The sequence below is a fragment of the Lepeophtheirus salmonis genome, chromosome 10 (assembly GCF_016086655.4).
Source record: "Lepeophtheirus salmonis chromosome 10, UVic_Lsal_1.4, whole genome shotgun sequence".
NCBI lineage: Eukaryota > Metazoa > Arthropoda > Copepoda > Siphonostomatoida > Caligidae > Lepeophtheirus > Lepeophtheirus salmonis.
This window is the reverse complement of record NC_052140.2, coordinates 10,321,190-10,393,278: the sequence shown is the minus strand read 5'-3', so window position 1 is coordinate 10,393,278 and position 72,089 is coordinate 10,321,190. Positions and strand designations below refer to the sequence as shown.

General features: G+C 32.1%; 4 protein-coding genes, 2 long non-coding RNA genes and 1 pseudogene across 8 annotated transcripts in view; 3 read left to right on the top strand and 4 right to left on the bottom strand.

Moving 5' to 3' along the window:
- The window catches only part of PolA1 (DNA polymerase alpha catalytic subunit), a 4,914-nt gene extending 465 nt beyond the window's left edge, over positions 1-4,449 (top strand). Inside the window, exons 1-3 of the mRNA XM_040720228.2 lie at positions 1-1,942; positions 2,010-2,348; positions 2,417-4,449. The exon at positions 1-1,942 is cut by the window's left edge and continues 465 nt beyond it. Coding sequence (XP_040576162.1) covers positions 1-1,942; positions 2,010-2,348; positions 2,417-4,222 — 4,087 coding nt within the window. The 3' untranslated portion in view covers positions 4,223-4,449. The remainder of the gene's footprint in view (positions 1,943-2,009; positions 2,349-2,416) is intronic.
- Positions 4,450-4,608: 159 nt separating this feature from the next.
- Positions 4,609-7,174, top strand: LOC121125376 (hexosaminidase D-like). Its single transcript, XM_040720577.2, has one exon. It carries the CDS (start codon positions 4,808-4,810, stop codon positions 6,554-6,556), a length of 1,749 nt encoding a protein of 582 aa, XP_040576511.1. The 5' UTR covers positions 4,609-4,807; the 3' UTR covers positions 6,557-7,174.
- Positions 7,175-10,161: 2,987 nt separating this feature from the next.
- LOC121125615 (zinc metalloproteinase nas-6) lies at positions 10,162-21,621 on the bottom strand. The gene is made up of 8 exons (XM_040720800.2): positions 21,467-21,621; positions 20,497-20,828; positions 17,597-17,859; positions 17,270-17,535; positions 16,021-16,203; positions 10,668-10,730; positions 10,512-10,610; positions 10,162-10,454 (listed from the first exon to the last, which is right to left on the bottom strand). Exons 1-8 carry the CDS (start codon positions 21,522-21,524, stop codon positions 10,333-10,335), a joined length of 1,386 nt encoding a protein of 461 aa, XP_040576734.1. The 5' UTR covers positions 21,525-21,621; the 3' UTR covers positions 10,162-10,332.
- A 5,706-nt stretch (positions 21,622-27,327) lies between these two features.
- Positions 27,328-28,746, bottom strand: LOC139906463 (piggyBac transposable element-derived protein 3-like; annotated as a pseudogene).
- Positions 28,747-32,447: 3,701 nt separating this feature from the next.
- On the top strand, positions 32,448-34,183 carry LOC139906503 (uncharacterized). The gene is made up of 2 exons (XR_011782063.1): positions 32,448-33,108; positions 33,161-34,183. It is a non-coding gene; the product is annotated as an uncharacterized lncRNA (long non-coding RNA).
- An 8,940-nt stretch (positions 34,184-43,123) lies between these two features.
- LOC121125687 (C-type mannose receptor 2) lies at positions 43,124-51,741 on the bottom strand. Of its 3 annotated transcripts, XM_040720885.1 has the most exons (10): positions 51,634-51,741; positions 51,420-51,566; positions 51,137-51,331; positions 50,868-51,065; positions 50,572-50,799; positions 50,259-50,521; positions 50,054-50,071; positions 49,839-49,954; positions 49,276-49,755; positions 43,124-43,482 (listed from the first exon to the last, which is right to left on the bottom strand). In XM_040720885.1, the coding sequence occupies exons 1-10, from the start codon at positions 51,668-51,670 to the stop codon at positions 43,161-43,163; spliced, it is 2,004 nt and encodes a 667-aa protein (XP_040576819.1). In that variant the 5' UTR covers positions 51,671-51,741; the 3' UTR covers positions 43,124-43,160. The 3 variants fall into 3 exon arrangements, with proteins under 3 accessions (XP_040576819.1, XP_040576820.1, XP_040576821.1); XM_040720886.1 differs by lacking the exon at positions 50,054-50,071; XM_040720887.2 differs by lacking the exons at positions 51,420-51,566; positions 51,634-51,741 and having other exon boundaries at positions 50,868-51,089; positions 51,137-51,266.
- Positions 51,742-52,280: 539 nt separating this feature from the next.
- On the bottom strand, positions 52,281-53,060 carry LOC121125619 (uncharacterized). Its single transcript, XR_011782056.1, has 4 exons — positions 52,848-53,060; positions 52,694-52,789; positions 52,472-52,630; positions 52,281-52,420 (listed from the first exon to the last, which is right to left on the bottom strand). It is a non-coding gene; the product is annotated as an uncharacterized lncRNA (long non-coding RNA).
- Between the last annotated feature and the right edge of the window lie 19,029 nt (positions 53,061-72,089).

Sequence of the window (72,089 nt, the reverse complement as noted above, 5' to 3'; positions counted from 1 at the left end):
AGAGGAAGAATCTGCGGGGAAAATGTCCAAAACTCATTCCTCCAAAAAGAAGAAGGTCTTCCATAAATCCTCCAACAAATCCATCAAAAATATGTTTTTATCAATGCCTCAAGCCAAGGAAAAATCCGTTGCGAATTTCGGTAATTTAGATGAGGACGAGATCCTTGGAGAGTTACTGAATGAGGTGAAGAAAACTCCTGGATCCACGCCGGAAGTCTCCCTATTGCCAGCTCCTAAGCGCTTCAAATCTTCAGAAAATAGCACTCCCACGTCCTCACCACAGTCTCTCAATCCCTTTAGACGGAAAGGGACAGGAATTAAACGACCCAAGTCGTCTGTCACTACGCCCAAAACAAACGCTAAATTAGATTTATTAGAATCGGAGGAAACCATTGAAAGCCCCTCTCAAAAAGTTGAAGAATTTGATGAAGAAGTCCCCATGGACTTTACTCCTTTTGATGATGATATTGTCGATGATAATCACATTGAAGAAGTAAAATCCCAGGAGATTAAGATCAAAGAAGAAGTAGAAGAAGAGGAAAAGGATAATAGAGGTTTTCTATCTGAAATGAGTAACAAAGAAAATATAAATGCTCCATCCTTTGGAAACTGGGGTAATAAATCAGAGGAGGATTCTACTTTCTCAGCCTCGGTCGTCATAGAAAACAGTCAATTACCTTTTGAAACTCTACCCAGTGGCGAAAAAGTGCTCAAAATATATTGGCTAGATGCTTACGAAGATATCTATAAACATCCCGGAACTGTATGGCTTTTTGGAAAAGTATATATAAAATCCTTGAACACATTTGCATCATGCTGTATTACTGTAAAGAATATCCCGCGTAGAGTATTCTTACTAAAACGGGATTTATTTAAAGACTCCATGGATAGCGTGCCAACAACGGGTGACGTCTACAAAGAGTTCGAAGCCAGAGTGGCGAGTCGATTTAAGATATCAGAATACAAGTCTAAGCCGGTATCCAAGTTGTATGCTTTTGAGATACCTGGCGTACCACATGAAGGTGAATACCTGGAAGTGGTGTACTCAGCCAAGTACTCTGCAGTTACTCCGGATCTAATTGGTAATTCATTTTCCAGAGTATTTGGAAGTAACCAAGGGTTTCTTGAACACTTTTTAATTTCCAGAAAGATTAAAGGTCCTTGTTGGTTAGAAATAAAAAAATTCAACTCCAGTGGGCCTCCAATCTCTTGGTGCAAATTTGAGGCTTTTGTAGAAAGTCCATCATTTATATCAGTGATTAGTTCTAATGGACAACAAATCCCTGCGGTCACCGTGATGTCTCTTAATATGAAAACAGTTATCAATCCAAAAAGTCTTCAAAATGAAATCGTGTCTCTTAGTGCTGTTGTTCAACAGGATTTTGCTTTGGAAAAATCTATGAAGGCAATGCCATCAAGTCATTTCGTTGCATTAACTCGACCTGTCGATGTCGTCTGGCCTTTTGACATTCAAAAAAAATTAAATGCGTCTTTTAAATCATCTGTGACTAAAATGGATTCCGAGAGAGCCCTACTAGCTTTTATTCTTGCTAAGATTGTCAAAATTGATCCAGATTTTATCATAGGATATGATATGGCTGGATTTGATTTAGATGTTCTTTTCCATCGTACTATCAAAAATAAAATCCCTCATTGGTCTAGATTGGGTCGATTAAGACGTAGTGCGACCATTAATTTCAATGCCTTTAAAAAGACCGAAGCTTATGCCGGAAGGATAATTGCGGATCTTAAAATTTCTGCTAAAGAGCTCATTCGCTGTAAGTCGTATGAAATTGCATCATTATTTGAAAAAATACTGGGGCACTCCATCTCAGGAAGGACTGAATACGATAGTATTGAAGTTCATAAGTCATATGAAGATTCAGAAGGAATCGTTAAATTTGTTGTATCGTCATTGAATGATGCATCTTATGTGCTACAGGTATGTAGTCATTAATTTTGATTTTCTCTAATTTTATTTTAATTGCGTCATTTTTTCTTGATTTTAGTGTATATGCGAACTTAATGTAGTGCCTTTAGCGATGCAGATCACTCAGATTGCTGGAAATGTACTCTCGAGAACATTATTGGGAGGTAGAGCTGAAAGAAATGAATTTTTATTATTGCATGCATTTTCCGAGAAGAACTACATCGTTCCAGACAAGAGTTTTTCCAATAAAAAAAATCGTGGGAATCATGATTTGGGAGATGAATCCTCAATCCCCGTTAAAGCAGGACGTAAGAAGCCTTCATATGCAGGTGGTCTTGTTCTTGAACCAAAGAGAGGTTTCTATGATAAGTACATACTGCTTATGGACTTTAATTCCTTGTATCCATCGATTATTCAGGTTTAAAAAAATAATCTAAGAAAATTCGTTACATGTATTTAACTTATTCCTCTATTTCTTTCTTATAGGAATACAATATTTGTTTTACGACTGTAGAGCGTAAGAAAGTGGTTAATGAGGAGTATATTCCTGAGTTGCCTAGAGATGACGCAGCCGTAGGTATTTTGCCAACGGAAATTCGGAAATTAGTTGAATCCCGCAGAGCTGTAAAAACATTGCTTAAAGATCCCAATTCCACACCAGAGCAAAAAAGTCAATATGATATTCGTCAAAAGGCTCTGAAATTGACGGCTAATTCAATGTACGGTTGTTTGGGGTTTAGCCACTCTCGTTTTCACGCTAAACCCCTAGCAGCTTTAATTACATCAAGGGGTAGAGAAATTTTACTTCAAACACGGGATTTAGTAGAAAAGAACTTAAATCTTGAAGTTATTTATGGTGATACTGATTCAATAATGATAAATTCTAATTCCAAAGACTTTGATGAAGTATTTCGTCTTGGTGCTAAGATCAAAAGCGAAGTAAATAGACTCTATAAATTGTTAGAATTGGATGTTGATGGTGTTTTTCGGTACATGCTTCTTCTTAAGAAAAAAAAATACGCTGCCATTACCGTAGAAAAGAAAAACGGAGAGTATATTTACACTACAGAGCTCAAGGGTTTGGATATTGTGAGGAGAGATTGGTGTCAATTGTCATCAGATACTGGGAAATATATTCTTGAAAATATCATGAAAGATATCAGTGAAGACGAAAGAATCGCACTCATTCATAGAAAACTAGAATTGATAACGGAAGATCTTCAAAATGGTCGAGTAACATTGGCTCAACTCGCTATAACAAAGCAGTTGACTAAGGATCCTACGGACTATGCTGATACTAAAGCCCTTCCTCATGTACAAGTGGCACTTCGAATGAACTCCGTTGTTGGAGGCAAGCGTCTCAAATCTGGGGATACAGTACCGTATGTGATATGTCTGGACGGTACTGATCGACCTGCTACTCAAAGAGGTTTTCATATTGATGAAGTCGCCAATGAAAATTCCAATCTAAAAGTGGATACAAAATATTATCTATCTCAGCAGTTACATCCAGTTCTTTCAAGAATCTGCGATCCATTGGATGGAACCGACTCATCTCGGATAGCTCAATGTCTTGGATTAGATCCTGATCAGTTTAAAAAAATAATCCGTTCTACTGAATCTAACGAAGAGCGGGAACTTATTTCTGAAGTGGATAAGTTTAGACCTTGTAATAAATTGAAGATTAAATGTGTATGCGGCGAAATCATCACGTTAGAATCCATTGTAACGGGGTCTCCTTCCTCAAGAGACTTTCATCTCTCACTTACCCAATGCCCCAAACCTGATTGTGGACACATTCCTCTTAGTCAGGTAAATGTTATTAAGAATAAATTGGTCCAAGAAATTCGGCGTCACATCAAGGAATATTACTCTGGTTGGATAATATGTGAGGATCCTGCCTGCTCTGGACGAACACGTCAATTGCCTATTCGATTTCAACAATCCTTCCCAGTCTGTTCGACTTGTGAAAAAGCAACCATGTATAGGGAATATTCCGACGTATCCCTGTACACACAACTATTGTATTATTCGAAACTTTTTGACTTGAAATCAGCCAGAGAAACGTTCAATAGTAGAAGGCCTGATATTCAGCTTGATTTGAGCCGAGTCCGTGGAGGTGAGGAGAAATATCAAGTCCTCTTCGACACAGTAAAAAAGATTTTAAATCTGAATAATTATTCCATTGTATCGCTAAGTAAAGTTTTTGATGGACTCCTACCATTCACAGCAGAAAAATTAAGGAATCGCCGAGGCAATACTTCTTCGATGTACAGTAGTCAATCCTTTTAGTTAATTGATGTTTTTTTTTTAATGATTGACATAAGGATCAGTATATTTATATTATTTTCACCAAAATTATTCCTTCAACTCTGTTTTAAATATTTTGCTATGTTATCTTCATTCATTAATTCCTGAAATAGATATTTTGTCATAGGTCTTTCTGTTAAATTGATGATTAAATCATTATTATTTTGATAATGGCTCCCTGATTTTAAAATAAATAAGTAATAACTAAATCATATTTTCTCCTGCATTTACTTATTGATCTCCAAGTTTAAAAGGGAAGGACCACATAGTGAGGTTTGTCGGAACGATAAAACAAAATATATTAAGAAAGTTCTAACTTATGTTCTAACAGCAACAACGCTACTTTATCTTAGAAAGTAAATGCTTTCTACGTTTGTTCTCTCAAACTAAAAGATAGCCGAATTGTTGGTAGTCGCCAAATTATAGAAAAGGAAATGTGCTCAATCCCATTACGCTTAAACAAGTATATATATTTGCATTGACACTTTTCCCTATGTTAATATAATCTATAAAATGTTGCAATGGATTATTAAGGGATTCAGCCTTCAAGAGGATTAAGATACCAAAATGGTGAGTGTATATTGCCTTGGGAGACGAAAAGTATTAATTTTGCTCATGCTCTTCGCCCTTTGCCTTCTTGTGCCAACGACCATGAACTTGTTTAATAAAGCAAATGACGAAGAAGTTACCATTGAGGAAATTGAGAGTGAAAATAATGATGAAGATAAAAAGGTTATGTTCCCAGCAGAGGAGCCCAAGCGTTTGGAAATTCAGAAGCTCAATAGTTTGAATGATCGATTTATCCCTCCTCAAAGAGTTGTTCATTTTGATTTTAAAGGGTCTCCTCCAAAAGTATCTTACTTAAAATACGTTTTTCCATTAATCAAAGAGGCTGGTGCCACAGCCGTTCTTTTGGAGTATGAAGATATGTTTCCTTATTGGGGTCCTCTCAAAAACATTTCCTCTTTTTTGTCATACAGCATAGAGGACATAAAGGAAATTCTTTCAGTTGCAAAGGAAAACGAATTAGAGGTCATACCTCTAATACAAACCTTTGGTCATATGGAACATGTTTTGAAGCTAGATGAATTTAGGAAGCTTCGAGAAGTTCCAATTTATCCTCAATCCATTTGTCCAAGTCAAGAAAAGAGTTTTGAACTTATAACTATAATGATTGATCAACTTTTGAGTCTTCATTCAAGTTCTAAATGGTTGCATATTGGACTTGATGAAGTATATCAATTAGGTCAGTGTTCCTTATGTTCAGATAGGATAAATAAAGCTAATGCAAATCCTGATTTTACGAGTTATCAAGATGGACGAACCTTATTTTTACAACATGCACATCGAGTGGCCTCTTATGTAAGAAATAAAAAGAAGAAGATCCCCATCATGTGGGACGATATGTTGAGAAGTTTTCCTGCTCATTCATTGATTGACTCAAACATTGGGGATTTAGTAGAACCTATGGTTTGGGTTTATATTGAGGATATTGATCGCTTTGTAGATTCTGCAACATGGACTAATTATGCGGAGGTATTCAAATATGTATGGACAGCGAGTGCATTTAAAGGGGCTTTTGGAGAACGAATGTTCATGGTGAATATTCAAAGACACGTTGGTAACCACTTATCTTGGTTGGAAGTAATGTGGAGGGAGTCTTCTAATCCGAGGAGGGAAATTGTTGAAGGGCAAAAAGATACGCCCATTCAATTTAGGGGTATTGCTCTATCAGGGTGGTCAAGATACGACCATTTTGCAGTATTATGCGAATTATTACCTCCTGCCATTCCGTCTCTCATTTTAAATTTAAACATACTTTCTCGAGGAGCTCATGATGAAGAAGCTATTCGTAAAACGAGTTCCTTACTTGAATGTCCTGTTCTCAAGACGAGCCTAACTTCTGAAAGTTTATTGAGAGATCCTTTCCAAGCAGAGTTATCTCGTTGCCGATTCCTTGGATCAAATCTCTTTGCATTGATGAGTTCCTATAACTCAAACAAAAAAGAAGTTGAATCCATTTTTGATCGAGTGAATAATCATGAAGGTTGGATGACTCCTTACAATGTTAAATATCGATATTCTTCGCCTTATAGAGTTCATGAAACTATGAAATCTGTGTCATTTTTTCCAGGAATTCTATTGAGCCTGGAGCATCAAATAAGTAAAACACTAGCTCAATACTATCACGAGACCGTTGTAGAGGAATGGATCGAACAGCACATACTACCATTACAGGAAAAAATTCAAGACTTAGAAGAAAGGGCAAAAATACTAACTTCTCCCACTGCTTGGCCAAGACGTCCTATAGGATAAGTTTGAGAAAACAATTCCACCAGATTAAGGTGTACCATGCCTAATTTGATGATCTCTGTGCATAAACTTCCAAGCAGCGTTTTGGTTCCATCAAGGCAATATTAAGAAACAAGGAATTATAGGTATACATTGTTATGGCTCCTGAAGCAGCATAAAAACTACATTATTTGACTTAATCTTTGATTTCTATGAAATTTGATATTTAAACCTTAATTATAAACCTTATTTCTAATTATTCCTATTCCCACCACACAAACAAACTATTATATTACAAATCTGTGATACAAGCATCTATCCATTTGTTTTTTATTCCAATTAACTTGTTAAAATAGATATGATATTGCATTGTTGATTTGAAGGCCCATTTAGCATTTATTTGTGTAATTATATAGGTGTATTTATATGTTGTCTAAAATTTGGGATTTTACTTTAATTAATCAAATAGGCCTAATTACAATTTGTATATTATATATCTTTACATCTAATGAAATTCAATTACATTCAATGAAAGCAACGTCAACTATATTATAGCATCCTAGATTGTCATTATCAATTCATTATAGTACACGTATGATCGATCCGTGAAACATTGAATTTTCTAATGAGCCTTGAGAAAAATCACAAATAATTTTATCACCATTAACGGTCAGACTACGTTAAATGTGGATAATACTTAATTACATATACTGGTCATTTAAAATCAAAATATTTTTCAACTAATTTAACCCTTTTTTGATTTGTCCAATCTTTTTTTTTTACCATTTAATGTTCCTAAGGACCGATTAGTCGTTGAATAGCATCACTCTTTTTAGTTTTTTCACTACTAGCTAGGATTGAAGAATATAAAAAACGAAGAAAATAATTAATGATAGCTAAAACGTACAAATAACAATAAGTTATTGCCACACTTCCTCCTACTTCAAACTTAAGGATATATCTCGTCTCTTTGCAAGAAGTTAAGATAAAACTTCAATAATTGAAATGACTTTGTCTGTAACTACGTCATTTCTGATATTGTAGTGACCATAAAAGACCAACAATGACCACTCCTAGGACTGATATATTTTATGAGGACTGGATGGATAAGATTGCAGTACTTTTAACTTTTTCAGACCGATCCAACACCAGTTACGTCATTATTAAATAAATATTTTTATTAAATTACATATGTCACTATCCACCTCTATGGGTAATTAAACATCATTTTAAAGAAGAATTGAACAACCTATAGTCCTAATTTTTTAAATATAAATAGCTAATTGTCATTCAATCAAATTCCTAAAATTTCAATTAGGTATCATTTCTAACTAAAAAAATACAGTCAAAAAGCTTGTTTTTATTAAATGTATTGTTACTCATGTTGGATCGGTCCTGGGACTGATTCTCTCATCGGTCTCCGCACCCCCTCATCAGTCTTTTTTTTTTACTGGTCTGATCTTTCTTACCATTCACCGGTCCTAAGGATCGATTGGACGGTCTTTCAGTCATAAGGATCTACACAGCCGAAAGAACGTAGTTACTAACTACGTTCTTTCAGCTATTATAGTTAACATCAAGGTTAATAGAAATACAAGGTTATGCATTCATGTATTCGGGACTTGCCATAATTTTCAATTTGAGGTACTGTACAGGCTGTTGGGCAAGGTTGACTGATTTTGAAGTTATAGTCTATAGAGTATAACAGTGGTACTCTAATAGGAAGGCTTGAAATGGTAATAGTTATACTCTTTGAGGCCCTTTTATGGCATAACCTTGTATTTCTATTAACCTTGGTTACCATAAAAGAGCGAGAAAGACAAGTCCTTGAACTGAAAATTTTTATTTGGACCAGACTGATGGGACTGTTGTCTTTTGCAAACACGGATTAGGTGTTTCACCCTGAATAAATTAACATAGAGCATCACATGAATCTCAATAAGTACATTACAATTCTTTCAGATAAATATTCTAATTACTTCTCTATAGTTCTATTATTATTTTTTTTGTAGCTTAAGATCCAACTGGTACACAATATAACACCATTTTGTTTAAATAACTAACGTAAATACATATCCTGGGACCCCTCGAAAAAGGTTGTCAACTTCCATATGATGAATGGCTTACAATCAGGGGTGGTTTTAGCGTAAACGGGGGCTGGAGAATAGATACAATATTTTCTTTTTTAATTTTTTTTTATCGAATTACGGTTTTTTTTCTATTCTCATGGACATTCCATAAAAAGTTTATATTTTATTTAAAAAATTATATCTTATGTTGACCCCAAAATAAATACCCACTAAAACGAACATTGCTTGTGATCAAAGGTCTTAAAATAGGTCGATGATGACCTCTGCAAAGATTTTAGAAACAAGTCCATAAATAATTATGTAGGATATTATTCAAATCTCATTTACAATATAGTCAATATTAATAGTTTGTTTTTTGTTTTATTAGATGAATTTGCTAGATTAATATTTTTTGGGATGTATTTATTTTTCTTTCTTAATATAATTTTTATTGTATTTGGTGAGTCAACACAAACGCAATCTTGAACAACAATCAAGAAAAAGGGGATATATTCCATATTTATTGTTTTACTTAATAAATGCCCAATTATTGATTGTATTTATTATTTCATATAGATGACAAATTATTCAAAAGAAAGTTCCATTGCCTTCAACTGTTAACGTTTGAATTGCTTCAGCGAGAGTACTTTGCCGAAACAGCCATCAATGAAATAGGTTATCTTCCCTCCGGATTTTAACATATATTCTATCTATAAGTATAGTTTATATAGTCAAAATCAGGATATTTATTCGCTATCTGCCTAATAATACCTTATGCTTAAGTAAAAATACTTATCACTTCTAAATTTTTATTTGTTGTAAACTCACTAAATGTGGGCCCCTGCCACACCTATTGCGCGGCTTCTTGTAATCCAGCATGCTTTTGTGTTGACGGGCCTCATATACTATATTCGTTACACTATTATTATGGTTAATCTTGCTTTAACATTATACTGGATAATAATATCCGGGGTGTCCACAGGGGCTGTAGCCCCCCCCCCCTCCCAAACTTAAGGATTTTTTGCTATTTACTAGAAAATTTAATATTATATATTTTTAGTAAGAAGTTCAATATTTGTAATTAATTTAGTTTTTTTCATTTTTTTTCCAAAAAATTAATTTTTCTTAATTTTTTTTTGGAAAAAATTAATTTATATGAATAGCTATGGATTTTTGAATTTTTTTTTCAAAATTTTTTTTTCTCTAAATAACTGGATCTGTGAATTTTTTTCGAAAAAACTCAATATTTGAAAATTTATTTTTCCCAAAAAAAATTTTTTTTTTTCTCTGCATAACATGTTGATTTAAAAAATTTTTTTTACTAAAATTTAATATTTGAAATATAATTTCTTATTTTTTTTTTCAAAAAAATTAATTTTCTCTGAATAACTATAGATTTTTAAATTTTTTTTCGAAAAAGTTTAATTTTTGTGAATAGGATTTAGGAATTTTTTAGAAAAAAAAAAAACCCCCCCGCCAAAAAAAAAAATAAATAATAATGCATCGGAGGCCCCTGAATATACACCCCAGCCTTATATTTTAACAAAATAATAACGGCTCTTTTGATCCAAAGTGTTGACCATATTATAATAAATACCGATAATATTATGATGAAATAATTGTTCATATTGAATGTTGATTAAAAAATAAAATGTAATACATTTTTTATAAGTCATTACACTTCATAAATTAAATTATATAATTATTTTGCCAAATCCAGAAAGCAAAGTTTTACATCGCACAGCTTTTACATGTATTTCGACAGAGTGTCCCTCTATAGTACTCATATGTATTGCAGTAACTTTGTCCCATCGTGCATATGAAAGATGGGATGAAGTCATCGCATGTTCCAGCTAAATCACAAATGGAAATATTGAAATAAAAAGCATGAAAGTAACAAGGAAACTTACGGCATGAATTGCATGTTTTTGGACACCGTTTCTTTATCGTTGAGGAAGATTCGCATTGAGCGGATAGGAAGGGACAGGAGTAGAATTGATCCGCGCAAGCTTATCATAAGAGACATTAGGAATCAATGATGTATTTTAATTAATATGAATTCTTACGATCCACTGTCGATACTTTGTTCCTTCCAGAGGTTGTCAGCTCACTTAACGTCGTGATTGATTCTAATTATAGATTATAATAAAAAAAATTAGGGAATGGCATATCTTTTATTTTCAATCTAGCGAATCAATAGTGTTGGATCGGGTTTAGGACCTAATCAGCCTTCATATTAGATTTTTTTTTCTAAATTTAGTTTTTTGTGAATATCTATTGATTTTTAAATTTTTTTTTCTAAATAATTTAATTTTTGAAATTGTTTTACAAAGAAAATGTAATATTTTCTTAATAGCTGTGGATTTTTGAAATTTTTTTTCAAAAAATTTAGTATTTGTAATTTTTTTCACAGAATCTATTATTTGAGAAAGATTGATGGTTTTTGAAATATTTTCTAAATAAATTAAAAATTTTCAATTAAATTTTAATATAAGAAATTTAATTTTTGAAATTTTTGGCAAAATTTTTCATTTTTTTTTAGATAAAAAATTTGATAACACCCCCAAATATAATCCTGCGGACAATGTTGTTTTAGGACCGACTATCTAATCAGTCTCTTTTGTCTTTTTTTTACCGGTAAGATCTTTATTACCATACAACGGCCCTAAGGACAAATCAGTAGGTCCTTCAGTCCTAGCTATCTTTTCATTTCCTTCACCCCTAAGTAGGATTGAAAACCTATAATACAAAGAATATAATGAAAAAATAAATAGCGCCTTTAAAAAGAAGAAAAAATCCAAAAACTATAATTTTTGTAAAAATTTTCAAATGTTGACACCTGTTTCAGTAAAAAATTAAGTTTTAGGAAGGAAATTTGAAGGATTAAATTTTTTTGAAATAAATTTCAAAAATCCATAGCTATCCACAAAAAGTTGAATTTTAAGGGAATACAATTTCAAAAATTAAATTATTCATTGTTAATTTTGTAGAAATTTTTTCAAAAATTCATAGCTATTCACAGAAAATTAAATTTTTGGGGAAAAAAATTGAAAAATTAAATTTAATCCCTCCAGGCCATCCTGCTGACGCCCATGAAGTAACCCGTCTCTTTGAAAGAGGCTATATTGAATAACTGAAAGGATGTAGTTAGTAATTAAGCCATTTCAGCTGATGTAGTTACTATAAAATACCTATAAGAACCAGTCCTTGACAAATTTGATTAGGATCGGACTGATAGGACTTTAGTCTTTTTAGACCGATCCAACTATAGGAATCAATAATGATTATTTTTAAATTGCAGAGTGAGGTTTATATTTACATGTGAGTGGGTGCTTCAAATTATATTACGGTGACGTCATCAGGGGTGCCAGCAGGTTTTCGACAATTTTGACATATTTTTTTTTTTTGACAAGTAACTTTTCTTTATAAGAGATAGATAACTTTTTGGAAAAATGATGGAGTTAAAATTTTTGGAAGGGATAAAATTTGAAGGAATAACCTTTTTTATTCTAAAAAAATGGGAGTTATGTTCCCTACGGTTATTGCACCCCTGGTACGGGGCATTTCTCCATCTTACTTTTATAAAATGTTAAAATATTTAAATTCAAAAATATTTATTTTATTATGTATTTTTAAAACAATTTACACCACAGATAGTCGATATTTCATTCTTCAGAAGGAAAGTTTAAAACCACGACGACCAATTGAATAATGAACAAGAAAAAAGACAAAAACATATACAATAACTTTTTTTCCTTTTCTACATTTTAAATATGTCAACGCTAATTATCCCAAGACTTGTATCCGTTCACCCTTTTTACGTTCAATAATTCATTTTGTAAAAACTCATTCGTTTATTTATTATTTAATATTTATCTGGTATATAAAGTTATTAATTTATAAATACCTTTTTATTTTTCAAAGCATTTTCAAATGAACCTAAAAGGCATAGCTTACTAAAAGCAAAACAGGCAATCCCAGGGCTCCTGATTTTTATAGGGCTCCAATGTATTTGAAAAATAATGCTCTTAATTTTAAAAAAATAAAAAAATAATAATTATTTATTCAATTTTTTGCTTGAACAATCTCAAAATGCCAGTTTTATTAGTGCAGCCTCGAAAATTGTCTAGAGGTAGTACTCTTATTCAAGGTAACCTTCAATTTATTTTCAACATCCTCCCTCCTTTAAAAAACAGCTGAACATACATATTTTTCAGAGTAACCTTATTTACTAGCAAGGCCAACTCGTAGCATAGACGATATAGGCAAACGTTAAACGTGCCGATCATTCAGTAGGTTCCATAATTGGTTCAGAAAAAAAGTGAGACCGATCCTAACCCGACTTTCGGACCGGGCTTCAATTTTTCCAATATGATAGTTGGACCCATTACACTCGGGCTTGGACGGGCTTTAATTTTTATTGGTCAGACCTATTCAGTTTTATTTCCTTGCTGATTCTCTTTGTGAGAGGTCTCTTGATTGGTTTTAATGATGGCTTTGCTGATTTTTTTTTTAAACATTGTAAATTCCTCCTCTGACTTCACCTCTCATTTACCCACAGTGGTCTTCTTAGTTTGTCTATAGTGTTAACTCTCCAGACAGGTGGGTTCTGTTTTATTATTATTACTTATGGTTAGAGACAATAATGCAAGACTTTGGGTGGGGAATGCATAGCGTGTGTGAGGACAAAATTAGTCCCGAATCACTTGTCTATAGTTTCGGCTACAACCCGACCTGAATGCACTGCTTCGACCAGTTAAGAACTGCATTTCTTAGTATGAAAATAATAAGTGCATATCAGCAGTATACACCATACATATATTTGTGCAGTTGTAATATTTATAATTTATTCAACTTTATATTTTGCATTACTTTGACACAGAGTACGATTTGTACGTTCGTGCAAAATAAAATTGTGCATTATAAATGAAAAGATACATAACATATTCTGTTGTTACAACGTGAAAGGGAGAATCCAGGAAAGTATGATGGCGCTGTCAAGCATAAGTTAAAATAACAAGATTTTTTGTAATACAACTAAGTTTAGAGGCACTATGAAAACATTCATCCTAAAGTACAGATTTGCTATTCCCCTAGTTTTGCAGCCATTTCATTTCGTTTATTCATCTTGTGATGTCTGGAAATGATTTTTTCAGGCAAATTCAAGCCTCCCTTTACATGACAATATCAATGATCCCACTAGTACAACTGTTTAATAAAATACAAATTGTGGAGTTAGACATTTCAGAGAAAGTAATCAATGTACGAAGCAATTGAAAGTTGTACACACAAAATTAGATCTATAATTTTTCAATATACATATAAAATTATATTTTAGCTAAACCAAAGGTAATGATTATATTGATAACCATATTCCAGAAAAAAAAGATTCAGTAATCTTTGGAAAAATAGTCAAAAAGCGACTCCTTATAGACATTAAGGAAATGAACGTCAAAATGAACGCCGTTCATATTTTTTCCTGTTCGTCGTTCATTCCTTCAAAAAATGAACGGAAAGCGTTAACACTTTTTTTTTTTTTTCCCCGTTCAATGTGTAAGCCTGGTTATTCTCCATTAATAATGGTGAAAAAGAAACCGAAAATCAACATGACAACCCTGACAATTTGAAGAATGTTTTAGAGGAGAGAAATAATAATGTTCTTGACGTTTCATTAGATCAGATAATATCAGCTGTGGCAAGGGAGGAAGAAGAAAAGACTACTAACAAAGATATTTCCAGAATTACTCCGATGCCGATTCGCAATTCTACTCTGAGCCCAGCAAGGACTTACTATCATAACCCCTCCAACAGATCCACAGGGTCCGTCTTTTATGAGCATACACGAATGTTCAATCAGGGTTTGAATATAATTGAATCAATTTAGGAAAGGATGATCACTACTCAGTAATGGAATAATAATGAAAAACATCTGAGGAAAAGAAAATCCCTTCTTTATATTATGAATGATGAATTAACGAGCAAGCCAAAAAAAACACCGGATTTACATCACTGCCCATTAACATTCAAATTCACACTGTATTTTTTTTTTTCAGCTCTGAATTTAACAATTGATGAAAACAATTAGGTGAATACGTTATTTATATGGATAGTTTTTTTGTATAAAAAAATTTCATGATTAGAAAAGGAAAAACAGTTGATATACATAACGCATTTAATACTAAAAACCTGTAAGGGATGGTTCAAGCGAGCTCGCTATAAATAGGAGTACAAAAACGGAAAATTAATACAATAATTGATACAAAATAAGTTTATTATGTGGGAAAAAAGTATTTATTAAGTATATAAAAAAATCAGGGTTTTAAAATTCATAACTCACAATTTATATTAAATTATTTAATTCTAATATCAAGCCCATCAACCGCCTCTTTTTAAGAATTGGTATACATTTGACTATTTGGATTAAATAAATAGGTGTTTTTTTCCATAAAAAAATGGCATTATGAACTTATGTTTAGAATTTTAAGTTCTTTCTACCCCATTTGTAGCGGGTGCCCTTGGGCTTTCGCTTACAGTTTTTTTTTGCGTAGGAAATGGGCAAGGGTCAAGGGTGACCGCAAAATTATATATATATATTTTAAATTGTTTTTTGGATTTTCTTTGAAAAAAATGATTTACCCAATTAATTCAAAAAAATGAAATTTTGTGGGAAAAAATTTCAAAAATTAAAACTATCCAAAATATTACATTTTTTTGGAAAAGGATTTCAAAAATCCATGGCTATTCACAAAAAATTTCAAAAATCGCCAGCTTTTTAGGAAAAAAAAATAAAAATCCATAGCTATTAACAAAAAATTTCAACAAACAATAGCCATTGACAAAAAATCACAAAAATCTACAACTGTTCACAGAAAATTTAATTTTTTGGAAAAAAAATTCAAAAACTCACATCTGTTTACAAAAAAATTTGGTTTTTAATATAAAAATTATTTGTGTGAAAGAATAATTTTGATTCAAAAATGGGGGAATTTTTTTGAATGGATTTATTTTCTAATAAAAGGTAATTCAGGCAAAATAAGCAGCAGAGCAAAAATTATAATTATTTGAAATAGAATACTAATGACGAAATAATGTAGTTATAACTCAATGCGTTAAATATATTATACTTTAACTCCAATATTAATAAAAATACATCAAATTAAAATTGCTTTAACTCTAAATCTATCGAAACTGAATGAAAATTGAATTAACTAATTGTATTCTAATCAATGAAAAATAAAAAATTCGCGGAACTAGTTTGAAAAGAATTACTTAATCTGGTTGTAAATTTTTTTGTAGTGGTGCCTTCTACGTTTTTAACTTACCTACAAATGAAAACGTACGCTAGATGGAGAATGCCCTCCCATCCCGCCCCCCTTCCCAAATGAGTGAAAGTTTATGACTATTTTGATTCTTATTTACCTTCTGTAGTGGTTGTTGTGGTCGTCGTAGTAGTGGTTGTTGTGGTCGTGGTTGTTGTAGTGGTTGTCGTCGTGGATGTTGTTGTAGTGGTTGTGGTCGTGGATGTTGTTGTAGTGGTTGTCGTCGTAGTTGCTGTAGTGGTTGTCGTCATGGATGTTGTTGTAGTAGCAACCGTAGCAGGATCTAAATATAAATGATATATTAATGAATAGGCTTGTAAACCAACCTTGAGCATGTTTTAGTGTGCGAGTTTTTTTAGTTGTTAGAAATCAGAACAGTGTTTTTTCCATTTTATAAAGCTTTGATCATTTTTCTTTCGTTTTTGAGGATGGAACGTTTAAGTATAAGTTATCAAAAAAGAATACATTATATCAAAAATACATTTGGTATTTTTTTTTGGCTATTTCATAATTTATTATTTTTGAAAAATAAAGGAAGTAGTAAGCTGTTTTATACTATTGCTCCGTTTCCAAAACGACAGGAAAACAATTTCCTGTTGATTCCTCGTCGTAATATGATAGAGATAATCTACTAATACTTAAGAAATTAATAGGAACAATGCTATGATTGACTTATTTGGCTAACTACCATATGATTTCGGGCCTTTTTTCGCTTTCTTTTTGGAAGAAAGGTTGCGGGATACAATAAAGTTGAAGACGTGGGTGACACAACTGTGTTTATTTCCTTCATCTCATTGCTGCTTGCTGTTAATGTAATAAAACGTCATTTCTCGTAAAAGTTGCTCTCTTTCTAAATATTCTTCAAATTGTCGGGGTTACTATATCAATTTTTGGTTTCTGTTTTTAAGAATAGCGGAAGGTCCTATTTTATACAACTCAAATTATTTATATATTTTGACGCTCCATCAAAATTTGAGTCCAATTATTTATTTTCTTAAGTATGAGTGACAGGCATGTCAAAAAATAAACTGAAAAGAATTAATATGGTAACCCTGACATTTTGAAGAACTCCTCAACAAATCATGAGAGTTTTACTTTCTCTCATTCATGAGCAAACACATTAGTGATTAATGATTCCTTTATACTCCATAATTATGATGGATATTTTGGAAAATATTGCTCAGATTGTCCCACAAGAAAAAATGTTGTAGGCGTTTTAGGTCATATTTTTTACAACTCTACGCATTAATGTTTTGACCTATAAAATTAATTGTAAACTTACTGGATTGTCTACATGACTTTTTGCAGAGTTGTCTAATATAAAATCGATTAATTAATTGTAAACTTACTGCATTGTCTACATGTCTTTTTGCAGAGTTGTCTAATATTCGAGGATATTCCACAGAACCCTATCCATCTCCAGCATCTAGAACGGGAATCAGAGCATCCTTCTCCCATGAGTCTTCTTGAAAATGAATTCCAACTACATTTGTAAGCATGATTTAATTTTGATATATCCAATTTTGACAACTTTTTACCCTCTCCAATCGTATTCTCATCCAATAGTGCTGTATTGTATTTGATTTTGAGAGTAGGAACTCCGTTTTTACTCCATCTAATGGTTATTAGTGTACAAATTCATCATTAGCCAATCCCTTAATGTAAAATAAACTTACTCTGTTCTTTTTCCATGAGTTATGGACTCAAAGTCATAGGGTAAATTATAATTTTCCATTGTGTAATTAGTTCTACATTCTGTCCGATGTTTCTCATTACAAATCTCAGATCCGTTAGACTTTAAGGACTTGAAGAACTCAAATTCAAAATTCGGCATAATATTGGTCCATTGAACTTGGATATACTCATCCCTATCAGCTCTGGTATGTTCATGACCAAAGCCCATAATGTGGAACATTTGATGTAAAATGGTCCTCTTGCTCTACAAAAATACAATCTTAATTATGACGATGAAAGATTCAAATTAGTAAATATCACATCAAATCACCCAACAAAAAATAATTAAAAAAACACCTCACAACATCATATTAATAATTTAATCTATTTATCTCCGCCTACGAAGTTGAACGGAGATTATGTTTTTGTCTCGTTTTTTTTAATGCTCCCCTCCTGATTAAGTATTTAGTAGATTTCTGTATGAGTGCAAGGAGAAGGCGTGAGCAAGACATATTCTATTACTGTATTAAGAACATTGTTAATATCAGCTCCCTGTTATATGATTGTTGGGGAGAAAATGAATTGCTACTATGGAGACGAGAACCTTTTATATTTAAAATAAATTAGTGCAGGGAAGATATCATCATGATATTTAAAATCATATATATTTTTATTATATTATACATTTGAAAAAACAATTTTCACAAAAAATAGGTGAGCATTCTTCTTCTAGAGAAAGAGATGTTAACACACCCACTCACTTTTCTAAACACTATACATAGTTTTTTCCTTACAAAATTCCCATCCCTAAGTATAAGTCAACATTATAGTATTATTGTTACTCCATCTATTCTAGAAATCTTCTTTGAAGGAATTTGAAGGATATGCATATATAATGCGCATTTCCTTCCCTAACAATGACTGAGACACGCACATTGAGTTCACAAGAATAATTTCTATCGAGTGCGTTGTGCATTAAGCTAAGTCGTTCCACGGTTAATAGAAATACCATAACGCGTATACGACTGATGTTTGACTTCCCCCCACACTCTTTTTGATAGGGATGTCATGGAAGATTGGTTGCGTGTTTTGTCAAAATCGGTCTGTCTTATCCAGCAGTTGGTACGATACATCAAATTGAAAATTCTAGCAAGCCTGATTACATGATGCTCTAACCTTGTATTTCTATTAACCTTGGGTTGTTCCATTTATTGTTTTTTTTTTTTTTTGTAAACAGGATTACAGAAAGTGTTACGGACCCATATAAATACAACTTTGTAGGAACATTATACATGTCAACAGTATGAGGCATTGTATTTTGAGAGGTCTACCTCAAGGTAATACAAAACGTTAACAATTCATAGACTATAATTAGGGAAATTATGTACCCATTTTCGTTATTTATTGCAATAATTTAATTGGTTCCCGGGAACCAAAGAGTCCGTGTATTGTACAGGAAATTTATAGTTTATATATATAATAATAGATTAAGATATAATAAGATTTATATTATACCAAGGTCACTGAAGAGTATTAGAGATCGGGGAAATACGCTCTTAAAAACTCTTTGGGCCATGTGCTGGTTAACTGACGTGAAGTGTCATTATATATTCCCTACCATGCGTCATATTTAAGGTTACACTTAAAGAAATGCTCACAGCTCGAGTTTTGATAGGATTTTTCTTCAAAATCAAGGTTGTGTTATATTCTAATAATCAAAAGCCTGAAGATCCTAACCAGTAAGTCAGAAGGTTTCAGAAAGTGTGGGTGAGGTTGGAAACGAAGAGTAAGATCAAAAGCTATCCATGTCCAAAACTGCCTTGTTAGAAATCCAGTGAGGACGATTCGCTGTATAGCCAAGAAAATAATTCTGAACAAAGTTACGGCCCGAGGGATCATTAAAGGTAACTTGGGAGCAAGGAGGAAAAAACAAGAGCCAAGTTTCTTTTGCATGTGTTCAAGAATATGGGGCATGCCAGCTCATCTGATCTTAACCTTTCAGATTATTCCATATATAAAAAATGGCGATGGAGTTGCTTTCAACGACCCTCACGGATCTGTGAGATCTTTTGAGTCCACCATCAAGGCTTTATGGGCTGACTTGTATTCAGGAAGAGCATGGCTGGCGTCATTAAGGCTGAGAGAGGCCATATTTAATAAAAAATGTCGATTTTAGTTATAATTTATTGGAAATCAACATAATTTAATTATCACTACTCTGTCTTCACGAACTACTTTTCAATAAAGTTTGAAAAACAATCATCAGTGTCAACTTAAATATGACCCATGGGGTAAAATAATAAAAAATAAACAATATGTGAAAAATTGAAACCCTTTTTACAAGGATGGCTTTGTGCTGAGAGTTGGAGTATCTCAAATTTCTCCTCACTGACTGAGATTTGAATTTTGGTAAAGTTAAATTAACGGATAGGAAAAACATCACTTATTCAAATGATAATAGTTAGTGAATTTGAATGGACACTCGGTGGAGTATAAAACCTATGCTCGATTATGCATTTTTATATGTTTTGTGTTACCTTAACTTCACACAATTTAATGACCTCTTACTCTGACCATACCTATATAATCTTCGTACCAAGGTTGATCAAAATCGATCCATAACTTTTGTCCTCGTGACTAACAAACAAACATGGTAAAAACATAACTTCCGTTCAACTTTGTTGGGAGGGATAATTACTTTTATCAAAAAAACAATTTTTATACAATATCTCGAATAAATGTTGACAAAAAGGATTGTTTTTTTCCCCCAAAATAATCTGCATTATATTATACAATTTTGATGTCAATTTCTTGACTGCATATTTTTTTGATGTTCGAGAAAAAGAGCCTGCTGCAATCCCCCTGGGTCTCTCTAGTACATATTATTATATCCAAGGCTTACCCGACATTGAGGATTCAAATTTAACACATGTTGTCCTCTGTTTTGATTGTATCCAAAATTAGCAAAACATCCCTCATTAAGACTGGTTATGAGTACAAAATTTTCTTCATTGAAACGTGGCACCCAGCTTACACAAGACGTATTCCCTAATTCATCCATCAACGACATAATTAAAAGAATGTCCTCTTCATTAAAAGAGTCATCCATTTCGTAAGGAATTGTCTCATCTGGCCATACATTATCCTTCCCAATCACATAATCATTAGTGGCTATTTGTACATCATCAAAATCGTCCAGTAAGATTTGACAGAAATTATTATCGGACGCCTGACCTAAAAATTAAAATCAGATGAATTAAGTAGCCATCATGTACTTGTGTCGTGACCGGTAATTTCATTCCCTGTAAAATTAATCCCTGGATATTTCATTCCCACTTGTATATTTAATGACGTAATAATACTTTCAAAATCTGTTAATAGTACGTAAGTTTGTAGGGAGTCCCGGGCACTGGGACTCGAGACTGGAGATGAAGGATAACTTGTGATGGATGGAACAGGGATATGAAGGATTTATGGATTAGAAATGACGTTATTATAAGTCTTTAATATTGAGTAGGAATGGATTCCAGACCCGTGAATATTGTTCAGACCTAGGGAAGTAGAAGTAAATGACGTCATTACTCTTCCCTGCTATCCTCCATCATTACCAATACTCCCTCACATCAATTTGATTACCCCTATTTCTCTTCTCACAGTTCAGATCCAGGTAATTAACAAGCACGTTTGCTGGGGGCCCCTTGCACCCTTCTCCAGGATTACTTACACTCACCTACTTTAAGTTCATCTCTGGATGGAAATCGTATGACGTCACTAAATGCCCATCTTTAAAGTGGGAATGAATTTACGGGGAATAAAATTGTTAGGAATGAAAAGATAGGGAATTAATTTACTGGGCACTCATGTATACATACTTGAGAGGCAGGAGCCCAAAAGGACACAGAAACTCCAAAAAGTGTTAATGGTTCGCATAGTTAATTATTGTGAATTCAACTGTATTTTATATTGGGATGGAGGCTATATTTATAAGATTTATGAATTCCATTCACATATGTTATGAACTATGATTGACGTATTTTGTATTAGTCAATTTGATGTAATCCTTCATTCAAACCTAGAAGATTGAATGTGAATCCACTTTTCTAGAAGGGAACATGTGTCTGAAGATGAGTAATCTCCTGTGTATTGAATATAATTAATTGGTATTTCTATCTAATCAGTCATTGACTATCACTTACTTCTCTCTATCTCCCAGTGCTGTATTTTTTAGTCAAAGATACTTTCTTAGGAGTCGTTACTTTCGGTTATAATTCCATTCTCAGACATTGATTTTTATGTTAATGTAATTTTCACTTTCTTATGATTTTTTCTCCCATTCGATTTGAATAAAATTTAGTATGTCAAATTAGGGGCGTCCACAAGGGGCTGTACTAATATTTAAAATTTAATTTTTGAAATTTTAAAGTGAACTGCTGTAGATTTTAAAAAAAACATCGAAAAAGTTTATTTTTTTTTTGCAAATAGCAGCAGATTTTTGAATTTTTTTCCACAAAAATTTAATATTTGAATTTTTTTATTTTTGTAATTTTTTTTTTCCAGGAAAATTACATAAACCAAGCCCCAGATATTTTCAGATCTGTAACTCAATCTAACACTGAGTTGTGATGAACTCCATTTCATAATGAATTTGAACAAAAATTGTCAGAAAAACCCAAAGGGTTTTAGATTCGTAGACAAACTCATTTCCAAAAGCCATTTTGTCGAACGGACACTTTGGTAAAAAAATATTAAATATATTTGATGATGATTCATGCTCTAATAATAGGTAATCATGATTCTAAAACCAAGAAAAAAATGATAAAGCGTTTATTTCGTAGGATATATATCCAATGTTTAATTATATAATTACAGCATATAAATAATAAAAAATATATCTTTTTATAAAGTATTTACATCTATTGTAATTATTATATTATATTAATATTAGGATGTTCCCGTATTATATATTTTATTTGAATTATTTTATTAATAAATACTAAGACAAACTCGCTAATCCTTTTCCTAATTCCGTTTTTGATTCGTATTCAATGTTCTCCTTTTTCCCGTGAGTACAGTAATTCGTTTTTTGCATTTGAAGTTTTGTGGGTGCATTTTCGGTTCTACATCCCATACCATAAAAAAACTTGTAAAAATGGGGAATAGATCTTGTTTAATGAACAAAATTAACATATTTGTGAAAAAACAAACTTTCCCATCAAAGATCAAGAATATGGTCTGACCAGAATAAAACAGACCATATTTTATGCCTAAAGTCTGTATTTTTCTCGGTTTTTGAAAAAAAAACCACCTAACTCATATTTGAGCCGTAATTAATTGTTATGAACAAAAGTACCCTCAAAATAATGGAGTAGGGTGTTACTGTCCCTCCAATAATTGAAAATAATAAAAGCTGAAGTTAAAAGTACTGAGCATTTGTTTGTTTTTAACTTATTTTGATTACGGCTAGTTCGAAAACGTTGGGATTTGGTAAGGAAATAATCTATGCAGAATTTTATTTCCTTACTATTTCTTCTTTAGTTGAAAGTTTCAAATCTGACAAAAGTTCTTTACTTCGTCAATAAATAACTAAATACTACACTAATCATTATTTTACATAAATTAACAATGATAAACATTGTTCTATCCTATAAAAAAGATTAATAATTCTTTTTCTAAAGCTATTCTATGGAACAAAAAGAAAGAATAACGTAAGAAAATTGGATCTTTCCTTTCTGAAATCCTAAATAATTAAAAATGTATTTTGAGTATCCATATGTATTCACTAAGCTCAGAGTTTTTGAACATTAGAAAACATTTGATGAAAAATAAAAAAAAAAAAATGGTGCAATTTTTTCTAGTTTTTTTTCTCTTCTTTTTATCTGATTTTGTGTGTACAACATTTAATATATTTTGTAGATTGATTGGTTTCTATGAAATGCCTAACCACAATTTGTAGTTTATTTACCAGTCGTCATAGCAGGATCATTGTTATTCTCGAGTTGGACGGAGAGGCTTGCATTTGGATGAAGAGATCATTTGAAGACATCAAAAAATGAATAAACGAAACGAAAGAAATGGGTTGAGGTAGTATTATTTATTGGTAGTTCAATAAAAAAGATATGAATTCATTACGATTGTAAGACACTCATATTTACCTACTAAAGTTAAGGGCGTCCACAGTGGGGGAGGGTCGTTTCCCCCGCCAAAAAAAATGATTTTTTGAAAAATTATCGATGTGAAAGATTTTTTTTTTGAAGAGAAAACATAGGAAATTATTTTTTTTAAACGATTTTTTTTCTGAAAAAAAGGTCATTCGATCAAATTGATACTGCAGAGAAAAAATTTTAATTTAAAAAAATAATTAAAATATTGAACGGAAAAAATATAAACAGAACGTAAATTTTTATAAAATGAAGTAGAAAATGGTGAACGTGTACAAGCCTGCTATAAACAGTCTCTTGATGAGAATAACTAAATTATGTAATGTGTATTTAGAGGCGTCCACAGGATTATAAATATATATATACATTTTTTTTGCTTATATTTAAACGTTTTTTAAAAAAATTTGAAAAAATTATTTTTTTCATATTTTGTTTCAAATATCCACAACTATTCATACAAAATCAAATTTTTTGAAAACAAAAATTCAAAAACTTATAACTATTCTCCAGAAATTAATTTTTTTTGGGAAAAAAAATTCAAATATTAAATTTTTAGGAGAAAAATTTCCAAAATCCATATATATTTAGAAAAATTTCCAAAGTCCATACCTATTCTTATAAAATTAAATATTTTAGATAAAAATCGAAAGATTAAATCATTTGGAGAAAAATTTCAAAAAACCAGTTATTCAGAAAAAATTAAATTTTTTGGAAACTTTTTTCAAAAATTAAATGTGTATTCAGGGGCGTCCGCATGAATATATTTTATTATAATTATTATTATTATTTTTTTTTTTTGGGGGGGAGGGATTGCTTCGTTTTTATAACTTTTTTGTAAAAAAATTTAAATACTTAAATTTTTTGGAAAAGTTAATTTCAAAAATCCATAGCTATTTACAAACGATTAAAGTTTTTTCCAAAAAATTTGATTTATTTTCAAATATTAAATTTTCTTGTTAAAACAAAATATTTTTTTTTTTTCAAAAATTTACCTGGCCGTGTTTAAGAAAGTGGTAAGCCGCTGGTTGTTCTCAGAACACTGTTCCCGGCCACAAATTCAAAGAGTTTCAGGCTTGGCTTCAGATGGAGTGCTACGACTTTATAGCCTTCTCTCAGTTCCCCTTCTTCGACTTGAATCCATTGGACTACGTCATGTGGTCATACGTCGAGAATAGCACCAACATTACCTCCCACAACCCTATAGCCATCTGGATCGCCTCCATCTACTGAGTATTTGTCGAGCTCCCACCGGCGCTTTTGCAAAAAGCATGCTCCCGGTTCCGAACCCGTATCGATCCGGTCATTGAGGCTGTCAGTAAAACTACATAATCAAGTTACAGGAATTAATTTTTTCAATAAAAGCTTAGAAAGAAAGCTGTTGTGTTTTTTTCTTTAGGGCAACCATTTTATCGCTTTACCCTGTATTCATTTGTCCACTATTTTCAAATTTAGAATGGTCACCAAATAGTAAACCTAAGTAAAACGCTTAGGGTATTTACTTCTAAAACGGAGACATGTAATAATAGTTGTTCAGATTTCTGAGTTACGTACGTAGGGTTACATTTCATTCTGATCAGTCCAGATTCATGGGCTATGGAGGGCAAGTTTGTTTTTTCGCTAATAACATGACCTTTTTCATAAAACATGATTAATTGTCGATTCGAAAAGGCACATTAAAATTCAAAATTCAAAAAACGAATTATTGTGCTAAAGGAAAAAGGGAGAACGTATATTGAATACGAATTAAAAATGGAAAGAAGAGGATTAGCAAGTTAGTCTTAAAATTTGTCTTCATTAAGGTTGATGGAGGAACATATTTCTAATTATTATGTTGTCTATCGACAAGTTTTTATCGACTAAATTGTGGAATTATTTAAAGCTTCAATAAAATAAGTCAAAATAAAATATATAATACTGGTACGTCCTAGTTATCATAGATGAAAATAGTATGATAATAAAAGAGTGAGTTAAAGTTCAGTCCTTGATGACGTCACGTAACATCATTTCTTCTTTTGGCAGCCTAAAGAGCTGGTTCCAAAGGCCAATAAGACTGGGCTGAACAGGATCGAATAAATAATGACCCATACAACACTAAGTTGTCGAACTAGGAGTATAATTGAGGGTTGACATCAGATTAACCGGATACAGAGCGGGGTTTATGCCTATTTCCTTCCTCTCCTTGCTGTTCGACACTAATTGAATGAAACGGCATGGCAACTATGCATTCTTCAAATTGTTAGGGTTACCACGTTCATATTTGTTTGTTTTTCCCCGGCATACTGGCTGATCATATTATTTTGAACTATGCTTATAATCTTTAAATACGTGAAGAAACACCCTGTTTATAGGTATGAATCATACAAATGCTTATAAAAGTGCATCACTTACTTACTCACTCAGTGATGCAAGCCATGAATCATTTCTTGATAAAAAGTACCTTTCATTCAATTGGAGTTTTGATTCGTGTCCTTTTTATAAGACCTACGGATGAGTTTGAAAAATAAAAAGTACCTTGCAGGCATTTACATATTTATTTTTTATCCATTCAGATAATACTAGAGGTTTCCTTATTTTATAAATTGCTAACGGTATTACCCGTCATTGCCTGGAGTTAATAGGCGTCGACGAACAAACAGACTTTGATTCAATAATATTGAATATAACTCTCTTCGAAATCCTTGGTGTTACTCACCGTTTTTCGTGAATACACTCAAACGTAACTACTCAATACATATATTCATTCATATGATAACGTGTTCTCTCCTCAAGAATGAAAGAATAATAAACACAGCTTGAAAAAAAATACAATAATACGTTGGGATGACTCATGCGTACTTTAGTCTTAAGAGTGTTCACTAATAAAAACATTAAAAAAATCATTTCAATAACATACCAGCGTTTATATTTATTTTTAATCTTAATATATCCCTACTGAAAATAAACATGAATCATGATTTATGATAAACATAAGATACCAATAACAGAAACAAACATTCCTTTTGTTAAACATGCACACACATACAATATTCCATTAATACGACTAAATTGTTATTAGTATATTTATGATACAATACAAGTTGAGCAGCAAAATCTGGACTGCTACTTAATGTTAATTTCTTCATTGATATACTAAGGTTTAGTAATTTTTTTTTTTTTTACATTTTGGTTCAAATATATTTTTGGTATGAACAAAATATAATAAAGATTTCGTCATCTCGTCATCATGAGTGAGTAAGAAGACACAAAAGGCAGCGTATCTCTGATCTTATAGATACTAAAGTTGAATTGGCGAGGATTAATGCCATTGTGAGGTGCTTCAGGAGCCTGATTTTCAAGGTGACCAATTTGAACAATGATGGAGAAGACCTCTCCAGGAACAGGAAGTAGAGGACACAATTAAAAGAGGGATCCGAAGTTCTTGGGCAGCTTCGAGAAGTTCAAGGAGGACCCCACTGAATTTATGAATCTCCTCGCCAAAGAAAAATGGCTTTTAACCCATTACGCCCTGAATTAAATTTTAAATGGAATTAAAAAAAAAAAAAATTTAACATGAATATTAAGGTGTGGATAGATAGTGTCCATTGCTAAGTCTCCAATTCCATCCTTGTGCAATAGATCTTATGGGCGAGAGCAACGCTTTTTGGAGGCATGTATTTGATGATAAAGATGGTTGATTGATGATGATGTCTACCTTTTTTCTTTCTTTGTCACTTTGCCTGCTTTCATCAAGTCGAAGGCAAGAAGTAGTTTGAAAGTAGCTAATGACATTTTATCTTTTGTAGGTAAATTCAAATTATCATCATCTCTTCTATAAATTAGCTATGAATTTACAACAATCATGTCAATCATGTGAAATATCAGCTTCATATAGTATTTCTATGATCGTACAGTAATTCTATACAAAGAACTCAGTTGATCTCCTAAATTGATCCCTCCCATCGATTTATTATATTTTCGTACAATATCAGGACATGGTACATCAACTCGAATCTTCTTCTTTGAATCAAAGCGAAAAATCATTGTAACAGTGAAAATACTAGCAAAAGTTGAAATCAAATTTAGTACCTTGTTGTCGAGCCATTTTACATAAACAGTTTCTGAATTATCCTGGATAACTTTTGCATCTTCATACGTATCCCTGTTAGAATCTGTTTTTGCCATTTCATATTTTTTGGCATACCGACTAATTTTGGTGGTATTACCGTTCCACACCACCACATCTATCCCGACTTGCTAGATGATCCTCTAGTGATAATAAAGTGAACCAACTATCCAAGAAGATTAGGTCGTTCATATTTGTTTGAGCCCTATGTAGAACAATGTTGGCACTTGGTTTGAGGTCTGGTTCCGAAGGATCATCTACTGGTTTAATATTCCCTGTGAAGGGGATAAAGTCGTAGGTCATGCCTTTAGAATTTGCTAAAACAAAGAACTTGTATCCCCATTTTTTTTGGCTTGCTTGGAATACACTGTTTCATAGACGGATTTCCTTTGAATTGAACTAATTGCTCATCCACACATAAATTCTATATCTTCGGAATTGTTTGAAACTTTTCTCTTTGATGATTAATCATTGACCGTACCTTCTAAAACTTGTCAGTATTGATTAAACCATCATGTCGTAGAGGGTTATCTACCATGTGAAAATTATTTTTTATTGCCTCAAATCTTTCAAGACCCATTATTTCTCCAGCTATATCAGTCATTGGCGATAAATTTTCATTCCAGTGCATGGTTGTATTGGGCAGCTTGATGATGGAGAAATAGCATATTAATCCAATCTATTGTTCCAGCTCCTTGAGGGTAATATTTAGTGGTTTATTGATGCTCTTCTGGGCTGAATATAAATTAGTTTCTCTCACTAACAAATCTAAAGAATCATCAGATAGAAACTGCTTGAATTACTGTAATGGATTAAGAATTTCAAAAGAAGATGGAAGCTCTGGACAAAGTAATCTCAAACTTTCAAGTCTTTCTGGAGAATGCTCTATCATGTCTTTATCAAAAATTTCATTATATGATAGATCACTATTTTCAACCCTTGTATGTATATGTATCTTCTGAGATCTCTTGCGACCACAGAACCATATTTTTAGCTAATGCTAATTCAGAAAACATAATAATATTTTATAAATATGACTATTCTATAGCACAATTTTGTGTAGGTGTATGTAACGTACTAATACTAAGCACCAAACATAGCTATGTATTATGATAATGAACTACATGTTAAATATCCAACAAACTGTAAGACAATATGCCCTTAATCTATATTTAAATATAAAATAACAATTTACATATATTCTATGACGTATGTGACCAAAAAGTCACACCGATAAAAACTACTTCTTATAGTAGTCCCAGTATATACATACAAAATAGGTTGGGTGATATTGAATTCACATCCCATTCCGATAATTGAACTATAATATATACATTCCTAAATATACTACATATCCTTTCCTTTTATGATAACAATTAATCTATTAATATTAACATAAATTTTACCATACATAATTTATATTTACATCAAAACTTACAAATCCATCAAGTTTAATAAGCCTGCTGTTTTTATAAGAATCTTGCCCAGTTTTGACGTTGATTCTTCCAACAACTATTCCAATAAGGTCCCACAACATACTAACTCTATTTTGAATTCTTACTTTCACACCCATTTGAATAGTGTCTTGATTTTTCGGTTGTGGTATAAATCTCGCTTTTTAATCATTTTATTTCTCTTCTTCTCCCACTCGACATTGGTCAAGGATTTTGAATATTCTAAGTTTGGATTTATTGTTGGAACAACGGATCGAATTTGATGATCAAACATTATTACTGCTGGGCTTCTTCCATGGTCTCTTGGTGCGTTCCTTCATTCTAATATTGCTCTGAGAAACGATTTTCCGTTAATGCCTCTGGTCTTCTTAACAAAAGTATTCATAGCTTTTACACATGCTTCAGCATGAACATTGCTTTCAGTGTGATAAGGACTTGGTAATATTGTCTCTACTCCCCATTCATTGAGACCTTCCTTCCATTCATTTGACTTGAATTGAGGTCCCCCATCCGATCGAGATCTCAATATAATTCTAAACATAGAAAATGGTGGAACTATTGCTTTTAAAACTATTTTTTGCCTTTGGGCATCTATCAAATGAGTACAAAAATAGATACCTAAAATAATGGTCCACCAAACTAAATAATATTTCTTCCATATTTAATATATATCTCAGCGACACCTCTTCAAACGTGCGATTGGTTGCTTCAGTTTCACTTCATATGTCTTCTTTGGCTTGTGATGATTGATATCGTTGGCATAAGTCAAACGAATTCACTTTTTCTTCTATGTCCTTATCAATTTCTTGCCAACACACCGTTTGATTAGCTTTTTGTTTGGTTCGTACGATCCCTTGATGACTGTCGTGTAAAGCATTTAATATAGACTTACGTAGTCTATTGGAACAACTATTCTTCTTCCACATAAAACAATTCCGTCCTGAATATATTCTACTTTTTCCAGGCATTTGAATTTCTTAGTTAGTTTTGTATCCTCTCTTTAGCATTGTATTAACTTTTGAAGTTCTTCATCTTTTTCTGTATCCCCCAGAATCCTTTGTAATTGAAAATTTGTTTCATTTCTGAATCTGAGAATTCCATTCACTGAAGTTCACATGATCCTTCTTGCATCGTTTATCATTTCTTCTCCATCTATCAAGTCTTCTTCTGCTGTTTCTGTTGGCGATCTTGATAGGGCAACTGGAGCTATGTGAGTGGATCCTTTCTTCCAAATGGTATGGAAATGGTACGGTGTATTTTTCTCCTTCAGTCTTAAAATACGAGAGTTATCAACCATATCAAGAGTTTGATTGTTGAGAATACTAACTAATGGTTGATGGTCTACTTGAAGATTAAACTCCTTATTTAATAAGTAATACTTTAATTTTTTCATTGCTCATACAACACTCAAAAGTTCTAACTCAACCATAGCATAACGATGTTCTGTTTCGTTGATGAACCTAGTAACAGCTTGTATGAGTCTCCAATTTTCTTCATGTTTTTGTTTTAAAATGAATCCTAGTCCATACTCCCTTGATGCATCCGTGAGTAGACGAGTTTCTTTTTTTAAGGTCGAAAAAGGCTAAAACAGTCCTTGATTGAAGCACCTTTTTGACTTGGTTATATGCTTCATTATGGTTATGAGTCCAAATGAATTGACCATGTTTTTTCAAAAGGGTTCTTCAAGTTACTTCCTTTGCTCCAAGGTCTTTAACAAATCCACCTAATTGATTGGCCATTCCTAAAAATGTTTTCAACTAACTTATGTTTGTTTTTCAACTTTACATAATGGGTATTTCTTTGTTAGGGTAACATATTTTATTTATGTTACCCTAATTAGATGGGTCGGATGATTATCCGTGTTTTAGATTTGTGTTGTTTTTATAAATGTACCTTGTATTATCTTTTTTATACGTCCGTAATCATTTTATCTAGTAGTACATAATTGGTTTTATTTTGAGAATAAACCCTTCTTATACTTATTCCTTTACGACTCCCTATTTATTCCTAAATTGGCAACGAGCTGTAATACATTCCATCTTAATACAAAACACGTGACGTCGAGGATGGTGAAGACATTGTTTGCCCTTAAGCTTACCTCACTGTGGGGTTTTCTTTCACTTTTCAACTATTTTAGGAGTGCTCAATGGTTTTTTTCCGTAATTTTTGATTTAAAACAATTGTTGAAGTTATTTAATAACCTTCATAAGAATTGGAATATCACAGCCAGTCAAGGTATGATACTAATAAATACATCTGCAGCTTCTTCGTGGTGAGTTATTGAATCCGAATGAGTAAAGAAACATAATTACGCTAGAAATATATTTTTGATATCTTCCGTATACGACATTTGTACACAAGGGACTCCATGTTTAATCCAAAAACATATTTTTTATCAAAATGAAGTATTTCTTGTTTCTCAATTGCTCTAATTCGACCACTAAATTCTAAAACTATAATGATACTTTAATTAATTATGAAATCCTTTTAGAGATACTAGAGTCAAAGAAGACTATTTGATTATGTGTATCAAGATTAGGAAGCCTTTTAGAGGTATTTGGAGGTTATCCTATAGCTATTAATCTGGAGTACATTAGAGTGTCTCAACCTTTAGCTTAAATTGAATTTAGTTGAAAGATGAGTTATAACAAATTATATTCATGAGTGATGTAATTATTGTCTATTTAATTCTGGCGAGCCTCTCTAATATAATTACTCTGTCATACCTTTTTTCTAAGCTTGGCCATTGAACGGAAAAATGAACGGCGTTCCCTCTTTCCGTTCATTTTTTGAACGAATAAATAACGAACGGAAAGAAATAAAGGATGAACGGGGAAAAGATATGAACGGCGGTAATTTTCCTATTGTCTATAAGAGGTCACTTTTAGACTATTTTTCCGAAGATTACAAAATCATTTTTTCTTGATTATAGGTATAGTTATCATTATTATCTTTGATAGTGGCTAAAATATAGTTTTACTAGCAAAGGGTTACCCAAAGTTGCTCGGCTGAGGAGGGAGCGGGAAATCACATTGAAAAAAACTGAAAAATTATTCAGAAAATACTTCTATATACAACATATATTAAGAATTATAATATTAATATGAATGTTTCGTTGTTGCCGAGGTAAGAATAGAAAAGCGTGCGAGCAGAAGAGAAGAAATACGTATGGCATCATTGATTAAATAATATATATCTTCTTCTATCAATCAAGAACGTCATCATTCCCGCCTTTATTATTCAATATTAATATTATATTAGATGGTGATGGTCGATAGAGAACTGAATAAAATGCCTAAAATAACGTCGCCTTCTGTCTGGATTTCTGAAAATGGAGGCCCAGGAATTTGGGAATTACTTACCAGATGAGAAACAGATGGTTTGTCGGATTTGTCGAAATAAATGTGCCTTTGGTCTCCTATCTAGAATTACACGCCACTCATTATTCTCATCTCATATCAAGAGAATGGATATTCATCTAAAAAATCAAGTTAATGATGAATACATCAAGTCAGACTTTAACTCTGATCTCACAAAGATGCTTATTGCATGAAATATAACCTCATCAATTGCTAATCATCTATGTTCAAAAAATTTATGGAGAAATACACGAGTAAACCTATCCCTTCCCGAGGAGCCATCATTAAATTAATGGAGGATGTTGGTACTGATGTCATTTATAGAAATACATATAAAAATGTTTTGAGTCGTCCACACCAAATGACGATCAAGTTATCAGTAAAAAGTATAAAATATTTACTAATTTCGAAATGAAACTCTGAATTTTGTACTATCTAACAGTAAGTATTCAATCTTTTTTAAATCTAACCCTAAAATATGATTCTATTTTAGCTAAACATATCAAGAATTATGATACACAACTCATTAAATAGTAAAAACAACTGCTTAAATGGTCACAACAACGGGGGTAGTAGCTTTGGATGGTTCGCAACTAGTTTGTCTGAGACTAGTTTCTTCACTTAAAGACTTGGGTATGATCATTAGGTTTTCCAATATTACATAGTCAATAAATATTACTTCTTTATCACTTAAGGCTTAGCTATGGTTGATAGGCTCCAAGAAATGGTGTTCAGAAAACTCATAAAAGGCAAAAACAACTGCTTAAATGGTCACAACAACGAGGGTAGTTGCATTGGGTGTAGCATTATAATTACCAATTGTGTATATATGTTGTTATATAAGCATAAATAGCGGAGAAAAAATCTTTTTTGATGCTCTTAATAAGGAGTAATATCGCCGGACATTACTACATAATTAGCTTTTGCTCTAAATCTTTACGATGTCATGTTAGAAAACTACAATAAGTCAAGAATGGTTGCCTGAATTGTCTTATCAGTTAAATTTGACTGCATGGATTAACTTTTCTTTTTTTAGATAAATATGAAATAAATGAAAGTGGGATTCTAAAAGCTGTTCTTACTAAGATTGGAAGAAGATATGGATTGAAATCTAACATTATTTTATGATTTACTTTATTATTAATAATTATTAAAATCTCATCGGTAGAAATATATCTATCCTGTGCACAATTGTATATGCAACTTGCACATAAGGAAAAAAGGTGATGATCTTTTTGATTAAACTCCACGTCTGGCTTGTATTTTGCAACCTCAAGTTATGACATATTGAACTGAATTCCGATGTTAGAACAAGAAGATATTATTTGGATCAATCTATTATTTCAATATTCTGTATTTATAATTTATTGTTATTATTAGTTATATGATTCTAATTGTTTAATTTTGTATATTTAACTTAAATGTATGATGGTTTATTTTTTAGTATGTAGATTATATTTAATTTAAGCCTTCTATTTTAAATTTGGAACTTCAAATATATTTCGAAATACTCTTATTTTGTCGTTTTATTAGTTATTTTTCTGAGAATATGGTTCACAATAAATTACTATTTCATGGAGTGTGACCTTTCCAAATCTACTGTAACGGATAAAAATCGTCTAAGTCAATTATATGTATTATATCTTTATTAAACATTTTGCTAATAAATACTTTCGTTACACCCTCAAAAATAATAATAAAGCAGGCAACTGATAAATACTGATGTGATTATCAGTAATAATCACATCAGTATTTTAAACAATGATACCATGTGTCTTTCTCCCCCCTGTCTCCTCGCACGCGTTTTTCTCTACAATATAATCAACTATAAATTAATAATTAATCACCAGAGATGTTCAAAAAGCTATAATAAAAGAGGGCCCGGGTTTTGCAGTTGTCACCTTACTCAGAGAGACTGCTCCCAATGTTACTAGAAAAAGGTTAGGCAACAAGAGAATGGCTGGACAGACACATCAGATTTATTAAATAAATCTCTCTTTCTGGTGACGTCATTGGGATGAGCCTTGGTTATTGGCTATTCATTCTACTACATAAATTTAAAAAGTAAAATTTAAATAAAATTTGTTATTATCATAATAGTGGCTATTTGTCTAAACCCAAGAATCGTTTCATACCACCGTTCCCCGAAAGACCTTGCAAGAAGGAAGATTTGGATTTGGTCTTCTCGAAGAAAAGACAAATTTAATACTGATGAAGCCAGAATTTGTGTTCATCATTTTGATCCTTTGTGTTTCATATGTTGTATAAATGAACTTTGTAATTAATAAAATATAGCCTTATCTCAGAGAGCTATTAAGGTTTATTTAGAGTGATATAGCTTAATAATATAATGCATTAAACAATTATGAATGAGGGATTATCTAAATTGATAATAATTAAACTTTAAATACTAAATTGTGCAATTTGATTCTGGCTTTAGCATTAGATTCTTGCACTCTTTAATTATAATTGAGTGATTTAATTCTGATAAATTTTTGCAATTTAGAAAAGAACACAAGCACTTCTTTCGGAAATATTTTTCCATACTTTTGTGTTAAATATGAGCCATATCGGTGGATGACATTGGGGTCAAATATCAATGTATTTCAAATATTTTGGCAGTAAAACAAGGATCATTATCATTTTACTGAATGATCTTGTACATAAAACTGCGTTTTTTCAAGTAATAAAATGTTTATCCTTGATTGAACCTCGACTGATCCTGGATGACAATTATCACCGGATATACCACGAATTCTCAAAAATAGTTAAACCTCCATTATTACTTACTATTAGTATTAAAAATTAAAATATAGTTATTTCATAAGAAATAATTAATTAAATGGAGAAAAATTGAGTAAATTAAGAAATATTTTACTATAAGTATGTGCGTGTTAAAGTTAATTCATCTTAAATTACCGACTAAAGAAATTCTCCACACAATCTCGATTTAATCTGGCAGTCAAAATATAATTAAGAGGACAATTTTCCACTAAGTCAGTATATAAGGATTTTAAAGATTTAATTGAGATTAGTATGCCTTTTTACCATGGAAGATAACTCTTTAAATATCTATCACCTTCCTTATTTGTAATTTTCATAGAATGAATGAGAACTTCCATTTTGGCTAATACGTATCGCTGTTCTTCCCAATGTATTCCAAACCCAAATAACATTTTCTTCTTATCGAATGTTCTACTGGGATTTAAAACATCGAACCAAGTGTCAAATACAAGAATTAATTCTTCTTTTAGTTCCGCGTTTTCTGTATCAATTTTCATTAATATAAAAGATATCGCTTTAGCACTTGTTCTTGATAGTAATTGAGATGCATATGAAATACGCTGTCTAGCATTTCCCTTGCAATTTAAATGAATGTCACTGAGTTTATGTACTATCTTAAGGTTACTGCCATCTTCAATTAGAAGTTTTTTAGAATAAGACTTCTTAAGTTCAGCTGAACGTGTGTCATCCCTTGAAAATGTAACAAATCCTTTATCTAGTAAATGATCACGAGCACTCTTCAATAAATGGCATGAATCGGGAAATACATAAGCATTGCGTTAGGGGTCATATGGATTTACAAACGAGTAACTTTTATCATTTAATGACAGTTGGTAAATTAGAGATACATTTCCCATGTCCATCGTGATTCCTCGAATACTAAACCCATGCTTCTCCATTTCATTTATTATAGCATAAAGTAACTCCTTTGTCATGGTTTTATCAAGATCAAAGAAGATTGGCTGCTTCCAGTGACTGACTAAACTACGCATAATTAACATTTGAAATTTCTTGCAAGGACCAACTATTTGCTGTTTCTTCAAATGCATTTCATATCTTGATATCAATCTCATCAAAGGCTAAGATAGCTAACTTTTCATTATTGTCAGAAATACGGAGCATCGCTTACAAGGCTCTAATTCTGTCACGTTGAAATTCAAATGAGCAGTCAAATCGTTGAAGCCATTTCTCTTGAGTTTGTTGGCTTCGAAGAGCTAAAGAATTATTTTTCTTCAGATATTCAAAAGTTTTGAAGCTAGTGCATCTTAAAACAAGAGAAGATATAATTTCATCTCTTTTATAGCCTCGATTGAACTTGGTATTCTTATCTGATAATATACGTTTTGTCAGTGAAAGCTTGGCCCAAGCTTGCTGCCAATATATTTTTTTACAATAGATATCTCATGTTTCCTACTCTTCAAATACTTGTTTTCCTTACGCAAATTTGAAATATCATTTTCTGCTTTCAAAAGTATTTTCTTAAGGTAATCATTTTCTGATATATATATTGAATAAGGCTGTATAATGTTACACTGAATACTGGTATCATTAAGATATACTTCTTTTGAATGATCTAGGGCAGCTTTTTGATTCAAATCTTCAGACTCTGGTATATTATTTGACAAAATGATAGAATCCATAAGTCCCAGAACATCATTTTCCCTTCTTCTATCGGCAACTCTGTTAAATCTATCTTTTTTTTGGGCTTACATAGTCTTTTTCCAAGTGACAAGTCGGAAAAGAATTAGGTTCCAAAAAAGTTTGAGTTCCCAAAAGTTCATTCCTTAAGTCTCTTTTGAAACACAAAGGATCAAAATGATGAGCACACATTCTGGCTTCATCAGTATTGAATTGTCTTTTCCTCGAGAAGCCAAAATCCAAGCCTTCCTTCTTGCAAGGTCTTTCAGGAACCGGTGGTATGAAACGATTCTTGGGTTTAGACAAATAGCCACTATTATGATAATAACAAATTTTATTTAAATTTTGACTTTTTAAATTTATGTAGAATGAATAGCCAATAAGTAATAAGTAATTTAATCTGTATGCCAAGCTTGTAATACCTGAAAAATTGGCTGGAGTTTTAAATTCAAATACAAGGATATCCTCTTCTGCAAGCACATATCTAATTTCCTGGTCATAGTCGCTTCTTTCAAAACATTGAAAAGTAATAGTAATTGGTATAGACGCATTGACTTTATTGGTAGAAAAAAATTTAATCAATGAAGCCAACAGCTTCAAAGATATGGCAAGAGAAAGATAATTAACGCATGGTCCACTTGTTCAATTGAATTCAACATCTTAAATTTACTATCAATTATATTTCAGTATCAATAAAGTATTAGTTTAAGATACTTGTTTTTAATTAAATCATTACATAACAATACATACTAAGAAATGTTTGAACTACATTTTATCCTAAAAGTTATTTGCTTCAAGGAATCCTTATACATGTGTGCGCGTCTAAAACTTAAAAATAGTTAAATAATTCTGTAATTTTTAAAGTAATCGACGAATTAATTTATTTAACATGAAAAATGAGAGTCTTAGAGACATGTCTATTCAATATGGCCACCCATGTTCTCCACTACCAACTCCAGCCTGTAGCGGAACAAATAGCCAATGTTCAACTTAGAAAAATAAACATTATAAACCAATGCCAGATACATAGAATTAAATTCTACTATGCCTTTGTTAAACAGTTTGGAAAATCTCAAGTTATTTATTTTGTATTAAATATAAAATAAATAAAATTGATTTAGAATAGAGGGCTAAAAGTATATTTACTGGTGTAAACAAGCTTAAAGTTATAATTCCAAATAAGAAGAGAAGCTTAATAAATAAGGTAAGTCAATAGCAATTTGTTATAAGGAGGTATTGTCATCCCTCAAATATTTTTAAAACGTTGCTTACTGGTTGATACTTAGCGTAAGCCAAATAAGCTATTTAAAAACTCTTTTCTAAATGTTTTATTTCATTGGGAACCAGATTTTAAAAAGTACCATATATCGTGTTTATTTTTACTTTGTAGCTTAGTTTTCTACCTAGGCCTGCAGAGAAAATGAATATTTTTAATCGGGAGGATTCTTATTAACATTTATTGTTTACCCATAATGCAAAAGGTAAGAGTCCTTATAGTATATTAATAGAGGCAGGATCGCATAACTATTCTATCGAAATAGCCGCTATATTTCGGGAACCCTATACTTTGAAAGGGGTAGCCCATGTTTAGCGCCACTCTAAAAATAATTTATTAAATAGGAGTTTAGGTTTAATTAATTACAAATCCCGCTTAGAGTGGGGGGAAGCTTTGGCTGGTTAAGTTACTTGTTGGGAATAATGACCTATGTAAAATTCTAATCTACATGTAATGAGAGCGTACTCGCAGTATATAAACTTACTAAATAAAAAGAGAAGTAGAGATTTTTAAGTTCTGAATAAGAAAGTGCCAGCATTCGCGGTCATACTTTTAGAAAAATAGTTATTTGAACACCAAAAACTAATATTAAAAAAAGATTAGTGAACTTAATTGGAAATAGTCAAATGAATCAGATTAGTCCCTGAATAATAATAATGGTAAGTTTTTTAGTAGTACTGAATAGAAAACTAAACTCAAATGGCAGAATTCTCTCTCAAATTAGGGAAACCCGTATTAATAGAATTTACTCTTTACGTTTTATTTTTTTTAAAGTATGCTGTCTAATCTTATTTAAAAATTGTTTTAGTCAAGTAATATTTTATATAGTTAATATTTATAGGTTGCATTATATTATGAAATAAAGTATTTAATAGTAAGTTAAAAAGTGCTGAATATCTTAGTAATTAGTTCAAATTGTCCGTCACTCTCTTAGGAGATAAGTCGTAGCAAAGTAATAGTTATGGAAATAGCTATTAAATTTCCTTTTATGTTGTGTTTACTGGTTTTAGCCTTAAGCGGAGCTAGGTGGGGAGTGGTCCGTGTCTTTTGTACTCAGTGATTGAGATATACCTTAGTGATCGTCTTTTTAGGGGGATAATGGTACTACTTCCTTACACCTCGAGTATAAGGGTTTCCGACAAACTAGTTAAAAGGGGCAGGCGGAGGGTTCTACTTTTGTTCTTAATCCTCGGATTAGTATTAAGAGTCCCTGGAAGGTTTTAAAGTTTACATGGGTAGGTTGTACAGAAATAATGGGGTTGTAATATTTCTTATGGTTACTTTCTATCTACTTTTGTGCTTATTTAGGGTGGTGAAGATAGTGGAAGGTAGTGAAGGGGCTTTAATTCCAAGGGGTTAACACAATTTAATTTACAATTAAAGCTTGCCGTCTGGCTAGCCTTACTTTTAGGGTGTAATCACGTTATGATTTCATTATAAAAATAGCTTAAAAGTATATTTTAAGGTGTTTAGCACGTAGGGGTTTGAGTTCTAAAGGGTTAAGAGATTAGCCCAAATAATTATTTGGGCTACAGCATCAAGTATTTACTTATTTTTATTAAACTACTCAATAAGGGGCTTCTCTAGTGGGTAAAAAAGGTCGTGTGGAATAGCTCCATAGATTTAGAACGTACCGAGGAAAGAAGAGTAGCAAGGCCGCCCGCACATGCTTCACACACTCCAAATTGTAATAAATAAGAACCTAACGAACGGTGAAGGAAGTAAGGCTAAAGATTGAAAACAAAATGCAAATGGGAATTATGGTAGCTGTAAGAGACTCTAAAAAAAGTAGTCTGATAAGTAAGTGTTCTTTATTAAATAAGAACCACCTAGAGGCAAGTTGGGATGGGAGAGCTAACAGACAGGTATATAACCCTTAAGTGCGGCAAAAAAAAAGGAAAAAAAAGTAAGAGTATTAGTATAAGAGTTGCTAAAGCGTAGGAGAACCATAGCAGTTAGCTTAAAAGGTAATCTAATAAAGATGTTAAATTTTTACTCTAACTATAGCGCGGCCCTCTTTTCATAAATGCTACCTAATTCCCATGAATTAAAGAAATTACTTAAGGTCTTGCATCAGACGTTTCACTGTTAATGAAAAAAAGAGCTTCTCTAAATATTCAGTTAGGTTAATAATTACACTTAATTTCCAATTAAGAGATTTAGAAGTTAAACTGATTATTAATCATAGTAAATCTTTATATTTCACTTACAATGAAAAGATTAATGCCTCAAATTAAACTTTAGTCTACCTACAATTAAGTAGTTTAACAAAACCTTAAATTATAAATTAGATTTTCTCTTAATTAAAGTACTAGGCCAAGGCTTTAGTTTAATTCAAAGTTATGTTTTTAGGTTATTGAGGTCTTTGTATGTTTCAGAAACCTTAGATTAAGGACGTTTTGCGAATGTCCTAATTTCGGGCTCAGGTTTAAGCTATTAAGCACAAAAGAGGTGAATAATATTTGTATTAATGTGAGCACTTACACAACGCCTGTCGATTGACTTCAAACTTATAGTATTTTCGCTGCTCAGAGTTCGTCCGAGTAAGGTAAAAATAAGCCTACAACGAAATAAATAATAGTAAAAACTTGACCCAGTTTAATATAGTCCCCCTCTACTGGCTTTGATCCGATCCAAGTCAAAAGAAATAAATTCTGATAAAGGACCAAAATACAAGTATTTTTGTGGGATTAAATGTAGCAGGAATGACGATACTCTTATTCCGGAGTAAAAACGGGGAAATGTCGGAATTCTTATTGAAAGAGCTAAAACAATTATCCACCCCTCCCCTTTACTTATTTGGAATTGAGTGGAAAATAGCGTAAGCAAACAGAAAGTACCACTCTCGTTGAATGTGGGTGGGCGTTACTAAAGGGTCAGCCAGGATAAAAATTATCAGGGTCTGCTAATAGTCAGGGGGAGTAGGAGATTAAGCCCCCTATACAGCAAAAAATAAGTCCAAAGCCAAAAGCGCCTTTGAGGGTATAATAAGGATCGAAGGGGATCATATAATAGTTTCCTGGGGCCACTAGAGGGTTTGAGGATCCTGTAGAGTGGAGGAAAATTGTATGGGCCATAACTCCGACTGTGGATAAAAGGGGGATTAGGTAGTGTAAGGCGAAGAATTGTCTTAAAGTAGCTTTATCTACCCTAACAATTTCGTCCCCAATGACGGGTATAACTGAAAAAAGGTTAGTGATTACTGTGGGGCCCCAAAAGGACAATTGTCCCTAGGGGAGGACGTACCCTAAAAAGGCTCTAGCTATAATTAAGATTAAAATCAAGGGGCCTACAGTTCAAACTGAGGTGAGCTTATAGGGGGAGTAGTAAAGCCCCCGGCCTGTGTGCACGTATAAACACATAAAAAATAGTCTTGCAGTATTTCTATGAATAGCTCAAATTCCCATCCGTTCCATCCCGTCCCGCATAATGTGAATTCGGTGGATACCTCTCTGGAATAGTGCTTCCCTAAGAAGATTCCAGTCAAGATTTGAGTACTAAGACATAATCCTAGTAAGGAGCCAAAGTTCCACCCTGATGTGATATTAGTTGGAGTGGGGAGAGTGAGGAGAGGGTTATAGATGGAAATATGCTTATAAGAATCCATTAGTATTAGCTTTCTGGCAGGGAAAGTGCGTTAATTTTAGAAATTAAGTATAAGGAACTCTTGTGAGAGATATATAGGGCATTTATTAAATGTGAACAGGCTTAAAGCTAGTGTGGGCAGACTATTTGCCAGGTGCACAGCCTTTTAATAGTCTGAGGGCTGTAAATATAAAATATTAAATTCAAGCTGGGCTTAAGCTCAAACAAAGTAGGATATAGCTCAAGGTACGAAATACTTATGTTGCAGCGAATTTACTCTGATGGGGGGGTCGGCGCTTCCAAAGTAGGATATACTTAATATCATTAAGATATAGGATATAGCTCAATGTACGGAATACTTATGTTGCAGCGAATTGGCTCAGATTGGGGGTCGACACTTCATTATCTTTTAGATAAAATAGGCCTAAGAGGAAAAAAAATGAATTAGATTTTTTTTAACATACCTAAATTGTACGTTCCTACAAAACTACAAATTGTATTTTTAGAAATGACAAGAGACATAAAGTCTAGATATTAGTAATTACATTATTCTGTTTTCACAATGTAAACCTTAGTTAAAATAACAAGACTTTTGATCCAGTAGCAGAAAAATTGTACATGATGATTAATTATTAAGTAAGTAAAAACTAAAATAATTAATAGACTATTGTGAACAACGTTTTGTCTGTGTTATAATTTATAAAACAAAGGAAGAATGACAGCCTCTGAGTGTGTAAAAAAGTGAGCCTGATTTTAAGACGCACTTCCAGTTGTTTTAGTATTCCTTGAGCTACAGTTGAGTTCCACATCCATCCTGATTTATGCACGTACAATGTACTCGTAAATTCGTGTATAATTTTGCAAAGACCAATTGATATTTTATTTCTAAAAGCTTTATTCGTTATAATCTTCAAACTTCAACAATTTTCAAAATGAATAGGTTCTGTGATTTAAAGTTGTTCTTAATTGTAGGAGTGAAAATACCAGAATAAATTAATTTTTGAAGCACGAAAATTACTAATGTGTTTAAAAATAAAATATTTTTACACCTAAGAATAATAATAATCTCAAACACCACTTACGAATATGGGACTATATTTATGTCTTTATAAAAATTTTAAATTAGCTCGGTAGTCAGCATGCAGGATAGATAGATCAAAAATTTACTAAAAATAACGAACAGTTTTTTATTGACATGCAGTCACAAAGTTTACTCGTGCCTTTTTTTTATTTTTAAAAGGCAGAAACCCACCAGGATAAACACGCCCAATACTAATAACATTATACCAAGAGATATCAATAATATAATAAGTACATTGCTTTCTTGGGGTCCTCCAAAATTTTCACATATAAATGGTTTCTTCTCATTGCACATACAGCCGATCAACAGATTATTTCTTAGGCAAAAACAGTAGCTAGTGTCGTCAAATGAGCCATCATACAAAACAAAAGGATTATCATTTATATAATCCCCATTTATTGGACTTTTCCTTAATCCAATCAGAATTTCATGTGAAGAAGAATGTAAGCTCCTAAAAATATATACGATGATCGATTGATGATCCAGCTATTAAGGGTTTTCACTGACATCATAAAGTGCATCATAATTAAAGGCAACACCATCTTGGGGCTCATATTTTATATTTGTATTGCATTAATTGGACAAATTTCCAATAAATCCTCATGAAAGTCCTTCAAATAGATTTAAAGAATAAACACTTGCATTGAATATACTTTTTGCCAAAGATAAATAGAGATATTTGTATCTAATCAAAGTAATATCTACTGAAAATCCCTATGAAAAATCTCAATTTGTACAATTTATTTTGATGGATTATTGACGAGAAAAGTAGGATAATCAGCGAAGATACCTAGATTTGTATCTACAATATGGAGTTAAGATTGTAAAACGATGTAATAACATAGTTTTAATACATTTTAGGGTTAGATATATAATAAAACTAAGCAAAATATCAAGGGGGTCTGCAAGATTTTATTTTGAGGTGTTTTTTTTTACAAGAGAAGCATAGTAATTTAATATTTTTTTAACCAATAATTTTATATTGTGTTGACAATAAAAACAGTATTTGAGGGGAACTAAAGCCCCTCTAGCCCATACCCTGCAGAAACCCCTATAGATTTTTTTTGATATACAGTAATGGTAGGTCCCATTTTGACATTCATTAGTTTTTTCCTTAATATTAATACAAAAAGGTCTTCATTGTTGTAACATTTGGCTTATTAGGTCCCAATAATGTCCAACATCAACAATGCTCACGTCACATGAAAATGTTCTATCATGACGAGCGTTTTGAAATAAACAAAGATGTTATTATGTATCAATGAGTTCCCTAAATAATTGGAGAGGCACCAAATCTACTGCACAACCTCATCGCTATGTTTAATTATATTTTAAGAAAAAAAATAAACTGGCAAGTTATTAGTCATTAGGACCAATTTATTTCCTTCTTCAATACATCAATGCATCTTGTTTATTTAAAGAACTCATAGTTTCTATGATATTAATTCATTGCTTATTATTATTTGTAACGTGACTGAAGAAAAAATATAAGAGTCCTTTAGTGTCGTTAATGTCTATAACGCACAAATCAATACTAAATAGTATATATCACAAATATCAATTCTATTTATGTTTGAATTTGTGCTCTACTGCAAATATGGACAATGGTTATTTTTTTATTACTGTTGGGATGTTTTGGAGTCTTCTAGAGTCTTCACGAGTCACGATTTCTTCCCCAAATCACAAGGTGGATGATATTCAATCCCTACTCAACTGCCAGTAGAAGGTGAAGAAAGGAGTTGTAACTGCACGGTAAGACATTTAATTCTTGGTAATTTGGATCAATCTCTCCTAGAGAGCAATTGGATATATGGATCAGCATCCTTTCCATAACTAGGAATATACCATTCACACACCCTTTAATACTCTGTTCAATATCATGGTCTTTTCAATGGATCTCGAACCTTAAGTCGAGATCCATTGAACCAGTGCTTCACTCGTTGGATCTTATGGCCTTTAATGAAAGGATCGTTCATTGAGAAAGGTCCTTTTAATATCAGTGTCTGTGATAGTGACATCTGATCTTGTTAATTATTGTCTCTATACATAAATTCCTCCAGATCTTCTATCGAGTCATCGTATACTTCTAATATATAAAAACGGAGGAGTTCCATAAAATGACAGAATAATCAACCGAAAGACCCAGAGAGGAACGGAGAGAGTTCTCAACCTCCATGCACAGCGCCTTCTATGAAATTCTTGGGAGTCATCTCTGCTTCGTCTCCTAGTCTAAGAAAACTATCTCTTTAATTAGAGCCCTTCATTGTTCTTGACGTATGTAACTGAGAAATCACTCACCTCAAGCTAATTTATACCAATTCCATCTATAAGTTGGACTTAGTGATATTAGGTCTATACAGATAATTATATAACCTGTATACATAAAGCAAACCCCTGATTTCTTTATTACTAATGAGTCTCTTTTGTCATTAGAAAAAAAGTGGAAGATAATTCTAGACTCGTAAAGAGCTTCTCTTTTCTCGATATTTTGGACTGCAAAGCATATTCTATTCTGCTATTACATATAAATAGTTATTTGGAACTGATAAGTGATTATGTGTTTTAAAAAAGATATAAGATAACTCTTAACTTCTGTAGACTTGTATTGAAATATCTGAAAATGTTGAGAATTCCCTAAGTTATTGAGTCGGAAATATTCTTCCAAACAGCCAAATTGCTTGTCACCATATTGGAATATTACTCTTGCTCAGATCTAGGATCTCTACACAAATAAATAACTTATAATATTTACCATAATAGCTAACTATAAATTGTTTTACTGAAGACAGTAGTTAAAATGTAAGAAAATAATGATACGATTGTCTTTGTATTGATTGAAAAATAATAAACGTCAATAATATTCTTCAAAATTTGCATTCCCTATTTATGAGTTCTCTGTTATTATTATTATTTTATCTTATTCATTCATTCTGTTTTATTTTTATTATTTTTAAATGCTATTTTATTATTGAGATTCTTGTCAGACGAGTGGAGATTTCGTAATCTGTCCTATTATTAGTCAAAGAACTATTTTTGGTCTGTGTTACAAACTATTCCAAGCAATATGAAATTACTAAAATACACTTATATATATACCTCTAGAGAGAATAGTAAAAATTATAAGACAAAATAGGCATATAAAATGCATCATATTTGGTTATATTCGTAAGATAATTACAGTGAGCTCTAAATTTATTATATTCAAGATAAATGACAAATTAAGATCTTATTGTTAGTTTATGAGCATTTCATTTTTTGTACTTAATACCTAATTATTCTCAATATGTTATTGATTTCTTCGCTATACTGAGGTTTTTTATTATTATTTAAATATATCTTTTATTAAGATGTATACCCCCAATGTAAAGAAAATTTATTGAAAAATACTCATAAATTACCAAGGTTAATATTAACCTTGGTAATTAGTTAAATGCAGTCGTTCCATACTAGACCTCAACTATTCCTCACATCAAAGTGAAGATGTTTTGTGATTTAATATGAACCTTGTTTGAAGAAGAGGAAATGCAACAAAAAATAAATTTTAAAAGAACTTTGGTTACTTATTTGCTTCTAAAATTTCTTTTTAAATCACAAAACATCTTATTAAGGTTTGAAGCTTATAATATGAAAAGTCCTTAAAAGTACAGAACCTATGGGTCCGTTCCAAACTTATAAACGTATATTTACAAAATATGTGTTGGTTGTGGTAACCCACCTTCAAGGGAAAAACTGAACACTCAGTAGAAGAAGAACGGGTGTTTTCCTTCTCTTTGCTGATTGGTTTAAAATTGTCAGCTGTCATAAGGTTTATTAAAAGATATTTAAAGCCATTTATTTACTACTTTGTGGCTTAATTAAATTATTTATCTTAATTAGCCAATAAATATTAAATGCAATATATTTTTCATCATGGTAACGTGTAGTGCAGTGTATTACTCGAATATATAAAATTCGAGTAAAAAGTCTCCAGGATTATTTCCCATGAAAATGTTTAATTTTTCAAAAGACATGAAGGATTTTCATTCATTATAATAGGAAGATTTACTCAAGATACCATTTAAAATTTATTCAGTCTTATTCTGTTCAAAATCCCAACACCAACAACATTAGAGGGTCAAAATAATCTAAGAAAAATTGCTTTAAGTTAGTTTATGAAAGAAAAGGGAACTTTCAATTATCAATATGATAATGGCAAATATCTAATCGATTTCTTAGATGACTTAAAAGAAGAAATAAATCAGTCAATCCGGATAATGTATATTTTCTTCAAGAACTAACTCCTCAGCCATAAAATAATACTTTATTTCAAGGTGACTATAAATAGTCACCTTGCTGTGTTGTCTGAACAACAAAGATATATTTTATATTGTTTTGGTAGCTATATTTTAAACCAAATTAAGACATATCTGTCTGTTTGATCGTACTGTTTTAGTTTTGTTATTTTGGACACTAGTGATATTGGCCCATATAAAAGATTATACCGGTTAATCTGTATGTCGCTTTATCAAGGAATTCTTCGAATATGTATTCATTACAGTCGCGAGGATATTTCGCAACTTTACTAAAACTCAAAAATTTAATGATTTAGGAAATATAACAAAAATCATGCCAGATCTAATTGAAAAAGAAAATAAGCAAATATATCCCATCCCGATTGTCATAATATTAAGACAAAAATTAATCGAAGATATTGCTAAATTCGTTTTAAGATGCACGCACAATTTTTTAGAAAGAGACGAACACAGAGAAAGGAAGAATGAGGAAAAATGTTCGGCTAGTAAAAGTGCAAGTATGTATCTAATTGTTCTACATTATTGGCGACATTAATTATGATTAATTATTCAAAAGTGCTATTCCCTAATAATATTATTTAAGTTTATGCCTTCAAATTCACTGGAGTATTTAATATTTAAAAAGTAAATTTGGTTCCTTTTGAACTTAATATTTATTTTTAAAAATTAAATTTATAATTGAATTCTTTTATAAGGCTAATAAAATAAAATATCAACAACTATTTTATAAAAGATTACCATTTTAAATCAAGAATCATGCGAGTATAAAAACTATATATCAGTGGCTGCAATCACTGTAGATGAAGACCTTATTTCTTTCTCTTATATTCTTGTTGTAGATTTTTGTTTGTCCGCTCGTTCCCCTGAGTCCTTTAGGTTTAATTAGTGTGGATATATGGTTTCAGTTCAAAGATATGATCATTAATAAATTGAAAGACTTAATTATTCTTAAACCCAATATGTTTTAGAAGGCTATACTTAAAATATAAAATTTTTGGAGATAAATTATAGTGGGAAATACCAAGGTGAATAGAAATAAATTTCTTAATCTTGTGAAATACTATGTTTTTGATTGTTTTGGTAATTTTTTTTTCTCTCCTCTTCTGTTGCGACGTCAAAGAATTTCTCTTGCTATTGCTTAGAATCATATTATCATCACTATGTATTTTATCTCTATGATCTTTGCACCATTTTTTTAAAAGGAGATTATAAACTTAAGGTAGGAAAAAATGTTCAATTTAAACTGTCCTTTGTTCATTTTTTATACTATTTTACAAACTCCTTGATTGACATTAACTATTTTTTTCAGTCATTATGCAAATTAACGGTGTCGTTCAGTTATTAGGTACATTAACTAGTGATTTTGCATATTAACAGATGCCTTACTTTAACTGCAACATACAGATAGATTAAGGAAAATAGTCAACCGTTGGATGTCAAAATGGGACCGACAAATAAAAGGACTTAAATCTTACTGTCTATCAAATTTTATCCCTCTATTGCTTAGTTTTACTATATATCTGATCATAATATGTATTAGAATATGTTATTACATTGTTATACAATCTTATTTCGATATTGTGGATAGAAATTAACTATTCAAATGCAAAGAAAAGTGATTTCTTTTTTTTCTTCAATTATCCTACTTTCCTTGTCCCTAATCGATCAAAAAAAATAAAAATTGAACAAATCTATCTATTTTTAGTGCATATTACTTTGATTCATTTCAAATATAACGGTTTATCATTGAAATAAAGTAGTGTTACTGGCAGATGCTAAGTCTTTTTTATTCTTAAAGATGGAGTTTAATCAAAATTTATTGGAAATTTGTCCTTTTTATATTTTAAAAATATTAGCTTTGAGCCCCCAAAATGGAGTTTCTATCAACTATGATGCAATTTATGACGTCAACAATTTATGAGTGCAAAAGAAGAATAAAAAATATAACTTACATCATCTTCAACACATTAATGGCCTGAGGAAAGTTTTGAAAAGAAGCAAGATATCCATCATTATTCTCTCGACACTTCTTTTGCGCCTCAGCAAAGGTCTTTTTGTCTTCATTAAATGCATAGCACTTATTTCCTATTCTAATATAGCCGCTTGTACAACTCATTGTTACCTTCTTTTTCTGTCTCTTTAAAACATACTTTCGTGTTTCAGGATTAAATTGACAGATAACATAGTGTGGTTCCTTGCAATCAACAATTCTCCAAGTACCTAGGCCTTTTACACCATACCCTCCAATCACACAAGGACTATGAAAATTGTCAAAAGATTGCTCAGAATCATAATTCCAATTTGTGAACTTTGAATTTACGAAGAATCCGTTGTTCCAGGTCCAATTTCCTATGTTTTTATTGTACACTAAACCAATGTAGTATGTTACATATGACATCTGTGTAAGTCGATTTATAACCATTGTTGTATATCTATGTATACATTCAAAAATTTCAATGATTATAGTCATAATATCTTATATCAATGCATGATTGTATTCGTTTATTCAAATTACCTAGTTTCAATCCTCAAAACGCTGCCTCCTCTATTTATACAGAATTCTTCTGCTTCATTGTAAGGAAGTTTGATAGAATTTAGTTCGTAGCATTGAGGACCGTCACTCACGCTACCCTATGTAAATTATTAAATAATATCGTATAAAAGAAAGGTGAAGTAAAAAATCCGCATAAAATGAACTTTTTTCTTTTATTCGGATTTGAAAGTACTTACAAAATGCTGGTCCTCAGGCTTTTTTAAAAAGAAAAATTCTAGAATGAATATTTGTTATAAAAATGAAAAACAGTTATACAATTTTTACCCCCCTCTGTACATTACTCCCACTTTTACTTCTCACTCCTAGTTTTAAATCCCTGCATTTATAATAAAATGTAATATTTGTATACCAACTGAGCTATTTATGTATAAGAAGACTTACTTTTCTACAATTGCCAAAGGTGGTCTTATATTGAAGACTATCACTAAAAACCCTTTGACAAATAGTAGACATTTTATGTTTACACTCCACATTTTTCCATGTTCCATTTTCATGTTGAATAAATACACATTTTTTATTCATAGAATCATGAGGATAACCTAATTCCCAAGAAACGTTTCTAGGGTTGGTACCCGTATGCTCATTTCTAAACTCATTGTAACTTTTTAAAGAATTAAGGCCTATCCAAGAGAACTGAATATTCCCTAAAATAGAAACAGTGTCATTTGTTATCATCATAATTTTGTATAATTACCTTTAAAATATTTCAGGATGTAGTCTGATAAGAATAAATTCTGTTCCTTGGTATCTATTTCTACTAAATACCCTCCTAGGATACTGCAGAATTTATTTGCTTCATAGAATGTATTTTTAGTTTCTTGTATGTAATAACAAATTCCTTTATGATACACCCATAAAGATGGGCATCGATCATTCCGTATAAAATTTTTTGAAATAGATTTATTGGATTTAAATGCCAAGCCTATTTAAAAAAAATAAACATATATAATTAGTATAGTAAGTTGCAGAGTATGGATATATAAAATATACCTTCTTTCTCGCATATGAATCCCTTTTTATGAGTACAATTAGCATTTAACCATGAACCGAAATCCTCCTTAAGCGATAAATATTTACATTCGAGTCCATACGATAATGATCTATCATAAAATAAAGTATTTATTCCATCTTTATATCCGATCCAAAAGTCGTAAACATGATCAACCATGATCACTCCTCCCCACAATGCTTAAAAAAATAAACAAAATGTTCCTAATATATTCGCATATACATTATGTTTGCGGATAAAATGGACATACTCTCCATCAATAATTGTTGTATGGAATTTCGTATTATTGCCAAGTGACCACCGAGATTTATACAAGTTTCCTTTGCATTTGACCATGTTGAGGTTCCATTTGGAGATATGTAATAACATCTTCCAGTTTTTTGATCTTCTATCCATGAAATGTTTGGAATTGCAAATATAGTTTCACAATTTGGATGTAAAATCCCTGAAATAATAGTTTAAATGAAATATTTAATAACTCTATACAAAAGGGGGTGGATCACTAAATTAAGAATAGCCGTAATTATACTTACGTGGAGTATGTTGATTAGCAAAAAGATAATAATCTATGTAACCAGAACAATCATTATTCCTGAATTCAAATTGATCATATGGTTTATGGGTTATGTGAACTCTGCAAGCTTTCTTTGACAATTGCTTAGGAATATAAACCCGAAGAACTGATTCATAATGTGAATGAGAAATTAAAAAATCACATAAGAAATGTCAAAGTAATAAAATACTTACTATCTTCCATATATTTACTGGCTACTCGGGGAACCATTTCATAAGGAATTTGTATACTGGTTAAAACTGCATAACAATAAACTCCCCATAATCTATAATGTAGTGGACATTCATCTGTGTAAGCAAGGAATAATTATGTAAGATTTTCTAACATAATATATTGACTATATTTTTGACCATACTTACATTTTGTTAGTGAACAATAAAAAGGAAGCTTATCTTTGCAATTAAAGCCTCTATTAGACACATTGTTCTGATGAATAAATTTACCATCTTTAAAGAAAGTGCACTCCATCTAATTTTTTATATATGAATATAACAAATTAATACATAATTTGTTTAAATTAGTATTGGATACAAGTTAGAAAATTGTAACAATTTAGATATAATATCAGGCATTTTAATAATTACTTATCAACAATTCATTGATCAAATTTAAATAAATAAAATGAAATTATTCATTTTGATCCATTAATATTTCATATATTGTATCAGAAATATTATGAACAAATCAAAGAGAAAAGGATTTACTGTAATTTTTAAGGAAAAAAAGTGCGTATTGGTATTATGGAGATTGGACTATTAATGCCTTATGTCCTTTTTATATATTTTTAAACTTACATTGGCTGGAACGGTCTCCTCCTATGTATGGTAGATTAAAAAAATTAGGTATATTTATGCAATTAATTTTATAGACAATTTACACGTACGTCTTTTCTATTATGTGCTAAAAAAAATGAATATCCTATCCAATAACTACCGGTCCAACTGTCTCCATAATTGAGTTCTGAAAAAGGAGACAATAAACAACTTGATTAGTCATTTTAAAAATTCCAACTATTCAAAAATTCGATGTCTCCAGAATTTTGAATTCTTCCAATAGAAGCAGCCTTGTGTTTTGAAGTGCAGAATTTCACTGCATTTGAAAATGTCATGGGTGTATTAAAATATTGGAAACATGAATAGGGAGCATCAAGCCACCCCTCGGGACATCGAGCTACAGTGGAAATAAGGGAAGATGATGAGCTATCTATTGCATATACATATGAATAACTATTACTTTTTCTTTGAACAATGTTCCTCGTATCCGTAAAGCGTTTCACTCGATAAATTGCTAACCCATGATCCAATTCCTCAGGGGACGAATGTCTTTCTACTAAAAATACCAATAGTAAGCAACACACTAATAAACCTATCACTTACAAGTTGCATACCTCTTCCATAAATGATCAAAACGTTGAGTGTTGTTGTATAGAATGTCAGTCCAAGCAATCTAGTCATATTAAATTCTATTCTCCAACTGGCATATATTTTTAAAATCTTTTAATGTGGGGCACAGCCACAAGTTGACGGGAAACAAATTAATATTTTTTTAAATTTTTAATTTCTATCTTCTACAAAATAATATTACCAAAGTATATAGTTCCATGTTTCGCCAAATGGTTATATTTACTGAAAATATAAAATATATTTCTGATTATGATTCTTGTTGCAATTCTAGCTCTAAGTAGTTATGAATTATTCCCATTCATGTTACCCAAGTTTTAAAAGATATTATGTTTATTTATAATTTACTACTAATGAAATCATTAGGCATTCATTAACTATTATAGACTGGTTTCATTATAAGCTGGGTGCTTCAACGGTTCAATCAACCCTACACCAATATTTTACTTCTTCCTATTGATTCCCTAGATATTTTACCCTAATATGTGTATAAGGAAAAATATTAATGCATTTCAGCATCGGAAATACCGGAGTTAACCTTTTTCACTATCGTTTCAGTTCTTCCAGTTTCAATTACCTTTGTATACCTCTGTCGAGGAAATTGTGTAAGTAAATTATTTATTACTAGAATAATAATAAAAATGGTGTTTTCTAGAACATATACTAATAAGTTCTAGCCACACACTATGTACTTTAAATTTCAAGTATCTTAATCTTGTCTATTGAAAGCAAATAATATAAAATAAAACGAATATATTTAAATAAACAAACTAATAACCCTAATCACTAATATATAATAGAGTTAGTGTGTGATTCATTTATGGGTGCCCAAACCGTGGGACACCTAAGAGGGTGAAACATTGCATGGGAGCATGGATGCATTGAGCCTGGTTAGGCTCAGACGGGGGTACCGATTTTTGTGAGGGAGGGGGGTCATTTATAGTCATATACTTATTCTATGCCCTAAACACAAAAATTGTTTTTGGAGCCCAAGGAGTCTTAATCGGGAGTTGAATTATAAGATAAAAAGTGACCGTAGAGAGGAAGGAGGACTCCATAAAAAAACATTATTAATGTGCATGCCCTCAAAGACGTCATCAAAAAGGACCCAATCAAGTGGCTGCACGCCCAAGCCAATGATTTGTCTTGAAAAGGTTGAGAGACACCCAGTATTTAATAGAAGAATCTAGGACGACCGATAGAAACAAAGAAAAGACGTCCAGGACGTCTTAGTCAAAATCACCCAGTAATAGATTAGTGGCTGTAGTTGTGCTGCTTAAGCCTTTATTTGAAGATCTCCTGATTTTGGGAGGTGTATGCTGATTCAATTGTTGCTGAGCATTTGATTGATGTCGTGGAAGAGCAAGCTCTGATTATTTCTGAGGACGTATAGATTGAATCAAAGAGGCTTGAAGTATCTTTTTCAAAGTTTTCCATCTCTACGGATGGATTCTCAATCAATCAATCATGATGTGGACAAAGAAGTAAAGTTTGAAATCGATGTAATGCCTCTATGTGACCGGGATGGTCATTATCTCCTGAATATATAAAAAAAGTTAAATTGAGTTAAAATCGGAAAGTTACCCCAGTATTTTAAAAAGTTATGAGAAAATTATAATACCAACTAACCTGACAGTCCTCTCAATTTTAAAAAAAGATTCTCGAGGAAATCTTGATTCAATCTTGTTGTCGAAATGAACTTCATATTCCTATTGTTTTAAGAAAATCGTAGAGGTTCGTCATCGAGTGAATTGAAGAAATTATTCCAAGTTGGTCTTTTTCTTTCTTACTTGCTTTGCATGTTCCACATGTTCATTAAAATTTCGATCATTCACTGTACTTTTAGGTAGAGGTGGATTATCAAGCTCCATGGAGTTTATGAAATCCAACATCTCATCCAGAATTGCCAGTTGCTCTTCAATGTGTAAACCAAGCCCTCCCTTAAGAGGAGTTTAGAAACCACAGGGATTCGTGAATTCATGACATCAAACCACCGATTAAACAATAGTAAAATCTTTTCAGCCATTTTGGCTTAAGGATATTTTGCCTTCATACATAAATAAATGAAGTATATACGTCGTTATTAGATGATTTTTAGTTTAAATTGATGTTCCCTTTGAACTTATTAATCAATATATGTAGTGTTTATTACTATAAAAAACATTCAATAGTTGTTTTCTGTTGGAATAATTATGGGATTATGCACCAAAATTACAATGCATACTATCAAATCTTACAATGTAATGAGTTTGAACCAGAAAAAAAACATAATACTATTATTATAATAAGAAAAATCAAAAAATCTGACAACTGTTTGAATGGACCAAGTGCTAGGCCCAAATCTCTTTTCCGTCATTAACATACTAATTAATTATATCATTAGACATTATGGATTATTCATATTGGGAAAGAGGGACTCGTGGATAGACAAATATCCATAATAGGAGGCAAAATCAGGGATTTCCACTTCGTTATGAGCCAGGATGTATCAGAAGAATAAGCGGTTTACTGTCAGAGAGGCTCTGAAAGGTTTGATCATAAGAGAGCATAATGAAATTAGAAACGTTAGCGAAGAAAACTCTAAAGCTCAGTGCAGTTGGAACAATTTAGAATGGAAATAGAAGCATTAGGACTTTGGTCTTCATCTTTTCATGAACTTTATTACTTATCCTAATAGTACAAAACAGTATTATACAGTGTGCCCATAGTTTAAGGGAAAAGTACTGGTCACGGTATGACGCGCCATCTCTTGGATTAGTTTGTTCTTTACATCTCACACCCTATTGGTAGCATGGGAACAGGGCCCCCCCCGTCCTTTAGCCCCCGGTCAACTACTAAATTCAATTTAAATATTCATTCCCTAAAATAATAAACCAACATAAACAATTTTATTAAAAATACACACATCTAATAATCAATTATTCTTAATTTATAGTTTGTAATAATATTTTGTGATTTTGGCATTGAATCCTTACATTTGATCTATACGACTCCAAATCCATTTGACTTATTGTGCAAATATACTGACTTTATGAATTAATCCTATTACATAGTATTGAAAAATCAATCGAAGAATAATATTTCATATTAATTAGTTATTTGAATGAAGCTTACTAAATAATAATCTTGAACAAATATAAATTGAAGTTGATAAGTTTTATTTTTGATGGACAAATTCATCAGTTAAAATAATTTAGTTTAGTAAAAATAATATTTCACTCTAACTACAGAAATTAAATGCACATTTACTTGCTAAAATATTATATATACAATTATTATATTAAATACAATAATTTTTGGATTTAGACAGATACAATTAATTATAAATACTTATGAAAGTTTATTCACTCTTTTATTTGCTCCAGGATTACTATGTCTCTTGCGTTATCTATTTTCTTGCACATTAACAGAGGTACTTTTTAACTATGGAATTAGACGTTTTCTATGCTATTAATTTAATCAATTTAAAAATCCTCGAATAATTTTACTAGGCACATAGATCTTAAAAACAAAGTCAATTGTATATATATGTCTTGCTGCCCCCTTATTGATGGCGAAGAGCAAAATTCACAAATTTTAACTTATTGGTATACAAGACATTTGAAGAAATCACTAGGGTACGAGCAAAATAAAAAATATGCATTATACGCCAGGTGTGTGACTCACTGTCGCTTGAGCTAATGTCGGCTGGATTGCTAAAGGTCGCTAGTCTTTTAAGATTACGTCAACTGTTGTCCGACACCAGTTTATTTTTTAGCTATTTTAATAGCATTATAGTATCCTTACAAAATTGCGATATTGTGATATTTGTAAGTTGTAAGATAGTTATTAATTATTATTATAATTTATACCAATGAATCCTTAGATAAGGAATGGAAGACTCTTGCCAACATTCAAAGTAAGTCTAACAAGTAGGATTCATTTTCACTTCATGTAATGTTCCGCGAACACCACTTACAGACGGAAGCAACGGACCGGAGTAAAGTTAATAAGAACACCTTTGGATTGGGGGTACTATCATTCACTAAAACATATATTCTGTAAGGGATTACATTTAAAAGGACGTACATACATTTGAGTATTAAAATATACAAACTCGTAAAACACAAGGTACCTACCTATCTATTTAAAACAAATCCCTACGTCATGATTTAAAACTAAATAAAAGACAATACATAACACTTCACGGAGGAACTTTAGTACACTGTTTATGTATAAGTTCATCCAAGTATTGGGATTGTTTTTTCTCGTGCCTTGATGCCTTAGTGGCTATAGGCTAACTAAGTCGGAGAAGAAGGATCATCCTCCCGCCAAAAGACGTTTCAATATTTTTCCAAAGGATAAGGGACAATCACGGCACTTATACATTATGGAGAAAGAAATGGTAAAAAAAGATTGGCTTGTCACGGCAGACTTATGGGAAGTATTTTGGACGTGGTGGGTGATTGTAAATACACGATCCCCACTAATTGGAAAATGAAAAAAAACAACCACAATTACCATGGACAGCTCTCAGCTTCACTTTTTAAAAATCCCCATGTTGGTTTGATGAATGGAAAAGACTCAGAGACAAAGCAACAAGTATCACCAATGATACGCTTTTAGCAGCTAAGCAAACATCAACTGGACAATATATGATGTCTCAAGAATGACTGGATGAGGTCGATATGAACCATTTTTGATGGACTTACTCTTATTACCTTGCTTTTATGTTTTTCAAATTTAAAAATAACCGGGCAATATTTAATCAAAGAAAGTATTTTTTAACATGCCCCTTATCCTTCAGACATTGCCAAAGTAGAATGTGAGGAGAATCATACTTTTAACCAATATTTTCTAAGTATAGCATGTAAAATTTTCAACTGTATGGTAAAAAGTACTTCTCTGAGGTAAATTATGAAATTCATGAGAACAAGAAAAGAATTGGATATCAAAAGAGTTAAACAGGAAGCCTTTATTATCATAATATCTTCAATGCTTCAAATAATTTGTATTGTTTGTTAATGTTTAAACCCCCCCAAAAAAATAATTGTTCTAACAAAAAATATATTTCGAATCTGAAGCAAAAAGTGTATTTATTTAGTTGTTTATTTATTTGATTAAGGAAATATAATCTACAGCAAGGTTTAGGCAACTCTTCATTGACTAGAACGCATAATTATGTCGCTGAGTATAGGATGAGTTATAATAAAATCAAGTCCAAGTGGAGTACTCATTATACTAAGTCAAAGATAAGTTCTCCTAGCACATAATTTATTTAGGGAGAGTTATCGTAGTAAAGAGTCCAGGATATGTTATGACCTCAAGTCCAAGAAGAGTCCGCATGGTACAAGGATAATGAGCTCACATAGCACACAATTAAGGAGTTATCTTAGTATCGAAATCCTAAATACGAGAATTTGTTTAATTAAAAAATAATAGGTCTATTCTTGACTTCGGGTGGATGCGCGATAAATATAGAAATAAATGTATAATTTGAAAATTCAATTTGTTTTAACTTATTTTAATATATAATACCAAAAAAGTAGAAGGTAAATATCCCAAGTCATCTCCTACAATGGGGGGGCTACGTGGAAGCAAGTACATGGAAGGATGAAGGACTAAACAAATAAATGTATATTATTATTGGCGAGATTCTTCTTCATACTAAAAAGGTCAAGATGGCTACGTATAAGATGATGGATTTGTAAAATTATTGTAAATAGAGGTTGTAACGAATACTAACAATACATAATGATTGGTTCATTATTTATCGAGTTACAGTGGTTTAAGTGACCCTCCATTTGTGATTTTTAAAAACGATGGATTCAAAGCAATTTCATGTCTTCAATTATCATTGCATTTTGATGGGGAATAACATCGTTCAAGCCCAAGCTTGGCTTGAAAAATGTTATTTGGACTCTGCCCCATCTAAAACAACCATCAAACGATGGTTTGCCTATTTCAAACATAGTCGTACGATACCGATGATGCTGAACGCCCTGGTTGGCCAAATGAGGGGTTATTCTAGGAAACACTGAACAAACCCTAAAAATCATTATGGGCAATCGCAAGGTGAAGTTGGAAGAGATAGTTGACACTTTGAAATTATCAAAAGGTAGTCTACACCATCATACACGAACATTTGTGTATGAAAAAGCTGTTTTCCAAATGGGTGCCACCTTGACTCATACCAGAGAAAAAGCAACAACGAGAAGATGATTCAAAGAGCTGTTTGGAGATGTTCACACCAAATTAGAAGGAGTTTTTTGGTCGGTACATCACAATGGCTGAAACATGGATTCACCACTTCACTCCGGAATGAAAACTGCAGTCTGCTGAGTGGTGTGCTGACAAGAAAGCCGTCCAAAGACTCAAACCTCTGTATTTTGGGATTCGGAAGGAATTGTATTAATACTTGGAACATGGAAAAAAAATCAACAGCGACTATTATATCGGTTTGTTGGATCGTTTGAAGGCCGAAATATACCCAGAAAATACATCATTTGAAGAAGAAAAAGGTGCTCTTTCACCGTGTCACAAGTTAATGAAAAAACCCGCAAAACTAGTAGAATTGGTCTTTGAATTGCTACCGCACCCACCGTATTCTACAGATCTAGCCCCCAGCGACTACTGACTCTTTGCAGAACTCCAAAAGATTCTCCGTGGAAAGAGATTTGGCTCAGATGAGGAAGTGATTGTAGAAACTGAAGCATATTTTGAAGGTCTTGATCAATCGTTCTACACCTCTAATATCGAAAAGCTAGAGAAACGTTGGAATGATTGTATCGTTCTAAAAGGAGATTATATTGATGAATAAAAATCAATAGTGGCAAAAAAATGTATCCTATCTAGGTCCGTGACTTATTGACCGATGTGTTATATAGATAGTTTAATTTTTTCCTATTTATTAATTTTATAACTTTTGTACCTACAATTCCAATATTAATTACTTTTCTTATGATGAATTCCAACGCCTTTTAAAGAAAATATTATGAATCTAACAAGAACAAAAAACATAACAATTATATTTAATTTTCTAACATTAAATAACAATTTTATTATATAACAATATTAATTTTTATTCTTTTTTTGCCGACAATGAAGGAGAAAAAGTTAAGATTTATGGCAAGGCTTTTAGAATTTTGTCCTGATTTTTTTTTCTGTGATTTTGTGAGCCAAGCTTTTAGAAAATTTGAACTTCAACAACATAATAAAAGTCATATTCACAATAATAATTTGAAGCGCTATTCAAAGAATACAGTTAATCAAATCCTTATGCTTGTAATTTTATGTGAGATATGAACATGATGAATGTATCCTGGAATTTCCAAGTCCATATTGACAATCATCCAAATTTTGTAAAATTTATGGAACTTTATACTGGTAAAGCCATTCCTTCTGGCTACATCATCGCTACTCCGAAGTCAATGGAGTCCCTAAGTCAAGTATTGTTGTCAAAGATTAAAAAATAACTTGTAAGAATAATTATCTTCTAGTCTTAGACGAAACTAGGATATCTCTGGTATGAAAATTTAGTTTCTTAATTTTGATGAACGAAAACGATTGATTACTAGGTCGAGCACTTCAATTAAGTCTCAATGGCATGAATAAAAACCAGTGATCCAATCAATAAATCAACAACGATAACGTTATCCATACATGGTATATAAAACCTCTGTTATGGTGCAACTTGTACATACAACTTAAATGTGTACTAATCAATGATGTCACTACACATTTTCGTCGAGATTATCATCAATAAAATCGACATAGTACAATCAATATAAGAAACCAAATATTAAGATATAATATTATACTATCTACCTCTATTCATAATTTTCATAAGTTATTTTGTAGCTTCATTATAGATCCTCTTCATATTCCATAAATAATTATTAATTACTCATTCTAAATAGTAAGTATTATTTAAAAAAAGATTAAAAATCTATTAGATCCAATATTCAGAGCTGTATTTGAGTCCATCTTTTTAGTGTTCAGGTATAGTCTGAGTCCTCATGCTTTGAGGTCTTTCTGGTTCTGAGTCCAAGCTATGATGCTCCGGGTATATGGGAAAATAAATAAATTCTGGATCTACCTGTAGTCTCGTATAAGGTAAGAAAAATATTTAACTTAAATGTGTACTGATGAATGAGACTACTACAATTTTTGTCGGGGCTATCATCAATAAAATCTACATAGTACAATCAATATAAGAAACCAAATATTAGGATATATTTTTAATATTATACTCGTATCTACGTATATTCATAATTCCCATTAATTATTTTGCATCTTCATCTAGATCCTCTTCATATTCCATAAAAATATTTAATTACTCATTCTAAATATATTTAAAGAAAAGAGTAAAGCTCCCATTCTCAGAGCTGTATTTGAATCCACCTATTCAGTGATCAAATACGAGTAGTCATGTTTTGGGATTTTCTGGTTTGGAGTACAGTTCCTCATCCTCTGAGTACATGGAAAAATAATTAATGTCTGGATCTAACCTGCAGTCTTGACTAAGGTAGGATATCCTTTCCCAAAATTGATTGCATAATCTTTGACAACACTAATTTATTTTGGGGCTCTATTGACTTTGTGATACCCAAGCCATCATAAAAAAGGAATAAAAAAATAATGATGACAGCTTTGGTAAATAAAAACATATATTAAGGCAGGGAGCCATAGACGTCTCCAGTACCTGGACAACATACCAGAATACAAGAATATTTTCACGAATATGTTTTTTTTTTAAATAAAAATATATTAATACGATTTTTTAATGGACATTGTATGAGCTAAAATCTATCTTTATTTATTCATAATTCAAATTAAACATTATCAGATTGAAGTGTGGCAACCTTTCTAGATATGAGCTTGTTTTCATAGGATCTTTTTTCTCCCTTCCTGTCGGATTTTGTCATTAAGTTGTGAAACCAAATTTTTCCCCATCACCTTGAAGAGGATTTGTGAAATTTTGCCAAGATTGCTTGCCCATTTGTGGCCTTGATCACACTCAATATCAACTATTACCTCGATTGTAGTTTCTGAGCTATCAAACATTTTTTTATAGAATGAAACTACGAAAGAAGCTCTTATTTAGTAGTGAGTTCTTTTCTTTTGGTTGTCAGGTGATGAAGGTGAACAGAGAGTGAGCATAGAAGCGGCTGAGAAATAATATATCTGTTGGAGTCGACATACCTACTCTGTTTATGATGTCAATGAACCAGCTGAGGCTAATTTGTTCTTCATTATTTTTCGCCACAAGCCTAATGCCAATGTCAAGTGCAGAATCGTCAACGGCTAAAAATGATCTGCACGACGCACATTTGACTTTCTTCTTGAGAGAGTATGCAATATATCCAGTAACAAAAAAAATGCATTGCTTTCTCCTCTAGTGGACATTGTTTCAAGATCTGAAAGCTGCCAATCTGTAAAAATGGTATACGATTTTGTTACGTCATGATCTGCCCACACATCTTTGACCTCTGATATGGTCGTGTTATTAAATTTTACGAGAGGTTTAATCCTGATATTCTTGTCGGCTTCCAGAATTTGTCGTACACTGATATAATAGTTTGCTCCGCTAAGCTGTCTATACCAGCCAAACCTTTCCTCACTCTTACCAGACTGTAACATTGCAAGCGAGATGTATACGAAATTATCCTCTTATTTAATCAGTAAGTACTCGGCAAGATCTGCTACAGCTAGACATGTGTTTTTAGTTGCAAGGAAAGTTTCTGCAGTCAGGCCTCTTTCAAAGCTGGCTTCCCATACAGTGTGATAGTCTGCAAAGTCCTTGAGGAAGGGCAGTCCAAGCTGATTTTCTTTAGTGACCGGTGTTCTGGTTGCATCTTTTTTCCTCTGACCAACCGTTGGAGTTTTTACATTTAAAACGTTCCACATAGTCTGACAAACTCAGCTGTATCATTGAATTCTGGTCTTTTATCTGCGTAGAATTTGAGAGCTCCAATGGTGGACACATGAAAAACGGCATCCTCTAACTTCACATTTGTCTTTTCAAGAGCAGTTGGATTGATGTCCTTGAGAAAGAGCTTGTATGATTGCTTTACTTTAGATGTTGACTCTTTACGGTGGATTTCTTTGATATGAGCAAAGTTAGGGTGTAATGATGATTTAACTCTAACACGGTTCAGGGGAATCATTAAGTATTCTTGCCTTTGGAAGCAGTTATAAATATTTTTATAAGTGTGTACAGGGTTGCAGATGAAATGAAATTTTCTTTTGATATTGTATGGGTAAGTAATTGAAGTCTGGAGCTCAGCACCACAAAGAAAATGAATGAAGAAGTTCCCGTTGACTGGTTGGTTTTCAACTAATACAGTAACAACGTTAAATCTAATTTGATAGAGGGTTTTCATAATTAAAGCATATTTGCTGTAGAGGAATTGAGTGTTTACTTTGGCAATTGGTATAAGTGCTACCACATCCATAAAGTTTGATCATAAATATAAGGGTTGTTTTAGTTGTTAGGTTGTTCTCGCAGCCCAGGAACTTACCTCTAACAAAATTAACTCTTTCTGTATGTAGCGACTATGTGAAGGACAATAATTTTATCATTGGAATCCAAAGGAATACTGTTATCACAATGGACATATATCCTCTATTGTAATGTATTCGTGTCGTCTCGTTCCCTCTAATTCTCTTTTATTGTATTTTCTTGTATGTATATATATTTGTAAAGTACTGTTTTTACCTTTTTATGAATATAAATAGTTTTGTAGTCTATTTATATACCAGAGTGGGTTTTTGTATTAATAAGAATATAGATGTTTCTATAAATAAGCCTTGTCTTATTCATCTATGCCTTTCCTTCTTCTCATTTCTCCGATTCGTCATGGATCCCTCCTTTTATTAAATAACTGGTACCCTCGTCAACTTCGTCAAGACGCAACATCTATGATGCATTTGAATCTATTAAACCTGTCCTTTGTCTAGAAGCATTGCATTCAGAAGATTCACGCCATACCACCTCATTGATAATGGTCAAACTGAAATAGTAGACCAAAGATAGGAAAGTGGTTGTCAACTTAATCGGCAACTTGAACTAAGGTTGGGCTCTCATGGGCATAAGCTTTAAAACAGATTCTAGCTTTGGGTAAAAGGCTAGGTTAATTTAAAATGACAATTTATAACTTATTCAAGGATTGGCATATGTACATAATTAAATTACTTAACTTTTCATTAGACTCAAAAATGATGTTGTGCCTTTAGTGTGGCCAAACCTTCCGCTCTAACTCTCTTCTCATCCCTCTCTTCCTTGACGCACCTGAGCATCCGCTAGTGTCCTAAGACTCCAGCTCGAAAACGAGCGTCATGAAGCCTTGGAGTTCAAAATGTTTGGGGAAGAAGAGGCGCAAACAGTTAACGGGCTTTATGACAAGTTGTCACTCGAAACATTACCTTCGGGATCCATAATAATTAAATATCCCAAATTGGCCCTTGCTAAGCTGGAAGCGACTGAAGGTAGGGGCCTCGATATTAAGGCTACCCTCAAAATTCAAGAAGACCTTACCTTTCGAGTTTTTCATGGCCATCTTACGCTAAGCAATAGTTCAATCTCCCTCTGTCTTACCACAAAGGCTAATGCCATCAAATCAGTAACTGAAGTAATCAGCATTGCTTCGTATTTAGGATCAAAGGAGTTCTGGAATAATGAAGAGACTTATGAAATCATCATGGGCTTATTGAACTAACTACTTGCATCCCCAGATTTGGGGTCAATTCATTCATCAAAATTGTATATCATTATAGAAGAGATGACATTACTCCACAAGAAACCCAACAGATGGAGATTTTTGCCTTGTCTTCACTGTTTGTCTTCTTTGGCAAAATGTTAGTACGGCTCTCTATGGTCAAATCTTTACGTCAACTTGCCTTAAAGTTCCATGTACCAAGTATCTTATAACTCTGTCTACTGCAGTTACCGTAGAGACTGGACTACCATCATGGATAGTTAAATATCTTGGAACAAGGATCAAACACCTTAACAGTAGAGATTGTAATATCAATCTTATAATTGATGAGGTCTACTCCAATAGAAGGAAATGTTTGAATTCCTTGCTCATAAAGTTAGATCCTCTCTCCATGTGGATGTAAGAGAGAGTTCCAAATAATGAGAAGATTGTTGGTAGATCTCTTACGGTTGAACAGATTCAAATGTCATTGCAAAAGACTGTATTCAACGACAGCTACTAACAAGTATCTGTATTCTTCACAAGTAGGTAGAAGTCCATTAAAGTCCAAGTTGAGGCGATCAAATGGTCGCAATACTTTATTGAGATGTTCCTGAGATTTTTTGATAAAAGAAGGACTAACTCTGCTAAAAGAGACGAAATACTTTCTTTCCTTTAGTGAAAAGTGCATGTTCTTGATCTGAATAAAAAAAACGAAGCCTCTCAACTCCTGGATGGCATACATCTTCATGGAGTTTTTAAATTTAATTGTAGACTTTATTGAGGAGTAATGAGGCCTGGACAGATCATTAGTTGCTTTGCTTAAAGTCCAACGTACATACTGGATATCATAGGAAATGGGCCGTTGTTCCATTCTCCATCGTAACATACTTTTATTATTTACATTACTTCTCGGATCTTTGTTAAAAATGAAAGATATACTTTTTTTTAAGGTTATTAGGATAATCCTTCGCGCCATAAGAAAGTGGGGCCCTCTAAGTACTGCTTCAATGATAGTTTGTACTTCCTTTTCTATAGAACTAAATTTTCTCTCTGAAAATGTCAATAATTTTGCGTACACTGCAAGAGGACGACGACCTTCCAATTGCATTTTTTGATGCATTAATCTCTAATTTAAGGAAACTCAAACAAGTACTCAATTAAAAATGCATTCTTTATTCTTTGCACGCTTTATCATTCACAAAAGAGATTTGGGCATTCTTGAGACGATGTAATTTCTCTGAAAAGTTTGGAATCCACTTTGCAAACTTACTTAGATTTATCATCATCCTTTTCATGAACTTCACACTATTTGGTTCAGTAAATTTCAATAAATTGTTCACACAGTCGGGATCAGGCATTAAGGCAGGTTACCATATCCATCACGCATGTACAGGTTATTTATTTTAGATTGTAATAATTTAGACAGATATTGGGAGAAAAGTTGCTCTCTCCCATGATAAATTTTCAAGTCGATTTGACTAAAATTTGGTATATGTATTACTGACAGAAGAACAACTTTGAAATGACACTTTGCATGCGTAACTCAATCCCAATTTAAGTTCCGAGGCCTTAAAGATGGTGAAATGAGCATTTGGATGAATATTTGATTAGAAATATCTCTTAAATTAAAACAATTAACATCATTAAGAAGCATAGCATCATCAGTTAGCTAAACAAAATTTAATTTTATATATATTTTTGGTTGTGTTAAAAATAGTTACCCATTGGCCTTTGTTTTTGACCTTTAATTTTTCAAAGTATATTGACCTTGATTTAAAAAAAAAATTGTAACCGTAGAAACGTAGAAACTTTGTAATTAAAAAAAAACTACAACTGTAGAGTGGAAAATTAAACGAATTTGAATTAAAACTATGATATATAGCTTCATTGAGATAGTCATCGATCATACCTTTTTATATGAAAAAAATCCTTTTGCTTTCATGGATTTTTTTTTTTTTTTTTTCAATCTGAGGATTGAGGCAAGGGATACTAACAAACAAATAATAGGCATCTTCCACTTAATTTTAGGGCAATGATAAGTTCTTTTAGTATGACAATAGCTATAGCATAATTCATATAAATACTTGAAATTATCGCACTATCCAAGGGTTTTGCTTTTGTTAACATCATCCATTGTAACTTTGTTATAATCTTTTGAAGGGAATCGTAGTTCATTGACATATTTTCAATAGGTTATCAAGAATGTAGTGTTGATAGCCAATAAATATATAGTGGCCTCTAAAAGTTTTTGCATATGACAATGTCATGCCATATTTCACGATTTACAATCTCATATATATGCCCAGTATTTACAGCTGTCGTATCCCAGGGTATCACGAGAATATTTTTTCAGGCATCGGTATCCTCAATTAATTTATGCAATTCATTGTACATATAACCATTTTCACATTTTAAGACTACAAGACTTGATTTCCAAAGTGCCGTTTTTTTAACGTAACTACCTTCTTCTCCTCAAATTGAATACAATAAGAAACTTCACTCTGTATGTTTGAAAAATCTTGGCGCTTTTTTTTTTCTCCTGGCATTCTCTTATCCCTCGTTTCCAAATGCCTGACTGACTTGGAGCGGATACAATATATCTCTCTTCAAATATAGTTGCAAGAGCATTATGTGTCTTTTGGGTTGAAATATTGTTTCTGCACGTAAGTAAACTTGCTATTGGAGTTTCTTCTCTTTGTTTATTTGGCTTATATTGTGGAGATGAAGACAATGGCAAAGAATTAATACAAGACTAAAAGACAAATAGTTGCGAAGACTGAGTTTGGATGATTGGTCTGGGTCGTTTTCTTGGGTGTATTGATTTTAAAGATGATTTTTTGGCTATAGAATAAGACAACTTGCCTCAACTCTTTATCAGCATCAGTAGAATTCCTAGTTTTTTGAGCATTTCCCTTCTCAATTTACGTTGGTGATATGTAATAATTGAAATAGTGAATGTGTGAATTTTTTCAGGTGAATTCTGTTTGTTCTTATGACTGAGACTAATGAAAAAATTCAGTTTTATGTTTTTTTTTTTCAAAATAAGAGCTCTAGATACAGGGAAATCAAGAATTTAATTCCCAATCATAATTTTGATATCATCCTGTCGTTGCTTTTCTCTGCTGAATAGAAAAATAACGTTCTTAATAATTTGACGATTTGTTGGCATCCGACTAAGGTTTAAAAGTAGATCAACCATTGGAATATTAAGGTCTTATTTTGGCATCGAACAAGGAGAAAGATTTTTCGTCCAAATTGAGGTATCGGTAAATGTACTTCCATAATAATTTTCAGACATTTTTTATCGTTTCCACACAAAATTGTTATATTTTCAAATACAACCTTGATTTACATATTAAAATGGTAAAATTAAATTCCATTTAATGATAATATTATTTAATTAGCCTAAATTAAATGTCGAAGTCATGTACCTAACACCTTCATGGCAAGTATTACATTTGGTACAAAAAATGATTTTCAAAATCTTCGAAAACAGGGGTGGGGGAAGTTTTGCATTAATTTAAAAAAGGATATCTTTTTTATGAAATCGGTATACAATTGTTTATTGAAGTTAAGGGGTTTCATTTGCTTCATCTTCAAAAAATAAAATAGGAATCAACCTTGAGTACACTCTTGGTAATTTATATCAACTCTTGCTTCCTTCAATCTAAAAGGGGGCGGCTCCATTAAGGAAATAAGGAATTTCATTGTAGCTATACGCATGAAATACTATTTGTGTATCCTGTGAGTTGGTAAAATTTTACTGAAGTGAGTCAAACATCTCATCTTTTAAAAGAAGTGGGGGGCTTGTTATTTATCCTAGAAAAGTGTCATAAAAAAGTTTCATTGATTCAATTTAGAGAGTTTAACATAATATATTTTTTGATCTAAGAAATAACAATGTATTCCTATTAATAAAATATAAAAGGCGTTTTCATATTAAAAACGAAGTACCTTATATAAAATAATGAATGTGACTTTAGATGAGGGTTAGCAACGAGCATGTATAGATAAAGTTCTGTCCATCAGAGACTAAACCCCTTTCTGGTTCTACACATTATTATAATTTTTCTCAAGCTGCTATTATTCTTCTTCTTGAGCAACTTCATGTGAGTGGTCTTATGAAGAAGGAAGAGTAACACTCATGATTTCTTGGGGGTTTATCTTTCATATTATTGAAACAGTGATTGTCTGTTTGTCTATGCCAAATAACTCTTGGAAATACTGATAATCCACTAGTATATTTTAAAAAATTACCGGGCCGTGCAGAATTATTTACCGATTTTTGTTCAGAACATATCGCGGAGAATAATGACATTTGAATGACTTGAGAAACAATTTATTCATACATTTTTAGAATAATAAAATAGTTTGTGATCAAATTTAATCAATGTAGCCACCATTTGACTCAATGACACTGGCCAGGCGACGTCTGAAGCAGCCATCGACTTGCTGGATGTAATCGGCGTCCATGGAGGCCCAGGCCTTGTTGACAGCAGCCTTTAAGGCATTTATGTTCTTGTGTCGTTTTTTGCAGGCCTTGGTCTCCACGTGCGCCTAGATAGGGAAGTTTAGTGGATTCAGATCTGGGCTCTGAGGGGCCCTTGGCCAAAAGTTCATGTTGTCCTTGAGCCACTCCTGAGCTTTCTTGGAAGCGTGGGCGGGTGCTCCATCTTGTTGAAACACCCAAGGAGAGTTGCCGACTATGGATTTGATCCATGGAAGGACCTTGGACGCCAGAATCTTCACATAATCCTCCGCTGTTAATCTGAGCCAGTGGGGAACCATACCGGCTTCATGGCCTTCCCGTTGGATCTCCAAACATCTCCAAAGCTCACAACACGGTCATTTTGCCTGTTGAAAACAGGATTGACCGTAAAAGTTTTATCATCTGAAAAAAATGATGATCCTTCAAGATGAGCTCTTGATATCATTCAAGATTTTCTTGGCACGCTCAAGTCTGATTTCTCACTGACGTTCAGTTAGCAGAGGGCGTTCAGTACGCCTCAGGGACTTTCCTCTAGCCCTTTTCAATGCCCTTGAAACAGTTGATGTCGACGTTCCCATCTTTCTGGCCATGTCGGCAATGGACCTGTTGGGAGTCCTCTTGAACACTGCCTTTACTTGCCTTGTTGAGACAGTGGGCTTCCTGCCAGCCCCAGGGGAATGCTTGAGCTTGAGATCACCCCCAGCCTCCAAGCGCTTGGAAACGTTGTAAATTGTTTTCAACGAGGCCCCAGCCTGTTCCTTAATGTTGTTATGAGGCACTCCCGCTCGGAGGAAGGTTGCAATTTTGATCTTCTTTTTTTTCCTGATTGGACATGGTCTCACTTGTGGAAGTTGTTACGCTCTCACAGGAAGGATTATTTTAACAGTAAAAATACAAAACAATCAGATTGGTTACCACAAAACCTCTTAAAAAGTATATTTACATCATCAGTAGATAATTTTGCACGGCCCGGTACTATAGACCATGATAAAAATAATCTTAATGTTTACTGAACCCATCTCAGAGCCGCAGCATCAGGATGAAATATCCATTAGCCAGACTCAGAGAGTGATCGGAAAATGCCCCTGGACTATTTGGGAGTTTTGCTAACCGGAAGCATTTAGAACCCGAAAATCAACATGGTAACACTGACAATTAAAAGAATGTTTTGGAGTAGAGCAGCTTAGCTATTATGACGTTTCATTAGATCAGCTACGAGTAGGTGGGATTTCATGGGCACACGCAGTTTATACTTAGTTGTTCCCTCCTCAAGAATGTTTTGTTATTCCACTTTTTAGTTTTAACTAAATTTATATAATTATTTATAAGACTTTATGTAGTTGATATTAACCATTTGAGTACTCACCATGGGAGGCTGATGATGGGGTAAAAAGAGAAAAAAAGGCAACAAAGTTTTTATAAAAAATCCAAATGATTTTTGTTTGAAAAAATGGGGAAAAAGTTAAATTTCAAAGATTAAATTTTTTTTGAAAAAAATTTCATACAAAATTTGGATATACCTTGGGAACAAAATTTGAAAAAGTAAATTTTTTTGGAGAAAATTTCAAAATCCACAGCTGTTCCCATAAAATTAAATTTTTGGGAAAAATTTGAAATGCTATATATTTTTACAAACGTAGAACGGACAAAGAGTTGAACAGACGTTAAATTGGTTTTGCATATGGACTCCCATACTTAATTCAACTAGATTCTTTAGAACAAGGTATTTTTGTACAAGCATTTTATTAGTTTAATTTCTTATAATTATCCGAAGTTTTATTCTTTTGATGGTTTGTATGTTCGTCGTTTGGAACGTTCAACGTTTTGTACATTCGGCGTTTTATACGTTCGATGTTTTGTCCTTCTACCTTTTGTCTTTCGACATTTGTGTGACCACCGAATAATACATATTATATATTTTATGCAATAATTGAATATTCTATAAATGATCAATATATACAGGAGGTTATTTTTGACTATTTTAATAAAAATTACTAAAATATAAGTATTCATGTGAAGTTGATAACTAGATTGACCAATGTTGTAATTAAATATTGCATTTTAAATCGAGGAAATTGTCACTTGAACACTTTGCTTATACAAGTTACAACTTGTACACAGTATATACAAGTTTAGTAAAACGAAATCCATTATTTTTCGTTGATTTTTTTTCCATTTATGTGTATCTCTGTAGCAATCTAAACAGTGCTTACATGACAGTCGGACTCCACCATTTCCACTATTTTATCTATGTTTTCGACAATTGGCCTTCCTGAGTGTGGTGTATCTTTGACATCAAAATTAAAGGAACGTAATCGACATGATTGGCTGTTACAGTATCAGGACCGTAAACACTATAATTTTTTTTAGCACCCTGGCTTGCGTTTTTGCCTTGTTCGAAGAAAAACTGGAAAATATAGTGTACTTCCTCTTTGCTGGTGTCCATCTTTGACGTGCGCTTAAACAAACTTGAGTCAAGCAATCACAAAATTGTTTGAAATTTTTTTTAGTATGAAGTCTTATCTTGTTAATGACATCCAGTGTCAACTGTTTGCACAGATACAACGCGAGATACATACTTCTAAAGCCATCTACTAGAAAAATAAGGGATTTAATTTTACTAAACCTATTATATATTTGATCAAAAGGACACACAATATTTAATTAAAAGACAATTGTAAATATCATGTTCATATTTTCTCAATATTACAATCAATATTAGTTTGCATTATTTCCATGCATTGACTTCATAGGCTCATTAAAAAACAAAAGAACCATCTACGTATACTTTATCCTCAATTATAAATAGCTTCGTATAAATAAAATTAAATGACGTATCAAAATAATAGTAAAAGTGAAAACATCTTGTCACAAATTTTCAGACTTATTATTTTAATCAGCACATATTCACATTCAGGGAAATCATAAATTTATAAATACAACTACATTGTTATTTCTTACATCAAAGTATGTTTATTATATACTTCATTGCACCCTATATACACGCTCAATGCTACATCCTAAACGACTACAAGATCTTCATTCACTACATTTTTATG

What these genes read in the sequence shown, in the direction of transcription:
- LOC121125687 (XM_040720885.1), bottom strand. Translation starts at nt 51,670, where the DNA reads ATGGTTCCCCGAGTAGCCAGTAAATATATGGAAGATA. An exon ending in ATTCATATGCGAGAAAGAAG is followed by an intron (nt 50,800 to 50,867) that starts GTATATTTTATA and finishes TTTTTTAAATAG; the next exon opens with GCTTGGCATTTAAATCCAAT. An exon ending in GTTTTGAGGATTGAAACTAG is followed by an intron (nt 49,756 to 49,838) that starts GTAATTTGAATA and finishes ATGTATACATAG; the next exon opens with ATATACAACAATGGTTATAA.
- LOC121125615 (XM_040720800.2), bottom strand. Translation starts at nt 21,524, where the DNA reads ATGCGAACCATTAACACTTTTTGGAGTTTCTGTGTCCTTTTGGGCTCC. An exon ending in CAAAGTATCGACAGTGGATC is followed by an intron (nt 10,611 to 10,667) that starts GTAAGAATTCAT and finishes TCTTATGATAAG; the next exon opens with CTTGCGCGGATCAATTCTAC. An exon ending in AAAAACATGCAATTCATGCC is followed by an intron (nt 10,455 to 10,511) that starts GTAAGTTTCCTT and finishes TTTGTGATTTAG; the next exon opens with CTGGAACATGCGATGACTTC.
- LOC121125376 (XM_040720577.2), top strand. Translation starts at nt 4,808, where the DNA reads ATGGTGAGTGTATATTGCCTTGGGAGACGAAAAGTATTAATTTTGCTC.